Here is a 72,089-nt window from a genome sequence, read left to right as displayed (position 1 = left end):
TCCCCAAAGGATCAAAGCACCACCTAATGTAAAGCTCTAAACATGGCATCACATCAGAAAATAATAGTTTTGTGAAGTTGCTCTAAAGTGAAATCTGATTGCACCAATGGATTTCTGGGATGATTCTACCCCAAAACTCATATTCATACATAGGTACTTGCATGCAACATCAATGCACAAAGGCAGCTCGAAAATCAACACATGGATTCCTATAAGCTACACGTGACTTATTGTCATATATAGAAGCTACCATATTTGGCAATACCTACATATGTACACTTGCTAGGAAAAGACTAGACACCCATTAAATTACCTAGGCATGGCATAACATCATTAACAAGGATACACTAACATGGGGAGATGTGTTCATCCACACACACACACACACACACACACACACACACACACACACATGAGCACACACACATGCCCAAGGCATATGTGCTCACACATGCACATGTATATGTGGACTCACACACACACAAACACACCTACATCTACACATGCATCCATACACAAGGGACTACTCACACATACACACATAGTAGGAACACACATCACACCATATGTATATATACACACATATATGATTATGCCCACTTGCTCAAGTGTATGTGCAAACACATGCACACATACACTCCACACCTACATCTACAACACACACACATGCTACAAAACCTAGTGCACCAGGAGATAAAGAATCATCAAGCAAGAGCCCTGGCAGTAAATAAATCAAAAACAAAATAAAAAAAGGAAAAGGGGGGATGTGGGAGTCGAACCCACAACCTACTGGTTGTTCCCCTGGTCACACCACCACTGCGCTAGACGATTGAAACTAAATAGAGGGGGGGTGTTGCTCTTTTGAGCAGCCCCCTGTGCTCTCACTGAATCCCAGGCGGACGGAACATGTGATTTATTCCGGCAACGCACCGGTGACCTATTCGGCACGACGATCCTTGGCGCTAGACGCGGGGTTCCTGGGGGTCTCATTCCCAGGCTCAGATCGGCGGGAGAGAGCCCGCAATGGCGGCTGGCCCGCGTAGCACCTCCCTACTATGGCGACGACAACAGAGAGGCGAGAAGCTACGGCGCGCCTACGGGAGAAGGGAGAGGGGGAGGAGACGACATGCTCACCCTGGAGGCCAACGAAGTCGACGCAGGGGAGAAGAGGTTGGGGAAGCCCGCCGGAGCCGTAGCAGATCGCACCCATGCGGAGCAGGACGACGGCGATGCAGACGAGGAAGAAGCCATCACCATGGTGGTTCTTCAAGGCTCCTAGCGCCATGAATGGAACGCCGGGAACCACCCCGAGCTCCTGGACATCCTCGCCGATGCCGGGGACGACGGCGTTGCGGAGTAGACGGCGGCGCGCTTCCTCTCTCTCTCGAGTCTGCTCTCTGTCCTAGCTACAGAAGCTTACCTGGGGGGAGAGAGAGATGGAGAAGGAGGAGGAGCGGGTGGCGACGCTAGGGGGGGAACCTAGGCACGGACGCCAACGCGCTTATAAAGGAGGAGGTGAGGGAGGAACGATGCCCGACAACCCCAGGTGCTCGCACGAGCAGAGGAGAGGGTCGTGCGGAAGGGAAAAGTTGGCGGATAGGGAGACACTGCCGAGTTGGACCTCGACGCCGCGCTAGAAAGGAAGAAGAGAGGCGCACGTTTCCCTGGGCTCAAGGCCATGGGCCAGCCCACACATGCCCCATGCACATTGAAATAAGCAGGAAAGAAAAAGGTTTTCTTTTTAAATAAAGTTTCAAACCAAAATAAATCAAACAGAGGCAAGCAAAGGGTTTTGGAAAAAATAAAAATAGATAGGGCATGAGGGAATTATGCCCTATTTAACAAAATTATTTACCAGATTTTTAGTACAAACTAATTCCCACCTAAAACAGAAAATTAAATGTTGTTTGATTTAAAACCCTCATTAAGCCAAAGTCTAATATAACAATGATAGCAACCCCTACACCCACAAATAAAACCTCTAAAGTAATAACAATTTTAAAACAGCATCAAGCAAAGTTTGAAACACAAGTTAAATTAAATAATGGATGAGGGTTTTGCAGTGTTTTGAAAACACCACACTCATCCCAAACACTCCTATGCACACTAGCACTTCCAAGATGAACCAAACACTAGCAACACAAGAGTGGGATTGCAATGAATGCAAATGAATGTCCTGATGCAAGATGATGACATAAAATGATGCCACATGAAATGATAACCTCTTTATAACATCCATACAAGATTCAACAAAGTCTCCACAAACAAGGAAAGGATTACAAATATGGAAAGGGAAACATCTGGGCTGTTACAACTCTCCCACACTACAAGAGGATCTCGACTCGAGATCTAGGACTGAAAGAACTCTGGAAATTCGGAACGGAGGTGATCCTCACGCTCCCAAGTGGCCTGTTTGTCGGAATGATGTGACCATTGAACGTTGAGAAACTTGATTGACTTATTGCGGGTCTTGTGCTCAGTCGCTTCAAGAACTGCAACTGGATGCTCATGGTAGGATAGGTCGGGTTCGAGGTCGATATCCTAAAGATCAACTGTGCGCTCGGGAGTCTTGAAGCATCTCCGGAGCTGAGAGACATGAAAGACGTCATGCACATTTGAGAAGTTGGAAGGGAGCTCTAATTGATATTCAAGGTCGCCTCTCTTGCCAACAATTCTGAAAGGTCCAACAAAACGAGGAGCAAACTTTCTTTTGATGCCGAAGCGCTGAGTGCCCTTCATGGGAGACACTTTGAGATAGACGAAATCATCGAGCTGATAAGTCATGTCATGATGCTTGCTATCATAGTAGCTCTTTTGACGGGACTGAGCTGCTTTGAGATTATCTTGAATGACACGGCACATCTCTTCTGCTTCAGCAATCATGTCATTCCCAAGAATCTGACGATCACCAGTCTCTGACCAATTGAGCAGGGTACGACACATCCTGCCATAAAGAATCGCGAACGAAGCTTTGCCTGAATGTGCCTGATAGCTGTTGTTGTAAGAAAACTCAGCAAAAGGTAGGCAGTCTTCCCATTTCATGCCAAAGGAAATGACACAGGCTCTTAGCATCTCCTCGAGGACCTGATTGACTCTCTCAACTTGCCCACTAGTCTAAGGATGGAAGGCTGTACTGAATCGAATGTTAGTACCCATCGTAGACTGAAAAGAATCCCAGAACTTGGAAGTTAAGATGCTTCCACGATCCGAAGATATCAGCATTGGAACACCATGCAATGAGACTATCCTTGACGTATACAGCTCTGCAAGCTGAGCTTCCGAGATGGACTCCTTAACTGGAAGGAAATGAGCGACTTTGCTCAACTTGTCGATGACGACGAAGATGGCGTCGTTACCTTTCTTGGACTTTGGAAACCCGGTGATGAAATCCATCTCAACATGGTCGAATTTCCACTCGGGAATGGGCAAGGGATGCAAAAGACCTGCTGTACGTTGATAGTCTGCTTTCACTCTTCGACAGACATCACATTCGTTTACGAACTGAGCAATTTCACGCTTCATGCGAGTCCACCAGAAGGTCTGTTTCAGATCCTGAGACATCTTGGAACTTCCTGGATGTACCGAGAGAAGAGAGTTATGAGCTTCTTCCATGATAACCTTCCTGAGATCCCCTTTCGGAATGAGAAGGCGATCCTCAAAGAGCAATGTATCTCTGTCATCAACACTGAAGCACTTATATTTGGGAATGCTCTTTGCCAAGCAATTCTTAACTTTCTTCACCATTGCATCAAGAAGTTGAGCTTGTCAGACTTGGTATTCCAAGGTAGGAGAAATCTAAAGATTAGCAAGAAATCCCTGAGGTACTAACTGAAGGTTGAGCTTTCTGAAAGAATCACAAAGATCAAGCTGGATAGGCTTCAGATTGAGACTGTTGCAGTAAGACTTTCTACTCAAAGCATCTGCAATGACATTAGCTTTGCCTGGAGTGTAGTCGACGCTCGGATTAAAATCTTGGAGCATTTCCACCCAACGAGTTTTCCAAAGATTGAGGTTAGGGTGGGTGAAGATGTATTTGAGACTCTTGTGATCGGTGAATATTTCAACCTTTCTTTCCAACAAGAGATGTCTCCAAGTCATCAGAGCATGTACCACTGCCGCCAACTCAAGACCATGAGTGGGGTAATTCTTCTCACTTGGATTCAACTGCCTCGAGGTGTAAGCTACCACTTTCTTGTCTTGCATCAGAACTGCACCAAGACCTTGAAGAGAGGAATCGCAGAACACTTGATAAGGTTTGGAGTCATCAGAAGGAACCAAGACTGTAGTAGAGCTGAGCTTCTCTTTGAGTGTGTCGAAGGCCAAATGACACTGTGGAGACTAGACATACTTGACACCCTTCTGAAGAAGACTTGAGAGAGGCTTGGCAATCTTGGAGAAATTCTCAACGAATCTTCTGCAATAGCTTGCAAGCCCGAGAAAGCTTCGAAGCTGCTTCACATTCTGCGGAGGTTCCCACTCAACAATGGCCTGCACCTCCGACGGATCAACTTTGATGCCCTCGACAAAGATGATGTGCCCAAGATACACAACTTCCTTCAACCAGAACTCACATTTGGAAAACTTAGCATAAAACTTATGCTCTCTTAGCTTATCAAGCACAAGCCTGAGATGTTCTTCATGCTCTTCCTCAGTTTCCGAAAAGACCAGAATGTCAACAAGATACAACAAGACAATTTCATTCTTGAATGGGGAGAATATATAATTCATCATCTGACAGAAGGTCGGTGGAGCATGGGCCAGACCGAAAGACATCACCGTGTACTCATACGAGCCAAAGCTTGTCCTGAAGGTAGTCCTGGGAATGTCCTCTTCGCGAATGCAAATCTGATGATAACCCATCCTGAGATCAAGCTTCGAGAAGATCTTAGCCCTTTCAATTGCTCAAACAACTCATTGATGTTGGGAAGTGGATACTTGTTTTTAATCGTCTTCTTATTCAATGGACGGTAATTGACACAGAGTCGTTCCGTGCCATCCTTCTTCTTGACGAAAAGAACTCCACAACCCCAAGGAGATGAGCTTGGTTTGATCAGACCCAAACGCTCTTGCTCATCAAGTTGTTTCTTCAGCTCCTTCAGCTCTTCTGGACCCAGTTTGTACGACCGCTTGCACACTGGTTCAGTACCCGGTTCAAGCTCAATTATGAACTCAACTGCTCGGTGCGGAGGCATTCCTGGCAGTTCTTCCATAAAAAACATCTTCATACTCGCAGACCACTAGGACTTGAGAAATTGGAGAGATCTCACCCTTCTCATTCAAGGAAAATAGATGGACCGTGTCATCACGCGTCGATAAGATAATCACGTCCTCTGAAGAATGAGTTAGCTTCACTTCTTTAGCTTCACAATCAATAGATGCCTTGTTCATAGCCAACCAATCCATCCCAAGGATCAAGTCAATACCAGAGTTGCCAAGGACAATAGGAGAAGCCAGAAAGGCATAATCACCCATCTTTACAGTGACATCCCGAACCACTTTGTTGGCGCTCATAAGAGTGTCGGGTGAAACCACACACAAAGCCTTGCTCAAATACTCAGAATCAAAATCATGCTCGAAAAAGAACAATCTAGACATGAATGAATGAGAAGCACGAGAATCAAACATAACCTTAGCAGGAATATCATTAACTAGGAGATTACCCTCAATCACGTCTATGGAGTTTTCCGCTTCAGCTGCATTCACCATATTGACTCTCGCAGACCTCGGGTTGAACTTCACCATAGCATTGCCTGGAAGCTTCCGTGGAGGAGGGGGCGGAAGACGTTGCTGAGAGGTGCACTTGTTGGAGTAGTGACCCTTCTGCCCACACTTGTGACAAGTAACATCTGACAGCGGACGGAATTGCACTTGAGGATTCCCTTGCTTGTGCTGCTGAAACCTCTGCTGGAAAGCTGGGTTGGGTGGGTGGGAATAACCACGACCACCTGATTGCTTGAACTGTTGAGTCTGCCGAGGAGGAGGGGGAGACACCCAATATTTTTGTTGCTTCTGGACCACCTGAGTTGAGGGCGATGAGCTGGAATCTCTGAAACGCTTCCTCGAATTCTCCACCTTTAGCAAAGCTTCCTCAGCCCTGAGAGCCATGTTGTAGAACTTATCAAACTCATCAGGATCGTGCAAGGCAAGGGCCAGCTGTAAGTCCTCGCTCATACCACCTCTGAACTGATAGATCTTGCTCTTTTGATCTGGCATGTCCTGCAAGGCATATCGAGCCAACTCGTGGAACTCGATGTTGTACTTATACACAGAGGATCCACCTTGCTTCAAGCGTCTGAACTTCTCACGCATCTCTTCCACAAAGCTAGACGGGATATAGTGAGACCTGAAATCTTTGCAGAAATCATCCCAACTGATCATTCTGCCTCCCCTGGAGTCCTTCAACTGCTGCTACCAAACAGCTGCCTGCCCCTTGAGGTGAAACGTTGCTGAAAGTGCGTTATATCGACTAGAGGGGGGGTGAATAGGAGATTTTTAGAATTTCATCACTGTGGAAATTCCTTTTGAGGACATTCCTCACTGATGACTAACTTACAGCGAAAATAGTAAGGGATCAGAAGTGCAAAGTTTCACAACAGCAGTTTTTCAGTGTGAGGAATGTGAAAACAGACTGCAGAGTGAGCAGGCACGCAGAAAACAGATGAGGATTAACTAGCGTGAAGAATTTGGGGTTGAGGAATTTCAGAGAAAGTCTTCAGCAAATTCTTCAAATAGTAACAGTGAAAGCATCAACGCATAATCTGAGGAAAGTAAGGAGTTGAGGAATTAGAACCCGTTTCACAGCGAAGACAGTAGTTGATGACCCAGTTCCAACTGCTGAGACAGTTATACATCTGGTTTGGAGCGGCTTGGTATTGAAACCAAAGGACACACAATCCCGGGACACACAGTCCCTATCGTGTTCTCCTTGGGCTAAGAACACGCAGTCCTCGCCCAACACTCGTGGTAAGTCTTCAGGGCAGACTTCCAAACCCTCACAAACTTGGTCACCCGGCAATCCACAATTGACTGCTGGAAAGCTCTAGACCATGACGCCTAACCGTCTTGTGGATGCACATTCCTCAAAGGTAAAAGGCTTCAGTCCCACACAGGAACAACTTCTTCAGTGATGCTCAATCACTTGGTTCTAGGTTTGTGGTTTCGGTGTATGAGGTATTTCCTCATTGATAAATTACTCTCGAAGACTCTCAGGAATTGGGTTGCTCTTATGACAAGTGTCAGTTCCTAACGGAGCAGCCAACCAGCTAATGGTTGTGGGGCGCGGCTATTTATAGCCTGAGAGCATCCCGACATGATTTGACACTAATGCCCTTAAATAATATGACCGTTGGTGTGGATAAGACCAATGATGTGGCATGGCTATCGAAACGGTCGGAACCCTCAACTGCGAGAGTCCTCATGTCACTCGTATTCCTCACTTGAGGCTTTTGGTAGGATTAGGCTTGGGTTGAGCATCATGAGGCAATTCATTCCAAAGTGTAACTTCGACCCCTTTAACAGTACGGTGTTCCTATTACTCAAGTGTGAAGAAAATAAAACAGAAAGAGTAAATCTTCATGCTTTGAAGTCTTCAAAATGATTTTCTTCAGGACACACCGAATTCCTCAATTTCAATATCTTCATGAGGAATTTCAATTTCATCGCAGATTCTTCGTGATTCAATTCTTCAGCTTCAGACCAATTTCTTCAACCGAAGATATATATTTTTAGGGGTCGATATTCATCAAATATTTCAAACTCCTCAGTGTCTTATAGATCCTGTGTACACTCATAAACACATTAGATACTTAACCTATAAGTCTTCAAACCACCAAAATTCCTAAGGGGCACTAGATGCACTTACAATCTCCCCTTTTTGGTGGTTGATGACAATTAGGTTAAGTCTTCAACAGGGATAAAAATACGAAGTGTAAATACTTATTTGAGGAATTTGAAATCAAGATTCAGAGAGACTCCCCCTAAAGATGTGCATATCTTGAGGATTTTGCTTTCCACAGCAAATGCACATTGATGATTTATATCATGGAGATCTCCCCGTGAGTCTTGTAAATCATGCATACATGTAACATATAGTATGAAGAAAATGAAGATGCATGATGAAAAATGGTATCTGACGAATTCCAGCATGCGTGCATTAAGAACTTGAGGAATAAGCATGCGAAGAAAAACGTTCAAAAGCGTCAGAGTACCATCGGGCTTAAGTTACAACTCATTACATAAAAAATTCAGAAGAGCCAAGAGTGTGTAACTTAAATATAGTTCATAAGCCCCAAAATATCCTGCTTGAAGACTAAATCTCAAGTTTCTCGCCCTTTATCATCAAGTGATAAAAAGGGACAAACTGAGGACTAACGCCTGTGAAGACTTCACTTCTTGGCGGTTGATGAAGAGGCGTGATGCTTCTTGGGAGTAGTCTTCTTCCTTGGACCGGTGGCAGTGTCGAGCTGTTCTTCATCAGATTCATCAGTGCGGAATGAAGAAAAGGAACTGTCTTCAAGGTCTGGAACTGGAATTGGCCTGAACTTCTTCTTGGGAGGCCACGACCAGTCAAAGTCTCGCTCAAAGTCCAATTCTTCAAGTTCTGTCTGAGTCTTCAGATGAGCAAGTGTAGCCCAGGTGCGATCGAAAACCTCATGCAGATAGTGATGGTTAAGCTTCACAGAGTTCTGTGTTTCAGTGAGGGTTTTCACAATGGCGCCGAACTGGCGTTTGACCCACTTGTGATTGCGATCCACCTTCTGGTGAAGACTGAGGAGAAGCTCTCTTGTATTCATCACGCGAGGAGGAACAGGGCTTGCCGGGTGAGTCTCAGTATCATCCCATGAAGAATAAGCTTCCGGCTCTCTAAACTGGCCATCAAGGGGTCTACGGCCTTCATCAATCACTGACTTTCCTTTTCCTTCAACTGGCTCGAAAGTCTTCTTGTTGACCCTGATAGGAGGCATATAACCAACATGGTTGTTGAAATCAGCGTGGAAGCTGATGCCTGTCCTAGCCCCAATGAATCTCATGATCCATGGGGCATATATCTTGTGATCAAAAGGACACATAGCATTGTCGGCCAAAGTCCTCAAGAAGAAATCATGTATGTTGATAGGAATACCATGGATGATGTTGAAGAGGATATTCTTCATGATCACTACGACATCTTCTTCATCATCATGTCCTTTGATCGACGCAAGCACACTGCAGAGGATTCTGTAAACAGACCTTGGTGTATATTTGAGCTCGTGGACAAGGAATGTTTTTCTCGGTGATTGCCCTTCAGCCAAAGGCTTCACGAGGACTTCCATCATCCCGTTGGGCAGCTCACACTCACTGTAAAGCTTCACAGCCTCCTCTGAGGGAATTGATACTGGCAGTTCACGGAGGAGCTTAGTAGCAGGAGCTTTGTAGTGAGTGTTTTGTGTCACCGAGTCAAACACCTAGGTGTTAATGTCTTCAGGATCGCCAGATATGTGAAGAGTGTCATAAAACTGAAGAATGAGCTCACTGTTCCAATCAGAGATGTCTGAGTACATTGGTAGAAGGCCAGCTTCATGAAGGACATTTAGGACTGGAGCTAGGCATGGTATTGCTTCAAGTTCAACGTGAGGAATATGCATGTGCTGGAATATCTTATTTCTTCCACACAGCACAGAGGCATAGTAATTCAGCTGTGTCCTCGTCCAAAACTTCAGATGTTTGATTTGAGGCTTGTCATAGGGATTTTCTCCAATGAAGTACATGCGTTCTTCAAAGAAGTTCTCCTTTTCAAACTTTGGACGCTTGGAGAATGGCTGACGCTGCATTGGCTGAAGATTTTGCGGAGGAACAAGAGGGGAGACAACAATTGCAGTCTCGCGGTTGAGCACGACGAAGGCATTGTCTTCAGCATTGTCCTCAGGGTGAGGAATTTCATCAGCATGGGCTTCAGGCTGAGAAGCTTGCTCATGTTGTGCTTCATGTTGAGGAATGGGATCTGGCTGGGCATCAGGCTGAGGAATAGGGTCATTCTGAGCCTCAATGTGAAGGTCTTGCTCAGGTGGAGGAGTTGGGTCAGCCTGTTCCTCATCTTGAGGATTTTTCTCAGGACTTTGAATTTCATCAGCTTGAGGAATTTCACTTTGCTCTTCCTCAGCTGGCTTGGTGACAGAGGCAGTTTCATCACCTGGTGCAGCTGATCCTTGTGCAGTGTCTTGCTGAGGAATGGAGGGCTAAGGAATGTCGTCAATACGAATTTCTTCGTCAGTGTGTTCCTCAGATGCGGCATCCTTCATTTCCTCATCTGTCCCTTTCTCTTGGTCTGCAAGGGTGACCATTTCATAGGATGGAGCGACGTTGAGGGGCACAGGGTCCAGTGGAGCATTATCTTCAAGCGCTTTGAGGCGCTTGGCCTTAGTTTCTTCTTCTGCTGAGGAGGCCTTTCTCTTTTTGGCTTCCTTCTCGGCAGCCCTAGTTTCTTCACGTCTGATGCAGACGGAGTCATCTTCTTCACCTTTGAAGCTTTTGGTGAAGGGGTTCTCTCGACAGATTCATCAGCTGGCTTTGAGGAACTAGCTGGAGCAGAGTTATCAGCTTGCTTTGATGAAGCAGCTGGGTCAGGGGCAGTCTCACCAGCTGTAGCAGATTCATCAGCTGGATTTTCCATGGTGATTTCTTCAATAGCCGGTACATCCACACGGCTTTCTTGGGGCATTTCCTCAGCTTGAGGAGATTCATCGGCTGGCTCTTCAATCAGAGGCTGAGGAGTTGATACTTGAGGGGCAGCCGTCTTGTTGTAGTCATCAATAGCTTTAGTGGCAAATTTGATGAAACTGCTTTTGAGACTCTGATGATCAGATAGCTTGGAGTACTTATCTGTAAAAGTCTTCAACTCAGCCTGTGTTGACACCAGTGCATTAGGCGTCAAGTTGAGGAGATTCTGCTTGAGGAATTTCTCCTTTTTAAGCTTAGCAACCTTGGCCTGCTTGGCTTGCTGTTCTTTCCACTTGGCTTCGTTGATGAATGTGGCCACCATGTGGCTGATGCCAGGGGGAAGTTTCAAATCATCAAGCGGAGTGTTTGGGTCCTCATACCAGATGTTTATGTAGTCTAGGAGGACCTTGGGGTCCACGGCCAGAGGAATGGCGCTACCAGATGCTTGGGCTACCCTCTCCTGCTTGTTTCTGATTATAGCTTGCATGGTTTGATAATCATATTCATCACTACCCTATGATGTAGACGGGACTGTGATGATTTTGCTGGGGCTTGGTTGTGTTGCTCTTTCAGCAGACACCTGATTCTTCACAGGAGGTGGTGAACACTTTGTCTCCGAGCTGGTTGCAGCTGGGCGTGAGGAGCTGGAGGTAGCGGGCATTTGCTTCATAACTGCCTTCAGTTCTGGTTTCTCTTGAGGGTTTGGTGGTGGTGCTGAGGATTTTGGTGCTGAGGGTTTTGTAACTGATGCCTGAGCTGGGTTCTCGTAAGGCTTCGGAGCCCTTGTTTTTGACGGCACAGACGTTGGTTGAGGAATTGCGGAACCAGAGGTCTCGGCGGCACAGGAAGTAGCCGTAGTTGAAGCAGCAGCTGAGGATTCATTGAAATTCCTCACTGCAGCATCTGCCTACTTCTTAAGCTTAGACAAATGCTTGCCTTTTCATCAGGATAGTCATCAAGTGTCTTGAGGCTTGAGGGGTGTGCTACTTGATGAGCCTCAAGTGGGGACCGTTTGCCAGGAGGCTTCAGGGAGAATTTCTTCGCATACTTGGCAGTTACAAATCTGTATTCCTTCGATTCCTTAGCCCATCGGCGTTCTATCTTCTGGAGACGAATTTTTCTCTTGGCCATTGTTTCATTTTCATCAGGTGTACAATAGTCCAAGTAAATTTCCTCAGGGATATCTAAAGCTGTGTTCTGCTCAAGTTTCTTCCCTCCCTTCTGTTTCCTGTCATCCTCCATTTTCTTCAGTTGAGGATTTTGCTGATGAGATTGAATTCTTGAGGATTCTGATGAGACTTGAAGATTTTCTTCAAGAAACGCTGCAAATGAGTTAATGTGATGAGAACCGAGAGATTCATCAGCTGACATGTGTGTACGTGTGAACAGAGTATAGTTGCGAAGAATTTGGAGAGGTCATATGCGTTCTCAGATTTGAAGAAAAAGAAAATGTTTGACAGTTGAGGAATTTAACCAGCGGTTGAGGAATTTGCCTAAGCATACTGTTCTTGGGTTCCAGAGTTGTACAGATCCGAAAATTCGCACAATGGAGGAATCTCGTGAAAATATTAGATGCTTAGTGAAGTTCATCAATGGTGTGGTGATAGGGAGTGTTTGAGGAATCAAGTGCATATCGATTCTTGAGGAAAAACAGATTTCACATCGGAGATGTAAAATAGTAGATCTAACTTGCTGTAAAAATGGGGTTTTTATTTACCCTTGAAGGCCCGCACGAAGAACACAGAAAAGTTGTAGAGAGAAGCTCTTCGTTGCGTGTCCAATGCTCCCTAACCCGGCAGCAGAGGACGTCTACGGCGGCGGCGGACGAAGATGGTCCGACTCCGGTGTGGTTCCAACGATGGAGAAGTTGAGGCAGTGAAGCTCTCCTTCGCCGGCGATGAGACTTCTAGCGGTGGTGCTAGGGTTCTGTGCTTTTTGCTGTAGCGGGAGAGCGATGGGGCGAAGAAGTGTTTGCCCGGGGGGGGGGTAAGGACATATTTATAGCCAGGCAATTACTGTTGGCGCGAAGAATTCAAACCAAACAACCCCTGCCTCTACGTCTCCGCAGGACACGTGTAGCTCCCGAGCAAAGCGGTGGAGATAGTGGAGATCGTGGTTATCCGAACATGGGAAGTGGGGTTCAGTTACTGTGCATTAAAGAAACATTTTTGAAGAGTTGAGGATTTTGTTACATAATCATCAACTGACAAGGACTCAGTGAGGATTTTGAACAAAGTTTCAAGTAGAACACATATGAAGAATCGAATAGACTGGATGAGAGAAGCAAAGAGGGAAAGTAGGGTCCGATCACATTCACTTAGATGAAATATCAACTTGAAGAAATAGCTATAAGTGAATGCTGTTGAGGACTTGAAATCACAGTCTATGTAGTCAAATGAAAGTCATCAAGTGTTTTTGAAGAGTTGAGTAACTTGAGGATTTTGTGATAAATCGTCACAATGAAGAACAACTGTTTTGAAGAAAAACACATTTTGAGGAAATGGAACATTGAAGCAAATCAACTTGAGGAATTTCACGTTGGGCGGTGGCGTGACCCACCATATAAGAATGTTGATTACAGACGCCGCGTACAATTGTCGTAGGGCCCTGAGAATCAATTTCTTCGTTGATTTCTTCACATTCAGAGTGACATTCTTCATCAGTTGAAGATAATCGATTCATCATGTGTTGCACATCTAAGTCATCAGTTTTGCATAAGTGTTAGGATGTGTGCATGTTTGTACAAAACATTTGAAGATTCTAATATATATAGCTCACACCGCAACTTGCAAAAGCTTTTCTCATCCAAGGGCTTAGTGAAGATATCTGCCAGTTGATCATCAGTCTTCACATGGTCGATGAGGATATTTCCCTTGAGGACATGGTCCCAAAGAAAATGATGACGAATCTGGATGTGCTTAGTCTTCGAGTGCTGTACTGGGTTGTATGCAATCTTGATTGCACTCTCATTATCGCAATAGAGAGGCACATTCTTCATGTTGATGCCATAGTCCTTGAGGGTTTGCTTCATCCGTAGTAGTTGAGCACATCATGAACCAGCAACAATGTACTTAGCTTCGGCAGTGGAGAGTGATACGCAGTTCTGCTTCTTTGAGGACCAGCAAACTAGTGATCTTCCGAGGAAATGGCATGTACCAGAAGTTGACTTGCGATCCACACGATCACCAGCATAGATAGAATCAAAATATCCTACCAGATGAAGATAGGAGCCCTTGGGATACCATAATCCTAGTGTTGGTGTGTGAATTAAGTATCGAAGAATATGCTTCACAGCTTATGGTGTGATTCCTTCGGTTTTGCTTGAAAACGTGCACACATGCAAACACTAAGCATTATATCCGGCCTAGATGCACATAGATACAATAAAGAGCCAATCATAGAGCGATATACCTGCTGATCAAATTCTTTACCATTTTCATCAGTGCCGAGATGGCCGTTGGTAGGCATTGGAGTCTTGGCACCTTTGCATTCATGCATGTCGAATTTCCTCAGAACATCATTGAGGTATTTCTCCTGTGATATGAAGATTCCATTGCATTGTTGACGAATTTGAAGACCTAAGAAGAATTTCATCTCCCCCATCATAGACATCTGATATTCTTCACTCATCATGTAAGCAAATTCATCACTGTATCGTTTGTCAGTACAGCTAAATATAATATCATCGACATATATTTGGCACACAAATAGCTCATTATCATATGATTTAGTGAAAAGAGTTGGATCGAGTGAACCAGGTTTGAAGCCTTTCTTCATGAGGAATTCCTTCAATGTATCATACCATGCCCGAGGGGCTTGCTTGAGACCATAGAGCGCCTTTTTGAGTCTGAAGACTTTGTCCAGATTCTTTGGATCCTCAAAACCTGGGGGCTGAGCAACATATACTTCTTCCTCAAGCTTACCATTGAGGAATGCACTTTTCACATCCATTTGATATAAGATGATGTTATGATGATTAGCATAAGCAAGTAGTATTCGAATAGCTTCAAGTCTAGCAACAGGTGCAAAAGTTTCATCGAAATCTATTCCTTCAACCTGGGTGTAGCCTTGGGCTACAAGTTGTGCCTTGTTCCTCACCACTTGACCGTCCTCATCTTGCTTGTTTCGGAAAATCCACTTGGTACCGATGACGTTGTGTTTGCGAGGATCTGCTCGTTTGACGAGCTCCCATACGTCATTCAACTTGAATTGAAGAAGTTTGTCTTGCATAGCTTGGATCACTCCGGTTCCAGGAAAGCCTCAGCCACTTTTGAGGGTTCTGTGATAGATACAATGGAAAAATGCCCACAAACGTTAACTAAGTGTGAAGCTTTTGAGCGAGTGAGAGGACCTGGCACGTTGATGTCGTTGAGGATTTTGTCAAGTTCTACTTCATTTGCGATCCTCAGATGAGCTGGTTGAGGATTTCTTCTGGGCTGAGGAAGTCGTTCTGGTGCAATTTCCTCAGGAGCATCTTCTTGATTTTCATCAGTGATGGGGATCGTTTCTTCAACAATTTCCTCAGTGGGAACAATGTCTTCAGTAGGTTTGAGCTTTATTGCTTCCTCAGGAGACAACTTATTTGGATCAGAAGGCAATTGCTCTCTTTGCGAGCCATTAGTTTCATCGAACCACACATCTACAGTCTCAACAACTTTGTTGTGATAGTTGTTGAAGACTCTGTAGGTGTGCGAGTCCTTTCCATAACCGAGCATAAAACCCTCATGTGCCTTAGGTGCAAATTTTGAGCTATGATGAGGATCTCTAATCCAACATTTTGCACCGAAGACTTTGAAATAACTTACATTGGGTTTCTTATCAGTGAGGAGTTCATATGAGGTTTTCTTGAGGAATTTGTGAAGATATACCCTATTGATGATATGGCATGCAGTGTTGATTGCTTCAGGCCAAAAGCAACGAGGAGTCTGATATTCTTGAAGCATAGTTCTTGCCATCTCTACCAGAGTCCTGTTCTTCCTTTCGACGACACCGTTGTGCTGAGGAGTATAAGGAGCAGATAATTCATGAGTAATACCAAGTTCATCAAGATAATCAACAAGACCAGTGTTTTTGAACACTGTTCCATTATCACTCCTGATCTGTTTGATCTTGATGCCAAAGTTCGTCGAGGCCCTTGAAGAAAATTATTTGAAGATTTCCTGCACTTCAGTTTTATATACTATGATATGCACCCATGTATATCTGGAATAATCATCAACTATGACAAAGCCATATAAAGATGCTACTTTGGTTGTGTGTCATAGTGAGTAGGTCCAAATAGATCCATATGAAGTAAATCGAAGAGACGAGTAGTGGTCATGATAGTCTTTGAGGGATGCTTGGATCTGGTCATTTTCCGAGATTCACATGCACCGCAGAGATGATCCTTGAGGAATTTGATTGATTCGATGCCGATGACATGCTTCTTCTTCGCGAGCGTGTGCAAATTCCTCATGCCTGCATGCCCTAGTCTTCGGTGCCACAACCATCCTTCTGAGGTTTTTGCTAGTAGGCAAGTGGTTGGTTGAGGACCTGTAGAGAAATCAACAATGTACAAATCCCCTCTTGTTACACCTTCGAAGACTTTGGATCTGTCAGATTCCATGATGACTACACATCTATATCTACCAAAGATAACAATCATATCAAGATCAGAAAGCATCGAGACTGACATGAGGTTAAAACCAAGGGATTCAACAAGCATCACTTTGTCCATATGCTTGTCCTTGGAAATAGCCACTTTGCCAAGTCCCAATACCTTGCTTTTACCTTTGTCAACATATGTGATTTGCTTCAGAGGTGATGGAGTTAGTGGCATATTCATCAACAAGCTTTTATCACCAGTCACGTGATGTGTGCAGCCACTATCAAGAACCCACCCAGTATTCTTGGGTTTGTCATCCTGCAGATGAATTAGTACAACTTACCATCTCATATGCTTCAGATTTGAAGAATATGATATCAATTTCATCAGATAAGAATTTCATCACAACAGAATTATAAGGACGTGTGAAATATTTCTATTTCATCAATATTAGCTTGCGTCCTATCAAGCATTTCCTTAGGTCTCCAGCAAATTCTTCAGATGATGATTTTCATCTGGAGACCTGACCTGCAGAAGTGATTAGTACGATTTCTTCACCATCCACATCTGAAGGGGTGGTAAAGCATTCATCATCCTGCGAGCACCATATGAGAAAGGTGGCATTGAAGCTAATGCACTTCTCTTAATAGTAGGGGGGTTAAAGTACTCATATGAATATGCAGAGAACTGGTTTGAGGATTTATGAACATAATGATTTGAAGAGTAACGCTCATATTCATATTCCTTGTAGTTTCTCTGCATGTTAGACGCATTAGCACGGGTACGAGCATAATTTTGACCAGTTGAGGATTTTGATCCTCTTGGAGACATTGGTCCTCCTCAGGAATTTGATCTGGGGTTCAGATTCTTCATCGGTGGTGTCATGAGGACGTTAACCTGAAGATTTTTATGACAGCTTTTGGGAACCCAGATTTTCCTCAAGGGAGGACCATTCCTGCAGTTAGTTCCAACATATCGAGCAAATACTTCACCAGATTGATTTTTGAATAGTTTATAGTTGGAGTCAAATGAGTCATCTGAGGAATAGGATACTTCACATGAAAATCCAGTTAGATTGGATGGATCAAAAGGAGGCCCACTAGCAGCAACCCATGAGGTTTTGGGATACTGCTCAGGTTTCCAATAAGATCCATCAGCTTTTAATGTCCTCTCAAAGGCACTTCCTTCCTTCCTCTCGTTCCTGTTCAAGATCTGCTTTTTGAGCACATCACAAAAGGTTTGATGTCCTTTGAGACTTTTGTATATGCCTGTCACATATAATTCCTTCAACCCTGCATGTTCATCAGTAACATTTGTGTTTTCCTCAAGTGAGGAAATAGACACTACAGGTGCAGTTGAAGAATTTGTAGCAATAGAAGCATTTGACGATTCTGGTGAAGAATTAGCAGTTTCGCGCTCAATGCATTTAAGACATGGAGGAATGAATTCAGCTTGAGCAGCGCTTATCTGTTGAGCCAGTAATGAATCATTTTCCATACGAAGATCATCATGAGAAATCCTCAGCTTCTCTAGATCAAGATTCCTTTGAAGAAATTCATAGGAAAGTTTCTCATGATCAGTGAGGAGTGTATCATAACGATCTCGAAGATTATCAAATCTAGACTGAAGACTTTTCAAATCTTCAGTGAGGATTTGGGTAAGATTCATTTCATCATTCAACAGATCATCACCTCTATCTAGCAGTTTCTGAAGCTTTTCCGGAGCAGTTTGTTGTTTAGTGGCAATGATAGCAACTTTACTGTAACTGGATTTTTTATAATCATCAGGTCCACAGTCACTTGAATCAGAGGAGGAAGCATCATTTGGTACCTTTGAACCTTTTGCCATGAAGCAATAGGTTGGAGCGAAGTCATCAGCATAGTCATCAGTGTGGATGGTGTTATCGTCTTCTTCAAGGTTGAAGATTGACTTGCTGACGAAAGTGGTTGCCAGTGCAAGACTAGCCTGCCCGGATTCTGAGTCTTCATCAGAACCCTCTTCTTCATAACATTCCTCTGATTCTGCCTCGGAGTCCATTTCCTTGCCAATAAGTGCCCGAGCCTTTCTGAAACTAGTCTTCTTGTGCGATGAGGGCTTTGAAGATGAGGATTTTGAAGATTTCTTCTTCTTCTTCGAGTCATCAGAACTGTCATCCTTGTATTTCTTCATCTTTGATTTCTTTCCCCAACGGGGACAATCAGCAATGTAATGACCTGATTTCTTGCATTTGTGGCAGGTTCTTTTCTTGTAGTCCTCAGATGAAGATTCTGATTTCCTCATGTCTCTTCCTGAAGATTTACCGAACTGGCCACGTCGTGTAAACCTCTGGAATTTCCTCACGAGCATTGCAAGCTCCTGTCCAAATTCTTCAGGATCACCAATGCTATCATCCGAATCTTCTTCTTCCGATGAGGAAATTGCTCTAGCCTTCAGTGCACGTGGTCTAGAATAGCTTGGTCCATATAGATCTTTCTTTTCTTCTAGCTGGAATTCATGAGTATGGAGTCTTTCGAGTATATCAGCTGGATCAAGCATCTTGTAGTCTGGCCTTTCTTGAATCATGAGTACTAAAGTATCAAATGAAGAATCCAAAGATCTTAGCGGTTTCTTCACAACTTCGTGATCAGTAATGTCTCGAGCTCCCATTGCTTGCAATTCATTTGATATGTCAGTGAGGCGATCAAAGGTATCTTGGCAACTTTCATTGTCATGCCTCTTGAAGCGATTGAAGAGATTGCGAAGAATATCAACACAAGAGTCACGCTGGGTTGATACTCCTTCATTTACTTTGCACAGTCTCTCCCAAATAAGTGTTGCTGAGCCCAAAGCACTCACTCTTCCAAACTGGCCTGGGCTCAGATGGCCAGAGATCATATTCTTCGCTTGAGAATCAAGTTGTTTGAATTTATTCACACCCGCAGCAGAGACACTAGCAGAGATGATGGGGACGCCATGTTCCACAATATAACAGAGATAATTGTCAATAGCTTGCAGATGCATTTGCATCTTGTTCTTCCAGAAGGGAAAGTTCTTTCCTTCGAAAGTAGGACATGCTGCAGTAACCTTAAACATGCCTGCAGTCGACATAACTAAAACTCCAGGTGGTTAAACCAAAATCACACAGAACAAGGGAGTACCTTGCTCTGATACCAATTGAAAGTGCGTTATATCGACTAGAGGGGGGGTGAATAGGAGATTTTTAGAATTTCATCACCGAGGAAATTCCTTTTAAGGAAATTCCTCACTGATGACTAACTTGGAGCGAAGTCATCAGCATAGTCATCAGCATAGTCATCAGTGTGGATGGTGTTATCGTCTTCTTCAAGGTTGAAGATTGACTTGCTGACGAAAGTGGTTGCCAGTGCAAGACTAGCCTGCCCGGATTCTGAGTCTTCATCAGAACCCTCTTCTTCATAACATTCCTCTGATTCTGCCTCGGAGTCCATTTCCTTGCCAATAAGTGCCCGAGCCTTTCTGAAACTAGTCTTCTTGTGCGATGAGGGCTTTGAAGATGAGGATTTTGAAGATTTCTTCTTCTTCTTCGAGTCATCAGAACTGTCATCCTTGTATTTCTTCATCTTTGATTTCTTTCCCCAACGGGGACAATCAGCAATGTAATGACCTGATTTCTTGCATTTGTGGCAGGTTCTTTTCTTGTAGTCCTTAGATGAAGATTCTGATTTCCTCATGTCTCTTCCTGAAGATTTACCGAACTGGCCACGTCGTGTAAACCTCTGGAATTTCCTCACGAGCATTGCAAGCTCCTGTCCAAATTCTTCAGGATCACCAATGCTATCATCCGAATCTTCTTCTTCCGATGAGGAAATTGCTCTAGCCTTCAGTGCACGTGGTCTAGAATAGCTTGGTCCATATAGATCTTTCTTTTCTTCTAGCTGGAATTCATGAGTATGGAGTCTTTCGAGTATATCAGCTGGATCAAGCATCTTGTAGTCTGGCCTTTCTTGAATCATGAGTACTAAAGTATCAAATGAAGAATCCAAAGATCTTAGCGGTTTCTTCACAACTTCGTGATCAGTAATGTCTCGAGCTCCCATTGCTTGCAATTCATTTGATATGTCAGTGAGGCGATCAAAGGTATCTTGGCAACTTTCATTGTCATGCCTCTTGAAGCGATTGAAGAGATTGCGAAGAATATCAACACAAGAGTCACGCTGGGTTGATACTCCTTCATTTACTTTGCACAGTCTCTCCCAAATAAGTGTTGCTGAGCCCAAAGCACTCACTCTTCCAAACTGGCCTGGGCTCAGATGGCCAGAGATCATACTCTTCGCTTGAGAATCAAGTTGTTTGAATTTATTCACACCCGCAGCAGAGACACTAGCAGAGATGATGGGGACGCCATGTTCCACAATATAACAGAGATAATTGTCAATAGCTTGCAGATGCATTTGCATCTTGTTCTTCCAGAAGGGAAAGTTCTTTCCTTCGAAAGTAGGACATGCTGCAGTAGCCTTAAACATGCCTGCAGTCGACATAACTAAAACTCCAGGTGGTTAAACCAAAATCACACAGAACAAGGGAGTACCTTGCTCTGATACCAATTGAAAGTGCGTTATATCGACTAGAGGGGGGGGGTGAATAGGAGATTTTTAGAATTTCATCACCGAGGAAATTCCTTTTAAGGAAATTCCTCACTGATGACTAACTTACAACGGAAACAGTAAAGGATCAGAAGTGCAAAGTTTCACAACAACAGTTTTTCAGTGTGAGGAATGTGAAAACAGATTGCACGGTGAGCAGGCACGCAGAAAACAGATGAGGATTAACTAGCGTAAAGATTTTGGGGTTGAGAAATTTCAGAGAAAGTCTTCAGCAAATTCTTCAAACAGTAACAGTGAAAGTCATCAACACATAATCTGAGGAAAGTAAGGAGTTGAGGAATTAGAACCCGTTTCACAGCGAAGACAGTAGTTGATGACCCAGTTCCAACTGCTGAGACAGTTGTACATCTGGTTTGGAGCGGCTTGGTATTGAAACCAAAGGACACACAGTCCCGGGACACACAGTCCCTACCGTGTTCTCCTTGGGCTAAGAACACGCAGTCCTCGCCCAACACTCGTGGTAAGTCTTCAGGGCAGACTTCCAAACCCTCACAAACTTAGTCACCCGGCGATCCACAATTTACTGCTGGAAAGCTCTAGACGATGACGCCAAACCGTCTAGAGGATGCACAGTCCTCAAAGGTAAAATGCTTCAGTCCCACACAGGAACAACTTCTTCAGTGATGCTCAATCACTTGGTTCTAGGTTTGTGGTTTCGGTGTATGGGGTATTTCCTCACTGATGAATTACTCTCGAAGACTGAGGAATTGGGTTGCTCTTATGACAAGTGTCAGTTCCTAACGGAGCAGCCAAGCAGCTAATGGTTGTGGGGGGCGGCTATTTATAGCCTGGGAGCATCCCGACATGATTTGACACTAATGCCCTTAAAATAATATGACCGTTGGTGTGGATAAGACCAATGATGTGGCATGGCTATCGAAACGGTCGGAACCCGCAACTGTGAGAGTCCTCATGTCACTCGTATTCCTCACTTGAGGCTTTTGGTAGGATTAGGCTTGGGTTGAGCATCATGAGGAAATTCATTCCAAAGTGTAACTTCGACCCCCTTTAACAGTACGGTGTTCCTATTACTCAAGTGTGAAGAAAATATAACAGAAAGAGTAAATCTTCATGCTTCAAATTCTTCAAAATGATTTTCTTCAGGACACACTGAATTCCTCAATTTCAATATCTTCATGAGGAATATCAATTTCATCGCAGATTCTTCACGATTTAATTCTTCAGCTTCAGACCAATTTCTTCAACCGAAGATATACATTTTTAGGGGTGGATATTCATCAAATATTTCAAACTCCTCAGTGTCTTATAGATCATGTGTACACTCATAAACACATTAGATACTTAACCTATAAGTCTTCAAACCACCAAAATCACTAAGGGGCGCGGGGCGACAGTTGCAAACTTGAAGAATTCCTCTGGACGGACATTGCTGCACTCAAAGTGTTTGATCATGTCCCGAATCCAGTCCTCAGCGTCGAATGGCTGGTCACAAGACGTGAAGGACCTCGGCTGGTTCGTCGGGAATTGATTCAGAGATGCAAACTGATGAGCACCCTGGTTGAAATTGTCCTGCTGCTGATTGGTCCTCTATTGCAACAGCTTAATTAACATCTAGGTGTTAGCATTTGTTGCAGCCATCACCGCTTGCCATGCCTCTAAAGGAGGAGGTAGCGGAGGAGGTGGTGGCGAAGCATCATCACCCTCGTGACCCGGATTCTGGTGAGTTGGTGGAGCCAACCTGAAGACGGACAACACATTAGGCCAGAGAATAACATTCAAGGTAAAGCTGAATCAATAGGTAGAAATATCTGAACAAGAATATTTACCAATTGCACTGGAACAAAATAGTAAGAATTCTTCGTCAAAGTGATTGTCGACTACATCTGATATAAGACCACTTGCAAACCAAGTCTGAGCTAGAACTGCTCGGAACAACTGTATGACAAATATTCCATCCGATATCTTCGTGTATATGATCGCACGGGCTCGAGCTTACAATAGCCATCCTGTGCAAGGCAGTGCACACGACATACGAAGTGTCCCCGAGTCGTAGCAAGTTACAAGGACTATTTAAGACACAACGAGAACTGTTGTAAGACGACCAGGAACAAAGGTACCCACTGAATGTCGAATCCCAACCTCACATCATGCATCTGTAGGAAGATTGCCCTATAAGTAACTACCTGATATCCCACCTATGAATTCCCGAAATATCTAGTCATGCAATTTGGTCCGCGGATACAAGGAGTAATATGTCACACAACTCCTATACTAACCCGTCGAGTGTATCACATCCGTCAACACATAACCAGAATCTCGGAACTTCATCTAACACAGACCCTCTTAATCGCAACGATACAAAGTGTGGCGATACATCCGGAACTCTCTGCACCAGTACTGGGGAAGCCGGACCCCTCTCGTCACTACTAGTATTGGAGCAATTACGAACATCCTCCGTCCTGAGATACTAAGAAATCTGAATGATAGCGATGTGCTCAAGAATCCCCTGGAGGTCAACTCCCCGGAAGGAATCAAGTCAGACAGGACGCACCAAGACAGAACTTCGTCACATCGATATCATATAGATTCCAAAATATCCGCGTGATCCTAATTTTTTTTGAGCGAGAAGAGGAGTAGAATTAAGACTCCTAAGTCATGAACCTCACCAGAGCATAGAAGAGGAGAAAAAAGAAACCTACTCTCCGATATAACTAAGACTCAAATCATTTTGCTGGACTCGACTCGGCCAAGTTCGTACACACAAAGGCTCCTATGGTCGTAATGTTCTGATTACCAACTTGTAACGACTAAGATGCGTACCTTGCCTTATTTGGGGGCGAGTGATGACCCACATAGTCCTTTCAATAAGTAAGAGTGTCGAACCCAACGAGGAGTAGAAGGCTCTGATAAATGGTTTTCAGCAAGGTAATAACTTCAACCATTGACAGTAGCGGTAACAAGTGATGGTGTAGTGAGGTGAAACGTAGCAGGTGAAAAGTAACAAGTAACAAGAGTAACAACGGTGCAGCAAAGTGGCCTAATCCCTTTTGTAGCAAGGGACAAGCCTGAACAAAGTCTTATAGGAGGAAAAACGCTCCCGAGGACACACGGGAATTTCTGTCATGCTAGTTTCATCATGTTCATATGATTCGCGTTCGTTACTTTGATAGCTTGATATGTGGGTGGACCGGCACTTGGGTACTGCCCTTACTTGGAAAATCATCCCACTTATGATTCACCCCTCTCGCAAGCATCCGCAACTACGGAAGAAGAATTAAGACAACGTCTAACCATAGCATTAAACTGGTGGATCCAAATCAGCCCCTTACGAAGCAACGCATAGACTGGGGTTTAAGCTTCTGTCACTCTAGCAACCCATCATCTACTTACTACTCCCCAATGCCTTCCTCTAGGCCCAAATAATGGTGAAGTTTCATGTAGTCGACGTTCACATAACACCACTAGGGGAAAAACAACATACAACATATCAAAATACCGAATGAATACCAAATTCACATGACTATTATTAGCATGACTTATCCCATGTCCTCAGGAACAAAAGTAACTGCTCACAAAGCATAATCATAATCATGATCAGAGGTGTAATGAGTAGCATCAAGGATATGAACATAAACTCTTCCACCAAGTAATCCAAATAGCATCAATTACAAAGAGTAATCAACACTACTAGGAACCTTACAAGTACCAATCGGAGTCGCGAGACGGAGATTGGTTACAAGTGATGAACTAGGGGTTGGAGATGAGATGGTGCTGATGAAGATGTTGATGGAGACGAGTCCCCTCCGATGAGAGGAGTGTTGGTGATGACGATGGCGACAATTTCCCCCTCCGGGAGGGAAGTTTCCCTGGCAGGATCGTCCTGCCGGAGCTCTACATTAGTTATGCTCAAGTTCCGCCTCGTGGCGGCGGAGAATCCATGAAAAAGCTCTGCCCTGATTATTTTCCGGACGAAACCCTTCATATAGCAGAAGAGGGGGGCCAGTGGGCCACCAGGGTGCCCACAAGGCTTGTAGCCGTGGCCAGGGGGGTAGGCCGCGGCTACCAGGCTTGTGGGCCCCCAGCAGCGCCCCTCTGGCACTTCTTTCGCCCAGTATTTTTAATATAATCCCAAAAAATTCCACGTTTATTTTCAGGGCATTTGGAGTTGTGCAAAATAGAGGACTCAGACTTGCTCCTTTTCGAGTCCAGAATTCCAGCTGCCGGTATTCTCCCTCTTCAAATAAACCTTGCAAAATAAGAGAGAAAAGGCATAAGTATGGTACCACAAAGTATAATAACAGTCCAAAAAGTGATAAATATGAACATGAAAGCATGATGCAAAATGGACGTATCAACGAGGCCTCAAAAGGAAAAGGGGCGCATATAAACGTTTCACAAGCGAGATAATCATAACATTACATAACTGAAAGAGTGACAAGTAGGGCATACACTTGCCATCTGATAACAATATAGCATAAAGCTTACAGGCACACTTTATTCAGAGCATAGATAGTCCACCTAAGAACAACATGAAACAAGTAAAACTATGAAATCCCACATGTTGTCCCCACGATCACGACCACGGCCTCTAGTCCTCCGGGTAAGTCACGTACAGTCTGCTAGAGTCCTCATCGAACTCCCACTTCAGCTGGTTGTCATCAGGATCTCCTGCGTCAGGCGTACCTGTACCTGTCGGTGTTTGTAGTAATCTGTGAGCCACGGGGACTCAACAATCGAATGACCTTGGTATCGTATCTAGCCAAGTTATTGAGTGAGGAAGGTTAAGTGTATGAGTTTGCAGCAACCTAAGCATATATGGTGGCTACCTTACGACGATCAGAGTAAACATATGGTGGTCTACGCTAGTCGGTCGAACACTAGATTGATCACTAAGTGATCCTGAACACCTACTTACGTCAGACATAACCCCACCGTGTTCTCGATCAGAGAACGATCTCCGAAACAGAGACAGTCACGGTTATGCACATGGTTGGCAGTTTTATTAGAATTACTTTAAGTTGTCTAGTACCGGATGTTAACAAAATATTCATATTTGCCACATAACCGCGGGCACGACTTTTCGAAAGATTAAACCCTGCAGGGGTGCTCCAACTAATCCATCACAAACTGCCACAGGCCGCAAAGTAATCCTCTATCATGAAACTCATGATCTCGTCGGATTCCTTAGAGGAAAACCTCAACTTTGAGGAGACCCAAAGTTTCACCGGAATCCCAATGCGCAAGATATATCGCTAAGGTAAGAAAAATCTAGCAGGACCTCCCGACGTGTCGACAAACCCGACAGGAGCTGCATATATCGTTCTCAGGACACGTCGGATAAGCGACACGTACAGTGGCCCGATAGAAATCACTCAAGTTGCCCTGAGTTGGCCCCGCACAGTGCTCTAGTTTGGACCAACACTCATGAGGAGCAGTGACCCGGGTTGTTGATTAAACCCTCGGGGTAGCTATTCCCTATGCATTTGATTATTAAGTTATTAGCAGATTAAAACCAAAGTTGGTTCCTGCCAGACAAGCCTTAACACTACACGATTTATCAAGGGGTTCCCCATAACAACCCCGAACGTGTTAGGAGCGCTCAGTTATGAAATCAAACAACGGTAGCCGAAACTAAGGAGGCAACAACGGAACAAATCACCCGACAAAAGGCTAGGCCTTCCACTATTTACCAAGTATGTAGGTGCATTAATTAAATAACAATTGAACATAATGATATCAAAATGCCCATGTTATCACATGGACCAGCTGTCACCTGCAACTAGCAAAGCTATTCATTAGAGGTTGAGCAAGCCTACTTAGCCAAACAATATTTGCTAGGAGAGGGAAGTGTTTGGGGTTCATGGCAAAGACAGGTGACATTTATATAAAGTGGTAGGCAGCGAGCATGTAACGAAGGAAACATGATTCTAAGCATAACAAAGATAGAAATGGTGTCAAGGTCACGGTCATCTTGCGTGTGATTTCTTCAGCCTGGAACTGCTCTTGTTCTTCCTGCACGTACTCTCCAGAATCCACGTACTGGCTCTCCGATCCCGATGCTACCCAAGATAAGATAACAGCCAATGAACACCGGCAAAACAAAATGCAACAACCAATATGATGCATGTGTGAAGAAGGAAGCATGCATCACTATTCTAGTCACTTTCATATGCTTTAGTTGAGTTAATTGAATTCTGGACAGAACCTCATATTAAGTTATCTTGACATGCATGAACATGTGCATCACGAGAAAACGATGCAAAAACATATAAAGAACGTAATGAACGGAGTCACGGATCGACCGGAAACTACAAAACAAGTTACAAAGGCCTACGATTCAAAACAGCCACAAACTCAAACATATGGGCACTCACTGGTGTAACCAGGTTGCCACATGATCAAGCAACAAAATACAAGTGGAATGGTGCTTGGGAACACACCACACCATCAACCAATGCCCACACAAGCTCTAAAAGCATATAAGCATACAGTATGTTTTTAATAACAACATAGCAGGTTAACTACAAGATCTACAGCAGCTACAACCCTCTAAATAAATCAAACAACGCATGAAACTGAAGCCATCGAAAAGCATTACAACCCTTGACAAAAATCTAAGGCAAAGGAATCACCGATGAGCAGATCTATAGCCACTAACTTGGACAAAATATCACAGATTGGGACTTAGTGAAAATTACAGATTTTCACCAGCTGCTTACGCTTTGAAGCATTTTGGCAGCCTCCAAAATTATATCTAGAGGAGGTGTATATGCATGAAATTTTACAAGGAGCTAGACAAACACAACAGCTAACAAACATTAGTTTGTTGCATGGGCTAATTCCCAACACAGGAGCTAATACACACAATACAACACGGGAAAAAAATAACTCGAGATTCCCAGACTTAGTGAAATTCTCAGGGTTTCACAAATCTGACAGATTCAGCCAAGTGTCCACTTTGACAGGGCACAATAGGTGTATACAAAAACTTAAGAACAAAATGAATGTCCCATGCTGTAGAGGGGTTCACCCACTACCATTCCATCAAGCAATCATCCCCAAAGGATCAAAGCACCACCTAATGTAAAGCTCTAAACATGGCATCACATTAGAAAATAACAGTTTTGTGAAGTTGCTCTAAAGTGAAATCTGATTGCACCAATGGATTCCTGGGATAATTATACCCCAAAACTCATATACATACATAGGTACTTGCATGCAAAATCAATGCACAAAGGCAGCTCAAAACTCAACACATGGATTCCTATAAGCTACAAGTGACTTATTGTCATATATAGAAGCTACCATATTTGGCAATACCTACATATGGAAACCTGTTAGGAAAATACTAGACATCCATTAAACTACCTAGGCATGGCATAGCATCATTAACAAGGATACACTAACATGGGGAGATGTGTTCATCCATACACACACACATGAGCACACACATGTACATGCATATGTGGACTCACACACACACACACACACAAACATAACTACATCTACACATGCATCCACACACAAGGAACTACTCACACACACACACACATAGTAGAAACACAAATCACACTATATGTATATATGCACACATATATGATTATGCCCACTTGCTCAAGTGTATGTGCAAACACATGCACACATACACTCCACACCTACATCTACAACACTCACACACATGCTACAAACCCTAGTGCAACAGGAGAGAAAGAATCATCAAGCAAGAGCCCTCGTAGTAAGTAAAACAAAAACAAAATAAAAAAAGGAAAAGGGGGATGTGGGAGTCGAACCCACAACCTACTGGTTGTTCCCCTGGTCACACCACCACTACGCTAGCCGATCGAAAATTAACAGAGAGGGGTGTATTGCTCTTTTGAGCAGCCCCCTTTGCTCTCACTGAATCCCAGGCGGCCGGAACAAGGGATCTACTCCGGCGACGCACCGGTGACCTATTCGGCACGACAATCCTTGGCCCTAGATGCGGGGTTCCTGGGGGTCTCATTCCCACGCTCAGATCGGCAGGAGAGAGCCCACAACGACGGCTGGCCGGCGCAGCACCTCCTTGCAATGGTGGCGACAACAGAGCGGTGATAAGCTATGGCGCACCTACGGGAGAAGGAAGAGGGGGAGGAGACGGCGTGCTCACCCTGGAGGCCAACGGAGTCGACGCAGGGGATAAGAGGTTGGGGAAGCCCGCCGAAGCCGAAGCAGATCGCACCCACACGGACCAGGATGACAGCGACGCAGATGAGGAAGAAGCCATCGCCGTGGTGGTTCTCCGGGGCTCCTAGAACCGGGAATGGAACACGGGGAACCCCCCCGAGCTCCAGGACATCCTCGCCGACGCCGGGGACGACGGCGGCGCGGAGTAGACGGTGGCGCGCTTCCTCTCTCTCTCGGGTTTGCTCTCTGTCCTAGCTACAGAAGCTTACCCGGGGGAGAGAGAGATGGAGAAGGAGGAGGATAGTGTGGCGGCGCTAGGGGGAACCCTAGGCACGGATGCCAACGCGCTTATAAAGGAGGAGGTGAGGGAGGAACGGCGCCCGACAACCCCATGTGCTCGCACGAGCAGAGTAGAGGGTCGTGCGGAAGGGAAAAGGTGGCAGGGAGGGAGCCACTGCCGAGTGGGGCCTCGATGCCGTGCTGGAAAGGAAGAAGAGAGGCGCGCGTCTCCCTGGGGTCGAGGCCATGGGCCAGCCCACAGATCCCCCATGCACAACGAAATAAGCAGGAAAGAAAAAGGTTTTCTTTTTAAATAAAGTTTCAAACCAAAATAAATCAAATAGAGGCAAGCAAAGGGTTTTGGAAAAAATAAAAATAGATAGGGATGAGGGAATATGCTCTATTTAACAAAATTATTTACCAGATTTTTAGGACAAACTAATTCCCACCTAAAATAGAAAATTAAATGTTGTTTGATTTAAAACCCTCATTAAGCCGAAGTCTAATATAACAATGATAGCAACCCCTACACCCATAAATAAAACCTATAAAGTAATAACAATTTTAAAACAACATCAAGCAAAGTTTGAAACACAAGTTAAATTAAATAATTGATGAGGGTTTTGCATTGTTTTGAAAACACCACGCTCATCCCAAACAGTGCTATGCACACTAGCACTTCCAAGATGAACGAAACACTAGCAACACAAGAATGGGATTGCAATGAATGCAAATGAATGTCATGATGCAAGATGATGACATAAAATGATGCCACATGAAATGATAACCTCTTCATAACATCCATACAAGATTCAACAAAGTCCCACAAACAAGGAAATGAGTACAAATATGTAAAGGGAAACATCTGGGCTGTTACAAGTACGGCTAGGGGGAGAGGACGACGAGACCCCGTCGTGGATTGGAAGCTGCAAGGGTGGGGTGCTGCTATGGCCGAATAATCTTCTTCGTTTGGAGCCAGCCGAGAGCACACCAATAACCACACATCAACTAGAAGGTATGGACACCACCACCCTGCCTACGCAATTAATTACCAGAGCATGTAGTGCTGGGTGAGTGCGGCGGATGACGTGATGAAGGGGGGGGGGTCCAATAGTGGTTGATGTAATCGCTCCAGTAGAACAAAGAATGGATGATGAGATGGAGGAGGACCCTCTTCAGTTCCTCAATACATGCGTTGGTGACAGTTACTTACATATGATGAGTCAGCCATATGACGACTCGGGCTATCAGCATGCTAATGAGGATATGGACGATCTGCCCGGGCAGGAACATCCTAGCAGGGATTGCAAGAAGTCTATCTTCATGCAATCCTCACAGGACACGCCTGAAGATGCCGCCTCAACACAGGCTCAACTAGCCGAGGGTCATACAGTATTGCTTAGCCACACAACAGTGGAGCAGGGGTTAAGGAAGGGTCTCGAAGGTCAGCCCAAGAAAAAGGAGAGGAAGAGATCGGGGAAGATAGGCTCAGCTGCCTACAAACAAGCCAGAGCACATAGCAGCCAGATGGTGGCCATGATCCATGTGACGGGCGAGCCGATGCTACCGCCTAAATCGCTGGAGGCAATATAAGGGGATCTAGGGGACTGCACGACCATGTGTTGTCGACTGAGAAAAGCCTACTAGCCTCGAAGGATCCAGGATATCCAACATACGCGGCTCGTGAGCCTGAGGGGAAGTGCTACGTTGACAAACGGCCCGCGGAGGTGGTTTTCCTGCAGTTTGATCATATCTTTGAGATGTTTCTCACAAGGCGGCTCGATTGTACAATCGTCCGCCTTTTTGCGCTACATATGGGCTCCGTCATGAAGAGAGAAGAAGTCTCGCAAATCTGTGTGGCGGATCCATAGCACATGCACGAGTCCTTCTTGAGTCTCGGCGACTTTGAGCGTAAAACTGCTAGGGAGTACCTCGAAAACTTCATGGTACCGAACAAGGACCAGGAAATTTTCCTCCTGCCTTATCATCCAAGGTAAGTCAGTGTCGGACAACCCTTTCGTACATTTCAATTATTCCTTCTCGCTCATATGGAGAATAGTTTGAGGTGTTTTTTCCCTGCAACAACGGTCGCGCCGTCCTTATCGGTCTTTACCCGTGAGTCTCCCACACCGTGTATTTCGATCCTACCAGAAACAACGAGAAGAAGGACTACACCCATGTAATGAATATTCTAGATGATGCTCTCCAAGGTTTCAGCTTCACGGGTGGCCACATAGAGATCAGGAAACAAAGGAACCGCAAGACGGGTTTCTCGCATAAAACCAACTTCCGCTGCATCCATGTCCCGAAATCAAGTACGAACGATGGATTCTACCTCCTCCATCTCATGATGGAGTTTACAAGGGATCAACAAAAGCTTCGCATGACAACCAGAAATGATGATCATATCAGCAAGTGGGTAGAATCTCAAGGAGATGCGGATTATAAACTTAAAGATGACTTCTTTCGCATCCAGAGGGATATTGCAACGATCATCATGAAAGAAGTCGTCGAAGTGAAGGGGATGTTCCACCACGGCCCTATATCGCGAGCTGACGTCCGAACTTACATAGGCATGCAACCTTAGGATGTCACACCGTTCAAGAAGCTAGGGTCCATCCTCGATGATCTGGAAGGAAGGAAGTTCTAATGATCTACGATGCCGATGATGATGCTGTGTGTCGGTTGAACTTGTATATACTTTCTATAGCGATGAAACTTTGTGATGTCCACGGTCCCTACCGAACTTGCGTAACGCTACTTTGTTAGTTTGGGTACGATGACCTGCGTACCTCTAGTTAATTAGTTTGCATACGATGAAACCGTGTTGATTATTTATGTTTACTATATGTTGCATCTAGTTGCTAATCCTTTCTCTTTTGTGTTGCTCAAGTATATTTTGTTGCATATGATTGTACATTCTCTTGATGAAGATGCATCTCTAACATGTACCTAGATTCTTGATGGCGAAGTACCGGTGCTATGTCGTGTACAAAGGAAAGGTTCCAGGAGTATACGACGAGTGGTTCGAGTGTCAGACTCAAGTGGAGGGGGTCTCAGGCGCCAGCCATAAAGGCTTCAAAAGCAGACAAGAAGCTACAGATATTAGCAGCAACACGCTGTTCTGGAGCTCGCTGCTGCTACGCATGTATAACAGTAGCGCGGGCCAACACGCGGTACTGCTACAGGTTAGATGTAGCGTCGTATCAGTAGCGCGGTTCCCACGCTACTGCTATACATAATACCCGCGCTACTGGTAGGGTTTTTCCAAATAGTGTAAAGTTATGTTATTTGAACAGTTGGGATCTATCTGATCAAAAGTGTACATGTACAATTCACAATTTACGTACAACAAAAATATGTACAGGTTTTAGCTTATGACATGTATGGATACAAGAGACTTTACTTGAATTATGTGTTGCTTATAAGAAAAAAGGTTGCAAAAGAGGTGTGCACGCATATGGGTTTCGTAGAATAAAAAGCTATATGTATTACTATCGGACTCTAATTATACTCCATCTGGATGCTCCGTTGATACAAATAGTAACGATTGAGATTAAAAGATGAAAACGTTACGCGCGACATCAACCATGTACAAACAAGTCTATTGTTGACATGTTGGTCTAAAATAAGGATGCCATCAATTGCACGCACAAACACTATCAAATCTTATATGTAAAAAAAAGAAACAAATCCAGCATGGACATGTACATGAACTGTACAACTCTTTCCCGGCAAACAAACATAAAAAACATTTAAATAAAATCATCTCTCCCTAATCTCCCCTAATAATAAAGCGCGCAACGCTTCTGTCGTACGTCGCTGGCTATTTTGCAAAAAAAAACCCTCCCTTTTCTGGTATTTAACCCGCAGTACTTTTTAAGTCATAAAAAAACGTTTCGTTTATATCCCCTCACCGGCTTATCCATTGCCGTCCTGACCGGCTTATCCATTGCTGTCCTGAGCAGGGGGCTTCTCGCCGGCGATGGGCGAGGAGGCGATGGGCCGGCGACTGCCCGGCGCGCCGCGCCCCCCCTTGCCGAGAAAATGGCGACCGAAGGTGCCGGTTGCGTCGTGCCGTTCCCAGGTGCGTCCTGCGCCTGCTGGGGCGGTGTGGGGGCTTCTCGCCGACGATGGGCGAGTAGGCGATGGGCCGGCGACTGCCCGGCGCGCCGCGCCGCCCCTTACCGAAGTACCTCCACGATGGTTCTCGGACGGCACCGACGCCGGGTATGATAGGAGCAGCACCGACTCTGCGGCGTTCACCGACTACATGGCGTCCTTCCAGGCCACAGGCGCGCGTAGCGTCGGGGAGCTTGTGGACGCGCTCGCCGCGCACGGTCGCCCTGTGACCCGCGTCGTGTACACGATGCTCCTCCCGTGGGCCGCGGACGTGGCTCGCGAGAAATGTCTGCCGTCCGCGCTCTACTGGATCCAGCCGGCCGCCGTGCTCGCCGTCTACTACCACTACTTCCATGGCTACGCCGCCGTCGTGGCCGACCACCGCAACGACCCGTCGTTCGTCGTGCGGTTCCCGGTCCTCCCGCCGCAGGAGAAAATAGCGACCGAAGTGTTCCCAGGCGGGCCCTGCGCGTGCTGGGGTGGCGTGGGAGCAGGAAAGGCCACCGCGACGGCAGCAGTGTTCCTTGGCAGTGCAGTGCCACCCATAGGCACTCCCTGCGGCGGCGCGAACGCCCGGCGGTCTCGTTGCCTGCACACGCGGCCTCCTCCATCCCAGTCCGTGTCCAACACGTCTCGATTTGGATGGACAGTCCGTGTCCTTGTTCAACTCAAATCAAGATTGAGGTTGGCTGTTATAAGAAGGGAGGGTCCTTGGCCTGAATCTCCGTCAGCTCCTATTTTGGACGAAGCATCCCATGTCGCCAACAAGTTCGCCGTAGGAAGAAGCGTCAAGTTCGTCGGAGAAAGAAGCGCCGACTTCGCCGGAGGTAGAAGATCATCCGCCGAGCACTCCAATGTCGCCTGCTACGGCTACACCAGAGGTATCTATCACACCGACCGCTGTTTGATCTTTCTTTCCCCTAGCGAGTTTCTTCACCAGCACTAACTGAAACAGATTACATTAACTGAATCTTTTTCAGTATACACTAGCACTCGAGGGAAAGCTTTTAAGGATTACATAGCAAGCATACATGTTACCAGCCTATATATTACTCATAGACTCACAATAATCTGCTTCTTGTAAGTATTGGTCACACCGGCCGCCGAGCTGCAGGAGGTTGCCGATAAGCAAAGGAAAGGAAATATGGACATGGTCTGTCGGCACTTGGCACCGGTCATCTGTTATCTTTGCAAAGCTTCCCTCGAGTGTCACTCCTGTTATCTTTGTTCAGTTTCTCTTCTTTTGTTACCTTATTATTAGTTGCAATTGGCGTTTCTGAATGATATAAGTTTAGAAACAGCAACTTCGAATCCCTGCCTGACCATGGTGCATGTTCAGAAAGGAAAAAGAAAACCCTACTTTAGCATCCGTTTTATTATCCTCTCGTAGGTTAAGTTGGTTTGGAAAGTAGATTACGTTGTTAATAGCCCAGACATCTGGATGCGCATTTGTAGAGCCCGGATAGTCCAAAAATCTGTCCCAACCGCAAGAACGATGCTTGAGCAATGAGCATGGATGGACCTGGTCTGTTGGCACTTGGCACCGGTCATCTGTTATCTTTGCAAAGCTTCCCTCGAGTGTCACTCCTGTTATCTTTGTTCAGTTTCTCTTCTTTCGTTACCTTATTATTAGTTGCAATTGGCGTTTCTGAATGATATAAGTTCAGAAACAGCAACTTCGAATCCCTGCCTGACCATGGTGCATGTTCAGAAAGCAAAAAGAAAACCCTACTTTAGCATCCGTTTTATTATCCTCTCGTCGGTTAAGTTGGTTTGGAAATTAGATTACGTTGTTAATAGCCCAGACATCTGGATGCGCATTTGTAGAGCCCGGATAGTCCAAAAATCTGTCCCAACCGCCAGGACAATGCTTGAGCAATGAGCATGGCTAGGGATTGAATACCGAAACACAGCTGCAAATAATTGGGAATACAACAGCTGCACTCGCATACAAAAATAAACAAGAGACAGCATGGACATCAACACTTTGTTGTTTCATCATATTCTAACCAGCAGGTGAACAAAAAACAAACAAGGAAAAGGGGTGCCCCAGGTCCAATGTTCTAGAAGAAAAATGCTCTTGTCAAAGGAAAAGATCAACATTGGCAGCACTAATATAATTGAGCAGATAATCAAAGCTTATCTTGGTGACGCTTGTGCCCAGATTTTTGGGCCTAATTTCTGTACATTCTGCTGAAGCTTCTTTGCTTCTTCAATAGCTTGTGCCGCCTCTGATTTCTTGCCCAGATTTTTGGGCCTAATTTCTGTACTTTCTGCTGAAGCTTCTTTGCTTCTTCAATAGCTTGTGTCGCCTCTGATTTCTTGTTCTCAAAGAGCATTTTGTCCTTTTCCATTGTCCTTAACTGATTAAAAAGAACATCTTTTACTGAATAAACATCTTCACTGGCTGGCCAACTTTACTAAAAGAACAAATAACACGTGAACAGAGGATACAATCCAGGCATCTTAGATTTCATACAGATTTTCGAAAAGGCTGACTTCATACAGATAAATCCAAGTAGTTACCTAATCTTCTGTTGGTTGAATTCTTAATGTATCAATCTTGCACCATTTTTTCAATCAACTTTCGAACTGTGCTCTGGTTGGCTTCGCCATCAAGCTTGCCCTGAAGCTTAGCTACAGTCACATAATCCATTGGAAGTGCATGGTATAATGCCTGTAATGATAATATTATGTTAAGAGAAATTCCCATGCATTGTCTTTGTTAACAGAATAACCATCAAGGATTTAAGGACATTACCTTCATGTACCTTTATGTTGGGCTAATTATAATTATGTTGTTACTGCAGGAAATAGATGACATTGCTGAACTGAACATTGTAGATGATTTGGATAACCGACCTTCCAAAAAAGCAAAAATTTCTGAATTAGGTGTTCTGGAGCGAAAACCAATGTCACCAACTATGTCAGCATCTTCTCCAAATTCTGAATGTTTTGAATCAATTGTGCCAGAATCAGACATTCAGATAGATCGTGATCCATTGGCATCACCTCCATCCCCATCTAGCTCGACATTATCTCTTGTTTTACCATTACATGATGTTAAGGAACCAGATTCAAATAAAGAGATCAAAATTGTTCAAAAGTATGATTATCTACCACAAGGTATTTGTTTCATTTATTTTATGTACTTTTTTATTCAATATATTCTTAAATTATATGTCAGCATCTACTCCAAATTCTGAATGTTTTGAATCAATTGTGCCAGAATCAGACATTCAGATAGATCGTGATCCATTGGCATCACCTCCATCCCCATCTAGCTCGACATTATCTCCTGTTTTACCATTACATAATGTTAAGGAACCAGATTCAAATAAAGAGATGAAAATTGTTCAAAAATATGATTATCTACCACAAGGTATTTGTTTCATTTATTCTCTGTACTTCTCTATCCAATATATTATTAAATTATTTGAATTTTTTTTGCAGACTATACATTGACCGATTATGATCTATGTGCTCATATAATAATTGAATCATCTTTGAGAAAACAAGAGTTGGTTCAGATAGATGGAAGTACTGTGTTACAAAATCAATTGATGTCCTTGCTTGATGAAAAAGAGTGGGTAAACGATGATGTAAGTATACCCTTACTCAAACAGAAATTAGTTTCTAATCACTAATATCTATTACTAATGTCTTTGTTTGAAAATAATCTTAATTATAGGTGATCGATGCATATATATGTTGTATAAGGGACCAAATACATGTCCAGAATGGCAATAAAGTATATTTTGAGAGTCCTTTTGTTATCTCACTATTAAAACGGGATGGTAACCTTGGCATACAACAAAATAGTGCCTTCATTACAGAGATTGTCAAGAAATATATGGACCATGACATGGTAATATCCGTATCCATAATTTTCATGTTCATGTTTCAATCAATATTTATTTTTATTTTTGTAATTATCTTTATTACAGATTGAACTTCCAATAAATACCAGCAACACACATTGGTATTTAGCTATTTTAAATTCCAAAAAACGTGAGATTCATGCACTGGACTCATTGTGTTGGAAGTTTGACCGAGATGATCTCTCTATTACGGTTAGTTACATCATTAGTTTTAATCCTACATGTAAATGACATAAATTCATACATTGTTAATGTCTATCTTTTCTGATCACTAAATCTTTTTCAGCTACGAGGAATACAATTGCATTTGGACCTTATTAAAAGTCAAAACTTGATTAACGAGGATTGGAAAGACGTTGATCTTACTGAATGGAAGATCACGGAACAATTTCAAAAGCCAGTTCAAAAAGACAGTTCTTCATGTGGTTTATTTATGGTCAAATTTATGGAATATTTCACCGGAAGTGCACTATCATACGCAATTACACAGGTATATCTCTTTTTGTTTAATAGAAAGTATATCAATTTTACATAAAGTATGTCAATTTTTGAAAATATACTAATAATTGTTTATATTGCACAGGAAATGATTACTTCATTTAGGTTCAAGTTAGCCAACATACTATTATGTTGGAAAACAAACACTGCATGAATCACTACAATCGTTGAAGAAACTGACGATGACACCAATGGAGATCCTGATGATGTTCAAATATTGGAAAGTCTAGATGATATAAAAAACTCAAAACAAAAAATCCCATTATCGGTTGAAATGAAATACAGATCACTGATATCTATTCTTTCTAATATGAGCTTACATGAGTTAACATCTCGACTTTGTAGCTTCATTAAATCCATCAATTACACCGAGATTTTAGAGTAAGTCATTTCAAATTAGTAATAAAATTGTACAATATCTTACTTATTTTCTTAATGATTCATTATCTTAATTTTTTTCATTACCAGGAAAGTATGGATCCAAAGTTCAAAGCCATATCCAATAAACTTGTCTCTCAGAAAACTACAAGGAATGCTAAAGGATGATTTACCTATGGACCGAGATTGCTTTAATTTGGTCATACGGAAGTTTATGTTTGATGACATCCGAACGACACAAAAAACAAAACAATTGATAGCAAAACATTATATGGACATGAAATTTTGGGTATGTTCTTAAATTCATTATTTACTTTTTTCTATATTCTTATTTTTAAGCACTTTTCTAACCAATTATTTTTATGTGCTAGATGACTACTGATTTTGGACGGCACCCAGATTTTCGTAAAAAGTTAGATGTCGAACAACTAGCAAATTCTGTTCGTAGTTGGCCTGGTATCAAATATAATGTTTCAAAATGCAAATCGGTAAGAGCACTTTTGTATACTTTGGACAACATATTTTTTATTACATCTAATATATGTATCCTATTTCAGATCCATATTCCAGTACAATCCAACAATGATTTCATTCTATTCACATTGGACAAAGATACCAGAACATTATATATTTTGGACCCTGCTCCTATTAATCCCATTTACAGATGCAACCCACTCGCAAAATATGTGCACAAAATTATATGGATTGCAGAACACTTACCAAAAGCAATGTCAAAGGCATGCCCTGGGTCTAGATGGAACGAGAATATTCTTCTATGGCATCAAAAAATCCTAGATGATATTCCAATTTATAGCAGGTATTTTTGAATAGATGAATATTATATAGTGAGAATTTGTTGTTTTGGAAATGAATTTAAATTTAAATTAATAACATATATATTCTTATATATAAGGGAACTTTCCGGTTATATTGTTCCCCTGTTCATGTCCACATGGGAAGATGAAAGACCACATTTGCCATTTATAAAGGTAAATATCAAGACAATATTTATCATTTAATGTTATATTATAATTACATATCTAATTTTGATGCCATTCGTTTACAAAAATAATGGTTGTGCAGGATGGATATGAACTCAGAAAACTAATTTTGGGCCAACTATTAACATTCAAGGACAATGAATGTGAAGATAACATGCCTGCCGGTGTACTTGAATTCATCAACTGTATCAGGAAAATCCAATTTAAATCTGGTAAATATAGTACAATTTGGGAAATTTCGTAATAACAAATTCTTTTTTCAAGATTGATTGTTTTGTCATACTAACTTCTATTTGCTCAAACAGGACGTGCATGCTATTTCTGAAGAAGGTGATGGCCGAAATCTGGGCCGAGACTATCATCTATATAATGTGTCATCACAAAGTATCAAGGTGCACATGGAACGACTAGCGCAAGGAGGGGAATTCCTTGCTCACGACTGGCTCTCCTCAATCACACAGACAACCTAAAACATAGATAGAAGCAAACCCCTTAAGAAACCGTGTAATGATAGTGTGCTTTCTGTACTCCCATACTGTCCTTTTTGTCAACTCACACTGGAATAACAATGGAGACAACCCCGTTGCAATGTGATCATCTATCACCGGAACAAAGTCTACGACTGTTTGCTACTACCATAGTTTTTGTAAGGCAATTGCCAACTTTTGTTCTCCCGCAAAGAAGAAAAGATTTCCAACTTCCTTGGACTCCTAATTATGTATATAACAAGAAAAAGGGGTGCCCCAGGTCCAATGTTCTAGAAGAAAAATGCTCTTGTCAAAGGAAAAGATCAACATTGGCAGCACTAATATAATTGAGCAGATAATCAAAGCTTATCCTGGTGACACTTGTGCCCAGATTTTTGGGCCTAATTTCTGTGTTCTACGCCTAACCCACAGCCAAGAACAATAATAATTATCCTACTCTATGTGCTTGCTTTGGGTGCATGGCACTTCCCTTTCTGATCATAGTATATTAGTATTGACAGCACTAAATAATATAATTGGTGCATGACGCCTCCATCTCCACTAAACAAAGCTGTGTTTGCTCTGCAGTTTACATCCTGTGGCCCACCAGCCACTTCAGGAGAAGCCATATCAAATTGTGTCAATTGGTTTACGATCCACTCCTTTGGAGAATGGAATGGGATGGAATCGAATAAAGGGAGGTGTGATCATGCAGGAACCAAGAACATATACTATATGCTGACGAACAGTTGAACACTTCCACTGATGTTTACTTTGGCATGAGAAGAGTACAATATTTGCACAAGTTTGATTAATCAATCAAGAGACAGTGAAGCACACAAAACAAATCTTGCTGGTCTCAAACTCTTGATGGAATTCTTGTATACAGCTATTTATAAACCGAAGGGAAAGAGAGGGGGGGAAGAGGTAAAATATTGTGGTTGTTCTTAATCAACCTAAGGCTCCCTTTGGGGGTGGGATCAGGCCACCATCTGCTCCTGCTCCAGCCACTGCGGAAAATGGTCGCGTGTGTGGCCATCCTTGACAAGAGAGTTCACTCATGAGACTCGGGTTCGGCCGCGGTGGCTGCGGTGGCCGCCAGCATGGCGGACTGCCCGCGGAACCCGAAGGACGCCGACTTCCGGAACTTGTGCAGCTCGTCCCCCTCCACGCCCCAGTCCAGCTTGCCGCCGGGTGAGCCCCAATAGGAATAATTAGTCAGTAGGGTGGTAAAGTTGCCGGGGCATTTTATCAAGCAGTTGGCGTGCTCACTTCGCAATCATATTGATTCAAGCATGAGGACTCCAGGACATGCTCTGCATTGTCTTACATGAAAGGCGTCATGCACGGCATGATAATAAGCCCCCAACGGCCATATTTACAGAGCAAAGAACCGTGCCGTACTGTCGCGGCATTTCATCAAACAGGTGGCGTACCCGATCTCCTCGACATTGTAGTAGAGCTTGCCGGCCCGCGTGACGCCGGTGGTCAGCCAGAGCTTCCCCTTGCTAGCAGCAACGGCCTCCCTCCTCTCTCGCCAACCGGCGCAGCTGGTCGGCGCAGACGTGGGAGGGCTCATCTCCATGTTCGTGCTGGCTGCGATGACGACTCAGCAGAACAAGTCGGAGTGCGAGCAACTCGCGCGTCGGGGAACCGGAGGCTGCGCAGCCGCTGGCCAGGCTTGGCGACACGCTCCGAGACGCCCACGAGCTCGTCTCGTGTCGTGGGAAGGGTGGAGCGCGGTATGTTTCGACGCGCGCGCAGTCCGTGTCCCAGTCTGTAGCTCGGTCCGTCAGTCAAGCCGTATACGAGTCGGTTTGTCTAGCCGTATACGAGTCAGTTTGTCCAGCCATTGGTTCTATAAATACTACACCGTTGGTGCTACAAATCAACAAGTGAAAAGATCAGTTTCACAATCTACACTTGGTTCTACAAATACTGCACCGTTGGTGCTACAAATCAACAGATCATACCAAGCCTTTGTTGAATAAAAGGATCAGTTTCATACGTGCTACTGCCTTCGGTTCAATTAAATTGTTTGGCAAGTCAGCTTTACATCAGGTATTTTTGTTAAATGTTTACATATACGACATACTTCAACATGTATAAGCATTATTTTCCATCAATCTCCGCGGACACGGGCTTGGCCCCACCCTCAATGCATTCAAAAAAAATCATGTTTGATATTACAAATATTTATTTCTTTCATGTAGGAAAACATTTGGACCATAATCTCAAATCATGGATGCTAAGGAAAAAAGAAGAAAGAGAGATAGAGAGCGGTATGAACGAATGAGCAAAGAAGAAAAGGAGGAGAAAAATAGAAAACGTCGTGAAGCCTATCAACAAAAGAAAGATTCAGCAAAGACAGCAAAAAGCGCACAAGAAAAACAAAGATATGCAAATATGCAACCAGAAAAGAAGAAAGAAAGATTTAAACAAATAGAAGCTCGCCGTGAAATGATACGGAACACACCATCCAAAGACTCAATAGCAATGGAGAACCCTGAATATGTCGCAACTGAAGAGAATGTTAGCACTTCTACATTTAGATCTAAACACATGGATCATGTGCCAGCAGGAAAAAGGCAAGCGTTGCTACAACATCGCAACGAAGAATTCGCAAAAAGACGGAAACAAACTATTTCCATGTCATCAAAAGAAGATGCTACAACGATGGAAAACTGCAATGAAAACAATCAAACTCTACAGCAGCCAGAAGTCACGACTTACGGTAATAATCCTGATTTAATACTCGCATTGCAAGCAAATACAAATATATCTATACAACTAACCATCTATTTTGGACAGACATCCCATCATCAATGTTTCCAAGCGTCAGAGAAACAGATGCACCAATACAATCATTATACAATGATGATCACAGAAAAGTGGCTTTATGGCCGAACATACCCACCACAAATCTTGCAACAATCAAAGATGTGCAAGCACGAATACAATCATTATGCAATGATGATCACAGTAAGTTTTTTAAATTGCACATTATACTTTTTTATAAAAAACATTTAATAGATGATGATAAATTATTAAATAGGTGATGATGGAGTAATATATGAGCAAGAAGCAAGCATTAAGGAAATAAATGAGGCAACAAAATCAATCTACAACGATGATATCGGTAAGGTTATCAATTACATATATGTTCTTAGCCAATACAAACAAATATATACACTCAAAAATTACAACACAGGTAATGATGGAGTCATATTTGAAGAAGACACGGACGAAGATGAATACTTGTTCACCGGTGAAGGTATGCTTAATACAATTGAAATAAATTTGCACAATTATAATACTACTTACTAAATTCAAGATGTTTCATATCAAAACAGAGTGGGGCAGACAATTGGAAATTGAAATCATAGATGATGAGGAAGCTCTCAACCCAGATCCATATGATTTCGTCTACAGCAACATACCAACAAGCTCAAACATGCTCGAAAAAGAAGAAGATTGCAGATTCTGCCATGCAACCAAATTCAAGTATGAAACTAAGGGATTATGCTGCAAAAAAGGACAGATAAGACTAGCCAATACAGTTACTCCACCTGAACTCATGAGACTTTGGACAAGCAATGACTCTGATGCAAGACATTTTCGGCAAAATATAAGATTTTTCAATGGGCACTTCTCATTTACTACTCTTTACTGCCAGCTTGACAAAGACACGACTGACATGCGAACGGCCGGTATTTACACCTTTCGAGCACATGGTCAAATATATCACAACATACAATCATTTGGTGACAGTGACTCAGAACCAAAGCATCTCCAACTATACTTCTACGACGATGATCCAAGCTTAGAACATCGATACCGCTATTGTCGTGACGAAATATACGAACAAGACAAGCATGTGATTGGAATAATAACAGATATCCTACGCGGTAACCCATACTCTCAACAGTTTAGGAGTTTGGGACAAGCCGAAAACCTTGAGGACTACAGACTCATCTTGAACCTTGACCAGAGATTGGACCAAAGAAGATACAATGAGCCAATCAATTCGGAGGTAGCTGCAGTATGGATTGAAGGAAATGAAAGAAGAGATACTTATGACAGAAATATAATATTACATGGGAACAACAACGAAAAAGAGCTCATTCGATCATATTACGGGTGCTATGACCCACTATCGTATCCTCTATTCTTTCCAAGAGCTGAACTGGGATGGCATAGAAAAATTCCAAAGAGGGAAACACGAGAGGAAGATATTGGTGCTGAAAATATCACTAATGACGATGACCCGGGTAACAAAGAGCATATACTATTATATATTCAAAATTCATTTTTTATATACTACACCCTAGGAAACTAACCTTTTTATGTTGCAATGTTTGCACAGATTCATCCAATGGCCTATGGGTAACCATGAGAGAATACTATTGCTATAAATTTCATACACGACCAAGCATATTCAACCCAATTTTACACGGCGGACGGCTTTTTCAACAGTTTGCTGTAGACACATACATCAAAATTGAAAGCTCCAGACTTGATTACATGTGGCATAATCAAAACAAAATAAGAGCTGATCTATACCAAGGCCTTCTAGACTGCATACAAGCCGGAGAACAAAATGGAGATGCAGTAGGAAAACAGAGAGTTCTTGCCTCATAATTTATTGGAGGGCCACGAGATAGACTTCGTCGGTATCTAGATGCTATGGCATTGGTTAGAAAATATGGAAAGCCGGACGTATTCCTAACAATGACATGCAACCCCAACTGGGAGGAGATCACAAGAGAACTAGAAACTGGACAAACACCACAAGATCGACCAGACATAGTTGTTCGTGTTTTTAGGGCGAAATTACAAGAAATGAAAAAGAAACTATTTGAAAAGTCAATTCTTGGAAAAGTTCAGGCATATACATATGTAGTAGAGTTCCAAAAGAGGGGATTACCCCATGCTCACTTTTTGCTCATCATGACTGGAAAATACAAGTATACATGTCCAGAGCAGTATGACAGAATCATCTCCGCTGAGCTACCTAACAAGCACAACTATCCGGAGCTATACAAAATGGTAATCAAGCATATGATGCATGGTCCTTGCGGTGCATTGAATAAATTTTGTCCATGCACAAAGAATCGTTCGTCATGCAAGAACAATTATCCAAGGCCATTTAATGAAACTACGATTCAAGGCAAGGACTCCTACCCCATATATAGGAGACGCAACGATGGCAGAACTGAAATGGTCCGAAATTGCAAACTAGATAACAGGTGGGTGGTTCCTTATAATCCCTATCTGTTAAGGATGTTCAACTGCCACATAAATGTTGAGATATGCTCAAGCATTAAAGCCGTTAAGTACCTCTTCAAGTACATATCCAAGGGTCATGACCGAGCATCTGTAACTGTAACTGAGAAAGCAGACGAAGTCGAAATCGACGAAATTAAGCAGTACAGAGACGCACGGTGGGTGACACCTCCTGAAGCACTGTGGAGAATATATGGCTTCGAACTAAGCAAAATACACCCACCAGTCTTGCAACTACAGTTACATCACATGGTTTCATATCATAACATGGAAAAAATAAAGAACGTTATCGACCGTGAAGGCACAGAAAGATCAATGTTGACTGCGTACTTTGAAGCAAACAGCTTATATGAAAATGCACGTGGCATACTATATAGAGAGTTTCCAGAACATTATACTTGGCAAAGTCGAGAGAAGTTTTGGAAACAGAGGAAGCGAGCCGCTGTGTTCCAAGTTGGAAGGATTGTCTCGGCACACCCAGCTGAAGGAGAACGATACTATCTTCGAGTCCTCCTAAACCGCGTGACAGGCGCCACCAGCTATGAAGACCTACGAACAGTCAATGGACAAGTAATGCCAACCTTTCGTGAAGCTGCAGAAAAAAGAGGTCTCATTGAGGCAGATAGCACATTGGATGACTGCATGACAGAAGCAGGATTGTTTCAAATGCCATCATCACTACGAAGGCTATTCGCAACAATCTTGGTTTTTTGCGAGCCCAGCGACGTACGTAGCCTCTGGAACAAACACCTCGAGGCAATGTCAGAGGACTATAGTAGAAATTGCAAATGCAAACACATCATTGAACAAATGGTTTTAAAAAACATCAGAGACATGTTGCACTCAATGGGAAAAGACATAGAATCGTTTCCTCTTCCGGAGATAGACCAACAGCACGAGACGACAGATGACATACCAAGGGAGATCATGGAGGAGACCTCCATCGAGGTGGACCATGAGGACACATCTTTGTATAAGAACCTAAACAACGAGCAGAGGGAGGCCTACGACGAAATCCTAGCAGCAATTGACCGCCAAAGAGGAGGTATATTCTTTGTTGATGGACCTGGAGGCACGGGAAAAACATTTCTTTACAGGGCGCTCTTGGCCACAATACGCGTGCAAGGAAATATTGCTGTGGCGACAGCCACTTCCGGCGTTGCTGCTTCAATAATGCCCGGAGGGAGAACCGCACACTCAAGGTTCAAGATTCCACTCAAAATAGACGATGGGGATATTTGTGGATTCACAAAACAGAGTGGGACAGCCAAGCTACTCAAAGCAGCATCACTAATAATCTGTGATGAAGCATCTATGACCAAGAGGCAAACAGTGGAGGTCCTGGACAAAAGCATGCGGGACATAATGGACAGACAAGAACTTCCGTTCGGTGGAAAAACAATCGTATTTGGAGGGGATTTTAGGCAAGTGTTGCCTGTTGTCCGAAAGGGAACAAGAGCACAGATAGTAGATGCATCACTACGAAGGTCCCAGCTTTGGAATTCAATGCGTCAATTGAAGCTTGTGCGCAACATGAGGGCTCAAAACGACAAGTGGTTCATAAAATACTTACTACGCATTGGAAACGGAACCGAGGAGACAAATGAAGATGGTGAAATACTACTGCCTACAAGTATATGTGTGCAAACAAATACGGATGACAATAGCTTGGATAGGCTCATCGACAGTGTCTACCATACAGACAACGCTTCCCTAAAAGATCCAAAGTACATCACGTCAAGAGCAATTTTATCCACAAGCAACGATTCCGTAGACAGAATCAACCTAAAAATGATTGATCGGTTCCACGGGAAGGAGATGGTATACCACAGCTTCGATTCAGTAGAAGACGACCCACATAACTACTATCCACCAGAGTTCCTAAACACTCTCACCCCAAATGGACTGCCTCCACATATGTTGAAGCTCAAAAAAAATTGTCCAATAATACTACTCTGGAACATCGATCCTGCTAATGGACTATGCAACGGCACAAGGTTGGTCGTACGCGGCTTTCAAAAAAATACAATTTACGCAGAGATTGTGGTGGGACAGCACTCTGGAATGCGAGTTTTCCTGCCTCGAATACCATTATGCCCCTCTGACGATGACATGTTCCCGTTCAGTTTCAAGAGGAAACAGTTTCCGGTCAGGCTAAGTTTTGCAATGACAATAAACAAATCACAAGGTCAGACAATACCGAATGTCGGCGTCTACCTTCCTGAACCGGTTTTCTCACATGGTCAACTATATGTAGCGCTTTCTAGAGCAACCGCGACAGCAAACATTAAGGTACTAGCAGGAACGCATGATGTGAACAACCAGAAGAAAAAAAAACACCGGTACAGTCGACAGATGCACAAAAGGAAAGAAGAATAAGAAGACCAGTACAAGAGAGACCTATACGAAAAATATTGTCTACAAGGAAGTCCTCACCAAATAGGTAATGCTTAGGATAAACTAAAGTGTTGCATTGCTTATCACACACGCTAGGCTGACCATTTGTACCAGGTATGAAGTTGTGGATAAAAAACATGCTGAAACAAACCTGAAAGCTAACCTTTTTCATAGGACCTATTTTCTGCGGCGGCGACCACCAGATCTGTTGGGCGTGAAAGAATTCATTAGAGAGGTGTGAGAGAGAAGATGAAGAGGATGATGTGTTGTGCGTGGAGATGGCGGCTTGATGAGGCTGGGTGATGGAGGTGCTGAGGACAGCAGCGGCATGCCGGAGGGATCGGGAGAAGTTGATAGATGAGATATACGGTCAAGGAACGATAGCTATGTGTAGAGTCTGAACTACTCATAGGAGAAAAAAATGACTATGATGAATAGTAGGATTATTTTTTTAGTTTTTTGCGTTCAATTTTTTTCTAGGACATTATGAGGCTCTTACAACTCTGCACCACCTGAACGTATATATATATTGTTCCTGAATTTTGTTCATAAACAACTTAACACAATTGTAAATCTATTGACGAGGTTCTCTGCCACTTAAGACTGGGCATATGCTTAAATAGAAGATGCTATCATCATGTGCTTACTTCAGCAAGTTGATATCACTGCACATCATGATATATGTTTCAAGGGTAAATAGAAGTGGTTAATAGGATACCTCAGACATCCCGCTCTTTGTCCATAAAGACCCATGTTCTTTGCATATGACTGAGCACATCCAATTTGGTGTCCATCTTTAAGAAATATACGGATTGCCTTGGCAAAGCATTTTCGAACATCATTTTTGTTTTTTTGTCACGACTTACACAAATGTGATTTCATACTAAAATTTTGCGACCTATTAGACATTTTATCAAAGTTTACCGTAAAAATAATTTCAAAACTTTTTCAATATTTTTTTTCGAATTTACTGTTCGGGTATAGAAGAGCACTTGATGTTCATACGACCATCGATTCTCGATCCAACGGACAGAAATGAGGGACAAGGCACCACACTGTTCACCGGTGCCTTGGCTCTGTCAAGGCATTGGACCTCAGTCCGTTTCGGAGGGGAGAAGGGGAGGAGAGAAAGGGGACCTAGACTGCATCATCGGCTTACAAGGCCTAGTTTTCAGAACATCTCCGTTCACCCTTGCAGGATATGGTGTGGAAGGTTTGCTTAACACCCTCCCCTTCTGCATTTTTTTGTATCCCGGTGCAACGCACGGGCATTTGTACTAGTATAATAATAAAGCACGGAGTGCTTTTGTCGTCCGTCGCGGATGTTTTGCAAAAAGATCCCGAAGGTTTTAGGTATTCAATCCACGGTCCCTCTTTAAGTGGTATGTGAGAAAATGTTTCATTTTTGCAATTTAACCCCTGCATTTTGCAAGAATGCCACCCGCACTCGTTTGTTCTGTCTTCTCCAGTGGCAGAGAAGCTGGAAGGGGGAATAACTTCTGCTCGGCTCGTCGGCGAGCGTGCTGCAGGAGGCTTCACGACGAGGAGGACAGTGGGCGTTGTGCGCTTACAAGGGGGTGAGTAGGCCGAAGGCAGAGCGCCTAGAGGGGGCTCATGCAGGAGAGACCGAGAGGGCGGGATGCAGAGGATGAGTGGCGCAGGATCGGTCAGACCTGGTGGGGGCACCATGGCGCGCAGGTGGTGGAGGCTGTGGCCTGTGGGCGTCCAAATCAGGTCGAAGGTGAGGCAACTGGCCTGATCCGGAGCACTCGACTGGCGTCCAGGTCGCGCGACAACAGAGGAGCTCCTAGGCGTCATCTATGTTGTTCTCAATTCATCACCAACAGGGGAGGCCGGGAGGGGGAGGTTGATGTCTGACTCTGGCCAACCATCACGACCGCGTATTCCAGGAGTGGCGGGGCGACGCCAAGCCGTTCCTGGGCACTCTGGATAGAGAAGGGGTAGCATCGTTTCTCGTAGAATGGAAAAGAGATGGAGGAATGTGATGTGTGTGTTGCTGAATGTTGTGTGGATAAGGGACACGTGTGTGTTGTGCTAGATGTTGTGCTGGACCGATCAGAAGCTGTTGGATCATGCATCGGTCTTTTTTCAGGATGAGCACCTACTTGGTGTTGATTGTTTGTTAGTTTAATAAATATTCATGTTTATCACATCTTACTTCCTCTCTTTTTTTTAAATATATATTTTTGAAGATTTTAATATGTACTAGATATGAAATAAAATGAATCAGTCTACCTTTAAAAATACGTCTATATTCACCATACATAGTCCATATTCAAATCTTTAAAAACACTTACATTTAGAAACAAAGTGAGTAATAATTAAAAGTGAGTGAAATATTAAACAGAAATTCTTAAGGATAAGATATTTAGGCCTCATGGGTATTTTCTAAACATCATGATATTTCTCAACTTTGAATGACATCGACTTCTTGGTGAGATTGTGAGGAGAGAGGGAGGGATGAAGTGTAGAGAGAGTGCGACAACAGTGCATCCCACTCGTGTCCTGTTTCGCCCTACATGACAGCTGGGAGGAGGAAGCACTCCCTTCCGTTGCACCATCTATCCCACGGCTCCGTGTACCCTAATCCTGATTGCCGTCGAGACCTGTTGATAATGTCCATTGAAATGGTCATGTTGGTTGAAGGGTGTGCTTATACTACTAGGGGCAATGAGTCGGTAAAAGAGCGCGAACCACTCTGAACCCTTTTACAATGGAAGGAGTGGATTTTATTAGCAGAAAAGAAGATTACAAACTTTTGGAATACAACGGGATCTTTATAAAGCGGACACTTATGAGTCTTGCAATGGAAAATCATATTATTTCAATAAGCTCTTGAATACCATGTGAATTTTCAGATTCATTTTATACCCGTTATAACGCACGGGCATTTGTACTAGTAAAAAAAAAGTAGGCATGTAAATATGTAGACGTACGAATCCGTGTCCTTCTGAGATAAAAAAGCCAAGCCCAAGTAATTGTCCTTCGGACCTGGTCGCCTACATGGAATGGAGAGCTCTTCCCGGAAAAAATACATACACCAAAAAGGCAGGCACGCATATATGTGACCCGTACAAAACCAGATTACCTATACACGTTAAAAAAAGGTGGGCCGATCCTTCTTCTCCCCTAATAATAAAGCACCGATGGCTTCTGCCGTCCGTCATGGCGTCTTTGCAGAAAAACCCTTCTATTTTATGGTAATCAACCCGCAGTCCTTGGTGAGGGAAGAAAAAACGGCATATTTTCCGAAAAAGGCTGCAATCTCTCGTGCCTGCTCCCTACAGCCGCCCCCGCCGTCGCCGACGCCGAAGCCCCGCCCAACACGGCGACACCCCTCAACCCCTCTCCCCGCGCCGGCCCCGCATCTCACGCGCGTCGCCGCCGGCCCAGTCCTTCCTCGCCTGGACGCCGCGCCTCCGCCGTCTCCGCCCCGTCCGCCCATTGGGTTTGACGCCCCTCAACCCCTCTCCCGGCACCGGTCCCGCATCTCACGCGCATCGCCGCCGGCCCAGTCCTTCCTCGCCTGGACGCCGCGCCTCCGCCGTCTCCACCCCGTCCGAGCCTCACGGCTTCTGGGCGCACGCAGTCTAGATCCTGCCATGGCCCGGGAACGGCTTGTTAGCTAGGTTGCGCAGGCAAGATTTTATTTTTTGCCTGTTTGATCCGAGCGATGTGATATGCTGAGCGAGCGACGCCATGGCCCGCGCCGGGAGCATGGGCGGGGCCCTGCGCCAGCCGGATCGCGGAGGCCGCGCGGCGGTACAGCGCCATGGCGGATTGAGGGGTAGGCGGTGGACTTCTTCGCCGGTCGGTCGGTCGGTCACCACACTTCCATCTCTGGCTAATAGCTGTAGCCTCTGCAGTTTAGATGTTCCGTAATCTTTGGGTTTTCTGCAATTATCTTTAGTAGATTCAGGGTTTCGTTTTTATTACAGAAGGAGAAGGGTGTGCTTTGGGGAAAATGGTGACATTGGATGTCTGAAATTTCTTTCATGCAAACATAAACAGTTTGCGAGGGCGTCCCGTTTGGGTCCATGGACTGCACAGGCGATGTCCGGGGCAGAGCCTTCTGCTGGTGGCGGCGATGCGGGTGAGATCATCGACGCGGTGGAAGTGGAACCTAGCAATCCTGGGGCTTCCTTTCTTGCAAAAGTGACAGTTGCTATGGGTGTTGCGGTGACGGTCACCGCGATATCCATCTTCGTGAAGCAACCTTCTTCTGGTTTTTCTTTCAGCCTGTCACAGATTATTGATGCTTCCGCGCAGTCAGATACTATCAGATATACATTTTCTCAGTTCGCGAAGAAGGTCATAATTCTGGAATACACGCAAGGGTATGTGCATTTGACCACTTTTCCTGTCATCCTTTTGTTTCCTTGATGCTAAATATTCTGATATTATTCTAGGAATAAATAGTAAAAATATTTATTGTTGAAATCGTATTCATGAACCACTTTCAGTCTGTGAGGTGTGAGATCTATTGCTTCATGAACGGTGATTTAATTGAACACTACATATAGTCATATACAATGGTTGATGTATAGCAATAGCTATTGAGATGACTCTGTAACCTCCAAGCATCATTCCCTATTTATCACTGCAAAATTTAGTATTGCTTGTACGACTTACCTTTTTCCCCCTTGCAAGGTTTCAAGAACATTACATTTATCGCTGCAATTTTTTTATTGAAACTTATTTAAGTATGTTGGATTTGCTAAATTTGTTTTCAGGTGGGTCTACTTCTGGTTGCTCATGGATGCTGGATTTGGACTGTTTATTAGTGAAGAAGCTTTAAACGTTTGGGTATGTCCTCTGTACTGGTACCTCAGACTATTCTCCCAGATGGCACATTGTCTGCCATCGTCTCTGAATTGGCACTCGATATGTATGAGAAACGAATTTGGAAAGACCTGAAAGACCTGCAAATGAAAGGGCTTCTTATAATTTATTGGTGTCTACGCTCAGAGCAGCTCACAAGTAGGAGCTTAGCAAGTTGTGCAGAAAACAATTTAAATATATATTTTTTTGAAAATATGTTATACACAAAAATGCTATTACCCATCAAAAAACAAAACATTATTACCACTCAATAAAAGTGATAATTATATTATTAAAAAAGTAATCCAATTTTTATATAAGCATTACATTATATTTAAAACTTTAAAATAAACTCCTTCCGTCCAAAAATAGATGTCTTACATTTAACATTATAATTGACATTTATTAAAATTAATGCCGCATAATGGCAAAACAAGTAGGTTTTATACTTTTTTCTAGCCCGGTGCAACGCACGGGCATTTGTACTAATGAGAAATAAAGAGACAAGCCTAAGTAATTCAGTCTATTAGTGAAAAAATACTAGAAAATTAGCTCACGTACACACTCTAGAACGTGGTCTTTTCCTCAAAATGTCCTGCCTCCAAACACATCTCACGTATGATAAATTTTCAAGTTGTCAGCCCAAAAAAGAATTTTAATTCATACTTAATAAATTTCTTATTGTATGTATGAATAATACACCACGACTTATATCTGACGTTCGAAAAAATAAATAATAAATTGTCAGCTTTTATTATATAAGGTTTAGCTATGACAGTCAATATGGATATAAAATTTAGACCAGTATATATAAGCATGCAAATAAAAATCAATGACCCTATTTGATTCCGCTGATTAAAACATAAGTTGATGAACATCAAAATGGATATAAAAACAACCTATGTGTAGACTCGGGAAGATGGAAAATATCATTATCGACTTTTGATGAATAGAAGTTCAACTAATAATACTAATTTGCCAACTTTCATTATATAAGGTTCATCTATGATAGTAAATATAAATAAAAAAATGAAATAGCATATGTAGGCATGAAAATAAAAATCAATGATTTGATTTTGTTCTGGTCTGACTAAAACATAAGTTGATGAACAACAAGAGAGAAAACTTCATTATCGTTGTCAGCAAATTATAGAAATATTTTCATCAAATAAGGATGGACTATCTCATGTCCAATATGTAATGGATAGTTTTACTTTTCTTAAAATTTCAAATAAGTGCGTTGGAAATAGGCCTCATCAAATGTAACATGCTCTAAAGACAGCCAATAAGGGAAGACTTTTGCATTTTACACACAGATCCGATTGGAATGGTCTACACTTTATAGAAAATACATTAACAAGAGAAGACGGGAAAACATGTACTATATGTTAGTGAAACCAAAAGCACAGTTTGACCGATGACGTGGTAGATAGTGAACATATAACAATACAGTGGTAAAAGTAACAATGTTTATATGTTATCAGTCAAATTTCTTAAATATATAGTAGGTGCAAAGATAAATGTCGAAGGACGACAAAAGAGGGAAACATATACTACTAAAATAGTTTGCATGGCAGGACACACGCTGATTCTCCTGGTCTTCCATGTCTTCACCAACAAATGTACATATATGATGGAAATAATTGGACCAAAGTTTAATCATGCTTTAATATCTTACAAATCTTTTGCATGGCTATAATTTTTTATATAAATATTAAAAAATATAATGAAAGAATATACATTCAAAAGATCAACAACAGATTATTATATACTCCCTCCGTCCCAAAATAAGTGACTCAAAAATGACTCAATTTTATACTAACTTTAATACAAAGTAGAGTCACTTTTGAGTCACTTATTTTGGAACGGAGGGAGTACATGACGTCTAGCCGCCCAAATGCGCGGGTAACTCCGCTAGTTTAAAATAATAAATAAGTCAGATAGAAAAGTAGCCTTCTCATAAATATCTAATTATGGAAAGACGTATATATGCAATGACGTGTTGACTTAATATAGTTTTAATCCAAAAACTAAAGTGTATAATCTGGGAAAAAATAAAACATAATGAAGAACAGTATACAAATTCTAAAAGGAACAAGATATGATGAGTTACACACTTTTCATGAATATATATAAATATTATATATATGGTCAAGCGACAAATCGACTGGTATGATAAGAATAAGTTGAGAATGTGTGTCACCATGTAAATACAAGGCACTATACAAATCAAATCAAATCAAATGACGCGAAGTGAGACGAGGCTAACAAAAAAGATGCCACGAGGATTACATACAGTTGTACGAGACATCAACGCTTAGATGATTATTTGCCTGATTGGGATGTTTTAGTAAAATAGAATGTTAGAAACAAAAAAGTCATTTTAAGTACAATTAAAAATGTTTTATGATACATGAACCGACGAAATAAAATATTTTAATATAATAAACTATGACTGCAATATAGCCAGTGACAAAGCGGATGATGAAATGGATAACGAAAATCAAGTACAAATCATGTGTTAGATTTTGAAATACTCGGGAAATTCATCACAAAAGGGTCAAAATATGCATGTCGATGGTTGAGAAGTAGTGAAAAAAGCAAAGTTAGAGATTAGTATCAATATTTATTGTTTATAATTATGAAATATGGAACCTCTTAATATTTTAGTTTTCCAATTTCGTATGCCAAATCTTCACCAATTGCGCTTGAGGTACTTGATAATAATATATGTACATAGCTAATAAGTTTAGTAAATACATTATATATAGTGATGCAATTAATTTATTCATCAACACTACACAAATAAGCTAGGACCATGGAAATAGCCACAACAATGTGCACATATTTATAACTCAAGTTATGAGGAGAGTAACTAAGAGGATGTTTTAGCAAAAAAAATGATGTAAAAACAAACCATGTCAAGTATACAAATATGGCATTCTATTTGTCCCAGGAAGGTATATATGAACATAAAATACCAAAGGCATATGTAGGAAAAATGATATGAAAAGACAGGGAGATGGAACCGTGAAGGAGGGAGAGAGAATATGTATATTTTGTCAAAGTAATTTTAAGTGATATGAGCTTCCTTGGAACTATTTGGAAGCATCTTGAGAAAACATGACATATAGACAATGACAAACAGCTGGATGAGTGCAACTAACACTAGTGGAAAACGGGCCTTTGGCCGGGACCCTTTAGTCCCGGCCTGCCACTGGGCCGGGACTAAAGGCCCGGCCACGTCGCCCCAATTCTCAATGCCTCCCTCGAGGCTTTAGTCCCGGCCCGTAAGGAGCCTTTAGTCCCGGTTCGTGTCCCAAACCGGGACTAAAGGGCTACGCGGCGGGCAGTGGTGGTGGCAACCGTTCGTATCCCCCTTTAGTCCCGGTTGGTGGCTCAACCCGGGACTAAAGGCCTAACACGTGGCCTGCCATAGTGGTGGCAACCGTTGGTATAGCTCTTTAGTCCCGGTTGGTGGTTCAACCCGGGACTAAAGGCCCAAACGGTTTGCATCCCGCGTCGTTTCGGGCGATGAAAAGCACGAACCGAAGTAGAGTCGCCATTTCTCTGTTTCTTCTTCTCTCTCGCTCTCGCTCTGCTCTTCTGCTCTCTTCTTCCCTTCTCTTCTTCCACCATGCCAACTCGCTTTGGAGAGGTGCTCGCACATGGCAACACCAAGCTCGATGTCATGTACACGAACGAGAGCAGGGAGATGCCGTATTTTCTTGAACAGTTGAAGGAACGATGGCTTGACGCCGCAATGGATCATGAGAAGTTCTTGGGGCTTGATCTGGAGTACACGGCCGATCAACGCGGTGTTGCCGTCATCCAACTATGCTTCGCACACCATGTCTTGACCTTCCAATGGGGACGTAAGTTTTGAGGCTTTCTTTGATCCAAGGTAATGACATTGTAAGTTTATTTGTTTCAATCATAGTTGGTTCCCTTCAAATAGTTGTAGTGAAACAATTTTGATTAGTTGAAGGGGAACACAATCTGATTGGAATAGTGTTCCATAATCTGAAAGATCGTATTAGAATCAACTAGTGTTTAATATGTTCCATTGGAATCATAGTTGGTTCGCTTCAAATAGTTGTAGTGAAACAATTTTGATTAGTTGAAGGGAACACAATCCGATTGAATATTGTTCCACAATCTGAAAATTCTGATTGGTTCAATATGTTCCATTGAAATCATAGTTGTAGTGATACAATTTTATGCGGTGTTCTTTGATCCAAGGTTATGAAAATTGCATATAGCTAGTGATCTCTCTAGGTTCCACTGGATAGCAATATGATATGTCATAGTCATGAAAATTGCATATAGCTAGTGATCTCTCTAGGTTCCATTGGATAGCTATAGTGATCTCTCTAGGTTCCATTGCATATGTTCTATTTGAATCCTAAAGATAATTTTCTCTTTAGTTGTAGTGAAACATGTTTCCTTATTGCAACAGTATGTAACATTTGTTCCATTTTAATTTGTTTCCGTTGCAGTAGTGACAAGCATTGTCCAAAACTCATGGACTTCCTTCGCAGCGGCATCACTTTTGCTACCGTTGACATAACAAACGACAAGCTGAACATGAGGTACAACTTTGGTATTGAGATACCAACTGGTTGCCTCATTGATCTCCAAACGGTATTCAGGCTTCGACATGTCAGGACTTCGATGGCTCATATGGCAGTTGCCTTGATCGACGAGGAATATGGTGATATGAAGACCAATTTCCCAAAGTCTCAGCACAAACTTTGGGAGAAGGCCCCACTTGATCGTATCAACATTGAGTATGCAGCAAAAGAAGCATACGTTTCATACGAGTTGTACCGCAAGATTCGAGTCGTCAACTATGGCCAGCGTCACCTCGAATAAGGTGGACATTCTGATTCGAGTCGTCAACTATGGCCAGTGTCACCTCGAATATATATATCTATGATAGCTATTATTATGTACTGTTTGGACTAGTATCATGTACTGCTTGGACCAATTTATATATGTCTAGTTTCTGTTTGTGCCATTATAGTTTCCAAATTTGAATGGTTTAGCCCTTTCTAACTTCATTTGCTACTTTTGAATGGTTTAGCTCTTTCTAACTTCATGGTATCATGCATTTCGACCACACATATATACAAAAAGTCTTCAGTTCAAATAAGTTCAAAAAATGAAATCCCGTTTGTAACATATCTGTTTTTTATTAAAACAGTCATTTAAAAATGAAAGACCATTAGTCCCACGTGGCGTTCAGCGGAACCACGTGGCGTGCCGCGGAACCACTTTTGTTGTGGGGGTCACTTTTCCTTCTTCTCCTTGTGCTAGATATTTGTTATGCATTACGGAAAGAAGGAATAGAGACCATCATCGACGGTCAAAAAATCAGGTGAGGGAGTGTCCACCATACATGAGAGAAGAAGAATGCCGACTGTTGTTGTGGGGGTTGCTTCTCCTTCTTCTCTTTGTGCTAGATATTTTTTATGCACTAGGGGAAGAAGGAGTTGCGACCATCATCGACGGTCGAAAAATCAGGTGAGGGAGTGTCCACCATACATGAGAGAAGAAGAATGTCGACTCTTGCTGTGGGGGGTCATTTCTCCTTCTTCTCCTTGTGCTAGATATTGGTTATGCACTAGGGGAAGTAGGAGTAGCGACCATCATCGACGGTTGAAAAATCAGGTGAGCTAGTGTCCACCATATATGATTGGATGGTCAGAGGCACAGTGTCACTCCAGCCCATCAGAGTTTAAATCATGATGCTTACATTATTTTTGTATTTATTTCAGGATTTTTGATGATATGCTTTCAGTGGAAGGATACGTTCCCATCAACAACGAGGCGTCTAAGATGACTTCATAAATGTCAAGATCATATGCCGGCTTAGTCCCTCGAAGATGCTCAAAAAATAAAATATGCGTGTGTATATTCGTAGAAATAAGCATATGCATGTGTATATAAGTGTTTGCATATGTAGTGTGTTATAAAAATTGAGCATTTTTTTGCACGCGACCACATGTAGCAAGTTGAAGGCCTCGCCACGTGGCGCGACACACATGTCTTACCAAGCGTTCATGTTAATTCCACGTGCATCCAGCTGCCGACCAAGCAGCTTCAAGTGCTAGTGCCACCGCGGAGCACGAGCAGAGTAGCACACGCGAAGGATGACAACGCACGCTGCATGCAAGTGCCATGAAGCTCACTTGGGTGCCAGGCAAGCAGCTGTCGCCCGTCCTTAACCGAAGCGGCGGGACAAGACGAAAGAGCCCCATCGACTCGACTTGACTCACATGACATGAGACGGAGAGCCCTTATCATTCTCAGCTACTCCGCTCTATAAAAATCTCAACTGGTGCTCCAACCATCATTATCTCCGTGGAGTCTACACTCTTACACTAATAAGCAACGTGCAGGTGAGCCCCTACCTACTTTAAGAATTTTTAATAAACATAGTTTTTAATTGAAAATAACAAAATATATAATAGTTTGGATAGTCAAAATTATTAATTATGAAAATAGAAATAGTTTTGCATTATTTATTCAATTTCAAACACTTTTCATTATCATAGTTTTGTCAAATTCTCAAATATGCAAAAAGAATTTTTAATAAACATAGTTTTTAATTGAAAATAACAAAATAGATAATAGTTTGGATAGTCAAAATTATTAATTATGAAAATAGAAAAAAGTTTTGCATTATTTATTCAATTTCAAACACTTTTCATTATCATAGTTTTGTCAAATTCTCAAATATGCAAAAAGAATTTTTAATAAACATAGTTTTTAATTGAAAATAACAAAATAGATAATAGTTTGGATAGTAAAAATTATTAATTATGAAAATAGAAAAAATTGAAACTATATGAGAATTTATAGAGAAAATTCAATCTAAATTCAAAGTGAACTCACTTTGAATTCAGGTTGAATTTTCTCCATAATTTCGAATATAGTTTCAATTTTTAGTGAGTTTAGGCCCGTAAGCCTGCTTTAGAGAGGAGCTCGATGGAGAAGCTGCGACGGGGCTTATAAACAAGTGTTAGTCCCCCTCGCTGGGCGAGGTGGGACTAAATTTATCGTGCAGCCGAGGAGGGGCTGTAGTCCCGGGTGGAGCCACGCCCTGAGACTAAAGACACCCTTTAGTCCCGGTTGGAGCGCCGCGCCGGGACTAAAGGCCCTTGCTTCCCGCCTTCTAGTCAGCCGAAAAAGGGCCTTTAGTCCCGGGTCGTGGCTCCACCCGGGACTAAAGGGTGTCTTTAGTCCCGGATCGAGCTCCGAACCGGGACTAAAGATCCACCTATATAAGCGGGAGTTAGAAAATTTCCAACCCAAATTGCATTTCCTTCACTCCTTCTTCCTCGTTCTCCTGCCCGGCGCGGCACAGCGACGAACTCCACGACGCCGTCAGGCTGCCCGCCGTCCTGCTCGCCGCCGCCTTCCATCCTCCTCGCCGTCGCCGTCCTCCTCGCCGCGCGCCGCCCTCATCGCCGCGCGCCGCCGTCCTCCTCGCCGCAAGCCGTCGACACCTCCGGCCGGTAAGCCCCCGGCCCCCTCCTCCCCAACACTCCGGCCAGGAGAAGAAAAGAAGAAAAAGGAGAAGAAAAGAAGAAATAGGTGAAGAAAATAAGAAAAAGGAGAAGAAAGGAAGAAAAAGGAGAAGAAAGGAAGAAAAAGGATAAGAAAGGAAGAAACAGGAGAAGAAAGGAAGAAAAAGGGAAGAAAAGAAGAAAAAGATTTTTTTTTCATTTAATTCCTATTGTTATTAGGTTTGTGCTAGATTATTAGGGTTAGTAATATTTGGAATTAGGAAAAAGGAAAATAAGAAGAGGAGGAGAAGAAAAGAAGAAAAAGGAGAATAAGAAGGTGAGGAGAGGAGAAGAAGAGGAAAAATAGAAGAAGAGGAAGAGAAAAAAATAGAAGAGGAGGAGAGGAGAAGTAGAAGAAGAGAAGAGGAGAAGTACAATTAGAAGAAGAGGAAAAATTAGTTTAGGGTTACAAGAAGAAGAAATATTGTATAGTGTATATTCTTAAGTGTTAATAGTGTTTCTCAGATTATTGCTTAATTTTGCTATTGTATATGCTTAAGTGTTAATAGTTTAATTTTGCTATTGTATATGCTTAAGTGTTAATAGTTTATTTTTAGCAAGAAAATTAATAGAACTAGTTTATTTTTTTAGTTCATTTTACGATGCCTATCCCGCATCCTCGTCGTCGACTCGACGGAGGACACCTGCTTGATCAGAGGGGCCCTGTCCGGGACTGGGCTCCGCCCGGCTGGTATTGGGAGGTGCTACCTTCCGGGGGGCGTAGGTTGGTGAGGAGCCAGCCCTTCATTGACCCAATCCTTGTTTGGTGGTGGTCGCGTGGGCCAGTGAGGGTCCCGAGGCTTCCGGACACCGCGGAGGTGGTACGTCACCGTGTCAGCGAGGAGGATGAGCACGTCCGTCGCTACATGGTTGCGTTGGAGGGCAGGTTCGAGCATACCTGGCAGGTTCTTCGGGGATCTCACTGGAGCTATGATCGTGTGATGGTTCCTTCTCTTTGGGTGTCCACCGCCCGCGCCGATACCCGTCGGGCGCTACGGTTGTAGATGTATCAGTGATGCTATATGTATGATAGTATTCGAGGAGTATTAGTGATAATATTCGACGATGTACGGACAAAAGAGATGATGTATTTTCTTATAATTGAATGCATGCTAATTTGAATACTACTTTATTTTATGATTTGGTTTTGCTTATTGAATGCTCAAATTGGAAAAGTACTCCTACTTTGAATACTATGCAGAAATCTAGGAGTCCCGGGTGGAGCCACGACCCGGGACTAAAGTTGTTTTGGAACGGAGTTCCTGATAGAATAATTCATTTTTGGTACAAAGGTTAAGAGAATCCGTTTTTTGCAGAATTATGGATCCACATATCAGGAACCTCGAAGAGGAAGAACTTCTCGAAGATATAATCAAAGACGGCCCCGACGTTGAACCAGCTGAATCTCCGTCATCATATCTAAACCCCTCCGGATATGGAATGGAGGTCAAGCGACATGAAGATGAAGCCGATGGGGCAGGAGATAGGTCCAATGACGGAGAAGGTGATAGCTCCACTGATGGAGAAGCCGGTGAAGAAATAATAAAGTCCGGCGAGGTATACATATGAAGTTCGACAATCACTTGTAATATGTGAAAAATATTGGAGATAGCTCTATATTTTGTACATATACATTCATTTGACGAATGTTTCTCCCTTTTAGGCCTCCACATCGAGCAAAGCTACGAAACGAGGCCCGACTAGAAAGTTGGATGCACGGACGCATTACACCTTTGAGGTGATATTGCCTACGGGCGAACCCAAGCTTCCTAAGAATGCTGTTGACACATTCAAGAAGCAATGCGGAGTTCTCGTTAGGGATCACGTCCCGATCAGCGTTCGGGAGTGGAACAAGCGCAAAGGGGCAGCCGATAGTGACTATGTCGCCGAAAGGTACAAAGATAATCTTTGGAATGATCTCATGTCACATTTCAACCTGCCAGAATGTGAGAATGAAGACGCCGCAGACAAACTGAGGGCCAAAGTCAAGCAGTGGACTCTAAAGAAGAAGGCCGAACTGTTCCGTAGCTGGAAGAAGAAGCTATGGAAAAACTATCTGAAGACAAAGAAAGTGCCAGTATTCGAGGGGTATCTAGCCAAGCAGGCGAATCACTAGAAGGCATTTCAAGAGTACAAGGAGTCAGAAGATGCCCAGACATTATCAGAAAAGAACAAGATAAATTCCGACAAGAAGAAATAGCACAACAAGCTGAGGCCAGGGGGCTATGAGACTGCCATCCCAAAGTGGGATAAGAAAGAGCAAGATCTGCTAGATAAAGGCATCGTACCTGAACCACTCTGTGATGAGTGGGAATTCAGAGCAAGAAATTGGTTCCTTGCGCATGGTGGGTCGTACGACGAAAAAACAGGGGACCTCATCTGTAGTGACGGTCTTAGGATACCCAGGGAGAATTGGAAAAGGATAGTGAAAGAAATTAAGGAGGGAAAAATAAAGTTCACTACAGATAGAGAGAAAGATTTGCTCACACTGGTCCTCGGCAATGAGGAACATGGAGGACGAACGCGAGGCTTCGGTCCTTCTTACCCGTGGTGGCTTGGCTTTGCCAGAGATCAAGACACTTACAGAAGCCGAGAGAGAGCAAAGAAGCGGCAGCAGGATGAGGAGAATGACAAGTTCAACCAGTTGCTTGCCAGGATTAACGAGCAACAGAAGCAGATTGATAAGCTTAGAGGAGTAGCGCGCCAGGAAGATCCTGCACTTGATATTACCGGCGCCCCATCTAAGCGGAAAAGCAGTGTGGCTGAATCTGAGGCCCCGCCCGACGATGCACGAAGAATGATAGAGGGCGGTCCCAGCTACCTCGTGGATGGAATGAAGGAGTCAACATCATGTGAACTCCATCAGAAATTCAAGAACATATCCATGAAGGTGGCCGTCGGACAAGCTTTACCTTCTGGCCCTGATGCACGCTGGCATGGCCGTGAGATTCCAGCTAGCTTTGCTAAAGTCGGGGTGGATGAAATCATGGCGGGGTTTCATGATATGGAGCTCGACATAGCTGGACCCGAAGATGAGAGGACACTTGGAGAAGTACTGGGTGGAGTCATCCTATGGGACAAGAACTACATCAAGCTTCCAGGCTCGGCCCCAAGGACAACACCGCCTCCGAGTCATCGCAGGTCACCTACACCTCCATTACCTCCAAGCCCTCCACATGACGTCGGCCAGCACAACACGAGTCCATCTCGATCACCGCCGCCCGACTTGGGTCGTCCGTCTCCGCCGCCGGCCGCACAGGATACTAAGCGGAAGTGTGCCACCAAGAACGCTTCGCCGACGATTTCTAAGCGACAGAGCCCCCCAAAGCGCAAACGGTCGCCCCTCCCAAAGGTACCTCATGCTAATCTTCCTATCAGACCTTATGATCGTACCCCCAAGGAAAACGCCAGGATAGCAAAGGAACATCATGATGCGCAGATGAAAAAGAAGGAACCCGAGCCCCGCCCGGAATACACCGAGAAGCAAATAGCATTTGCAAAATACTTCACGACCCTTCCATCACAGTATGACTTACACCATAAGCCCGATGACTATACACGCACATTGCAGAAGGAAGTGAAAAAGAGCAGATCACGTGCAAGTGCAAGTGGGAGCAAATCAAGTTCAACTACATGCAAGAAAAAATCAGACGTTCCTCAGCTTGGACAACAGGCCAAACAGTCGATCCCACTCCTCAAGGTGTTAACCGAGAATGTTCCCCCTCCGGTGCAGGGGCAAGATTTTGAATTAGCAAAGAAGTGGACGGCTGAATGGGGTGTCTCGGTTGAAGATGTTCTGGCTTCCCAAGACGACAGGTTACCCAAGGCTGTGGTAGCCCCTAAGCCACAGTTTGTCATGGGAGAGCCTTTGGTCAGCAAAGATGATCTCCCAACAAATATGCATTACTTGCATACATGGTACTTAAGTGAATCAAAGAATGGGAGAACGATGATCGTGGTGAGTGTCCCACGGGAGTACTACGGCCGCCCCGAAGAAATCCATATTGACTTTGATGAACTCTTCCAGATGTACAATGGCGATGCCCTCCACAAATCGCTTATGAGTTGCTATTGTTTGTAAGTTTTTCAATTCGTTGTCTACATATAACTTGTTTAGTTATTTCAATTCATTGTCTATATATAACTTGTACTCTATTATGCAGAATGAAGATTCTGGATTGTAGAAGTAAGAACATCCTAAATATTGGGTTTATTGACCCAGATAAAATACATATAGTGACGCTAACTGATAAACCCAAGGAGACGGAGGAAAACCTTCTAAGGTTTCTAATAGATCAAAATTTCTGTGACCACATACTGTTTCCATACAACTTCAGGTGAGGGTCTTTACTCTGTTGTGTCCATTCACTTATAAGTGTAATTGATAAGTTACTGACACACACACACACACACACACACACACATATATATATACATGTGCAGCTTCCATTGGATTCTGTTGGACATTCAAATTGATAAGGGAAGAGTTGATGCCTTCGACCCATTATCGAGACCCTTGGAACAGTTCCAAAGCCTGCAGGACATGCTCCAAGGGTAATTTCAATCATTCTTGCACTCTATCGGTCTCTTTCGATGACTTTCTGATATATCAGTTAATGAAAAACTTAGCAAATCATTATCCTTGTCGGGCAGGGTTTGGAAGCGGTTCAAGTGCGTGACTCCCGGTATCGAGCCTGAGAAGCTGACCTTTAGAGCGGCTCAGGTAAGTAGTAGTATGATATACTTCTATTTTCAATACATTTATGATGCTAGATTATTATTTTGATTATATATATTCTATTCTCGTAAAGTGCGACCAGCAGCCACGGGGGACGCATCTATGCGGATACTATGTTTGCGAGACCATTCACACGTTTACCTCTGAGCACAAGGATCACAGATTCGACGTAAGCAATGAATATTCACACCTCTATTTTTACCTGTCATTCTTTGCTATCATGATTGATATTCATATTCATCTCCTCTTCTTATATAGTACACGGCCATGAGGACGAAGGTCCTACCAGAGCAACGCGCGATTGCTGTTGCAGAGGAGCTTGCGACCTTTCTGAGGACGGAAGCTATAGATGACAAAGGGCGATTTAGTGTAGCTAGGGGCCATTACTGATGTTCGTCCATGTAATCGAATAGACGGGCTCTAGTCCCGATAATTCAGATCTCCATATAATTGTATATATATGCTCGCTTGTAAGATAAGTTAATATTATATATATATGCATAATTATTTCTATTTAAATTATATGAAAACTAATTCCCGAACACCAAACGAGGCATCACGTTAATCTCCCGAACACCTAAACCCTAATACCCTAAAACCCAAAAATAATTTCATTCAAAAAAAACCCAAAAATAAGAAAACTCTAAAACTCTTTAGTCCCGGTCCGTGTAACGAACCGGGACTAAAGGTCTTGCCCCTGGGGCGCTACGAGGCGCCCACGTGGAGCACCTTTAGTCCCGGCTTGTAATAGGGCCGGGACTAAAGGTTAGGCCTTTAGTCCCGCCCCTTTAGTCCCGGCTGGTGAACCGGGACTAAAGCCCCTTACGGGCCGGGGCTAAAGGCCCCATCCCCACTAGTGTAATCTCAAGTACGACACTTTCTTTTCTATTTGAATTTTCTTCTACAATATAAATACATGTTGAGCACATCGTGTTTGTGTTTCTACAAATCATATATGGCCGTCATATTCCAATGATAGTAAATCGAATATCTTCAGGTAAAATAGACATACTAAATTATATATTAAATCTAGCCACGCAAATGTGCGGGGCACAATGTTAATTGATCAACAAGAAGTATCCACGCCCCTACAACATCCAATGGCTAAGTGACTCTGGCACTCGCCAAGTCGACACACCGTGGAAGTCTCCTGAAAGATTGGTGCATATGAAGACACTTTGAAGTGTGATGTCGTTTCAATGTCCGTGTGCCATATAATTCTTGGAAGATCTTGGCAATTTGAAGGTGGTGTCTTTCACAATGGTCATACCAATCACTATGGCTTAGAGAAGGGCAAGGAGTACGTTCTTCGACCAATGTCTCCAAGTCAACTGATCGCCCATAAGCAAGCTTCATCCCATCATGGAGATAAAAGTGAGCGAGTGGTCCACCTAAAAGAGAGTCGGCGCCACAAGCCATATTTGAGTGACTCCATGATGAGGGACAAGAAATATCTAGTTCTATTAGCCACCAAAAAGAGACTTAAGGGATGCGAGTGAGAGCCTATCAAGTGTGCTTCACTTTGTGCTTGTGTTCAAAGATGAGGGTTGATGTCTACTACAACTTCATCATTCAAAGTGCATAGTATAGCAACAAATTTGCCTCAAGTGGATGACCTAAGGTTTTTCAATCCATGGGAGGTGTAGGATAAAGATGGTATCTCTCAAGCAACCCTGCAATAAAATACAAGAAATATCTTGTGTCCCAAACACACCCAATACAACGCAAATTGTAGAGGTGCACTAGTTCGGCGAAGAGATGGTGATACAAGTATAGTATGCATGGTAGAAATATATTTTTATAATATAATAAAAAATAGTGAGGTAAAAAGTAGTAAACAACAAGCAGAACGGTATATTAATGCTTAGAAACAAGGCCTAGGGTACATAATTTCACTAGTGCAATCTCTCAATAATGCTAACATAGTAGAATCATATGATCATCTCTCAACGTGCAACAAAGAATCACTCCGAAGTTCCTAATAGCAGAGAACATACGAAGAAGTTGTTCTAGGCAGAAAACCACCTCAAAGTTATTCTTTCTGATCAATCTTGTGAGCTATTCCTATAAGTGTCACAAAACAACCCTAGAGTTCGTACTAGAATAACACCTATGATACATATCAATCAAACCTAATGTCACCTAGATACTCCAATGTCACCTCAAGTATCAGTGGGTTAATTATTTGATATACATCAAACAATTTCACATACATCATATTCAGTCCATCACAAATAACTTCAAAGATTACCCCAAGATTTCTATCGGAGAAAATAGATGTCACAACCCTAGTTATACCTTGCTTGCAAAGCATTCATGCATGCATTTTTTTTGTTTTTGTTGTGTTCTTGAAATGATGAAGTGATCAAGTCTCATCATTCAAACTTTTGGAAATTAAGCAAGATAAAAACTGCTTCAAAATGATACAAGAAAATGTCCCTAGTTTTCCAATAAATTATTGGCATGATATAAAAATGTCAACCAATACTTTTGGATCACAGAAACATTTTATATTGGACTTTTGTACCAATTAAATAATTATTTGAAATGGAATTATATTTGCTATATATAAAATTATAGATCCAAATATTGTGAAACTTTTTATGTGGCATTGGGAAAATCCACTAAGCCCACACGATTATTTAAAAATAGCTCTATATTTTATTAAAGCCAGAACAAATGTGAGAAAACAAAACAAAGTAAAATAGAATATAATAAGTAGAAACCTTACCTGGCAGCCCAGGTGGCCCAGCCCACGATCACCTCCTCTCGCGAGTAGGTAGACGGGAAGGCGTGCGTGGCACCTGCGCTAGCTGGCATGCAGCTGCCTGCCTGGCCAACCTTGCCACGGCGACGTCGGGGATGAGCTCCGAGCACCGTCCGGATCCTTCTCTCCCTCTTGTTTCTCTTCTTCTCGCCCGTGTTTCTTCTTCCCCTCGGACCATAGAGAGCCCGGTGCCGTCGTTCGTCACCGTTTCAGCCTCCGGCCTCCTCTCGCCTCCGCGAGAAGCCTAGAGGAACCGCCGCATAGCCTCGACCTCCCCGTAAACAGAATCAAGCCGGAGGCCCCCGTAGCTTTGCCATCATCGCCGTCTTTGCTGCCGGTAATAGAGGAGCGCTGCCGTCGATTCGCTGCTCGCAGAACCTCCCCGAGCTCGTTGTTGGAGCCATCCACCTCGTGGTGAGCCGCAGATCCCATTTCACCTCTCCCCGTGGTCCTCCCGTGCCCCTAGGTGCAGTTGCTGCCGAGCCCAGCTCGTCGCCGACGCTTTCTCCGGCGCCCCTGCAACTAGCCGCCGAATCAAGCAAGTCCGATGAGGCCGAGCCTGGGCTTCGCCCTAGTGCACTCGGTGCTCGAATCCGTGCTTTGTAGCGCCCAATCAAGCAAGTCCGGCGAGCTCCGACGCAGATTTGGTCGCTGTTGGCCATACTCCGACGGTGCCGAAGTGGCCGGCCATTAGTGCTCAGTTAACCCTCTAAACCCCGCAACTAGCCGCTGATAGAGGGCCCTAGCGTGGGTCAAACCCCTGCTCAGCGCGGGTTTAGCCCCTGGGTCACTGACCAGTGGATCCCACTGGTCAGGTTTGACCTGGACCGGCTCGTTGACCTGCTCACGTAGGGATGACATCAGCCTAACGCAGTAGTTATCTGGATTTATTTAATTCTAGAAAATAGTAAAATATTTGAAAATTCATAGAAAATAAACTAAAGCTCGGATGAAAATAAATTATATATGAAAAATATCAGAAAATGCAAGGAATCTGACGGTACCATTTTCATGCATGTTTGAACAACATAAACCTACTACATAGGACAATTTCAATAAAGGCATATAAATGCTTATGAATGGGTTTGAAATCGATCTATATTGATCAAATAACTCCCATTTAACTTATGACCACTTGCATTAGACAAACTAGCATCATCTTAACATGACATACTCATGCATCATTCTGAAGCATTTGCCATGCCTAAATTGTTCCTTGTTTGATCTTGTTGATAGACTTGCGAGATGTAGTTATCACTGACATCGAAGAACAACTGAGTTCTTCCGATTAACTGACAAGCAAACCCCCTTGAGCATTCCGATACGATCACACTCTGTCGCTCTTGCTCTCATTTAAATGCATTAGGAAAAGGTGATTCAACTGTTACTTGTGTTATGGTAGATGAACCCATTCCTTTGCAAGACCTGTCATTGTCAAAGTAAATAGCTAAACCAAGCAACCTAGCATGCCTAGTAGATGCTTGAGCCATGTTGTTCCATTATCGTGTTATGCTTGCTCTGCTTAGAGTTGAGATGGTCTGATCATCTAGGTGATGAATTGGAATGATCATGTCCTACTGATGAGAGTTAAGTATGTGAACTTATTTTGGTAAAGGTAGCGATGAGAGGCCATGTATGAGTACATGGTGGGTTGTCTGATTGATGCCACACTTAGGACCTGGGATCTTGTGTTGGTGTTCCAAGTCTAGCTACTACCGCACATTGGGTTCCGGTTACTTGACTCCTCTCGGCCTATTAACGACTCTGTTCTCAGTCCAGGAGTCGCAGTAGTCCGAAATGTTCATAGGTTGTGGAACGGCCTGCTAAGTTGATGAACGGCCCAATAGGGACCGGCTTGGGACCCTGCTCACATCGTTGGAGGCCATGTTGGAAACCTTGGCCGAACTACCATTATGGGTTCCAACTGAGATAGGCGACTGCCTTGGACATGAGTCATTGTTGGTTAACGTCCGTGGCCAACTCCCTCGCTGGGCTTCTGCTTGAAGGTTGCTGAGGTGCTTGTTTTATGTGCACATGGCGATAAGTGGAGGAAGCATGTTTGACGAAGTACACCCCTGCAGGGTAATTATCTATTCGAATAGCCACGTCCTCGGATATGGACTACTTGGATACTTGCATGGTTCATAGATAACCTTAACGAATACTCTAAAATGGTCCAGATAAGTGTGAGTGCGATGGATGGCCTTCTCGTAGGATGACGAGAGAGGATCCATGGTGGTGTATTGATGTGGTGGATATGTGGACTCGTGTGCGCTCTCTCGTAGGGAGACATGAGAGGTATGAAACATTGTTGTAGTGTAGGTTAGCCAAAGGTCAAAGCTGACATTTCTGCAGTAAACCCCACAATCCCATTCATTGATACATGATGCATATGTAGTTAGTTCTCATGTAAGTCTTGCTGAGTACCTTCGTACTCACTGTTGCTTATTTACATTTTTGCAGAGATAGACGTTGTTCTATCTATGTTTTCCTGTTGACTTTTCAGGCTCCTATGGTAGGGTCGTTGTAGCTTTTCAGGCTCTTCTAGCCGCTTTTAATAGATGTCTGTACCCAGACATGTAACTCCCGCTTGATGTTTGTATGCTCTGAATGCTGGGTCATGTGACCCCCTTCTGTGTGTAACATTATACCAGGTTGGTTCTTCGGAGCCTATTAAATAAATGATGTGGTATAAAGTTATGTTGTGATGCCACGTTGTATCTACACATATCGTGCGTATTGTGTGTATGTTTTAAATGCATTGATATGTGTGGGATTCGACACCTAGTTGTGTGCCTCTAGTAGTACTATTTACGGGGAAATGCCTCTTTGTGCTTTCACCGAGCCTTGGTAGCTTGCTACTGCTTCGGACACATTGATTGACTGGCATGTATCCTTCTTTGCTGTTGTGTCTGTCCCCTCAGGGAAATGTCACGCAGTGTAATGGAGTCCCTGTAGCTTGCTATGACTCGTCCACACACGTGGTTGACCGACACCTGTTTTGCAGGGTTATATATGCTTGTCCCTGTACGGATGTGCCACTTGGGTTTATAACTAGTCATGTCGACCCGGGTTCTCTAACATATGATAGCTGACGACATAGTCATATACGTGAGCCAAAAGGCGCAAACAGTCCCGGCCAAGGTAAGGTGGCAGCCATGGTGATTACCATGTGTGAGGCTACAAAATGATATGATGTGTTACAAGATGGAATTGTATGGCTTAGGATCAGGGTCCCGACATCGTTGTTATCAGAGCTTGACTGTGTGTAGGATTACCAAGCTAAACTGGTCAACCTTGAGTCTAGTGATGTTATAGTTATATAAGGGAATTGATTGTGGAAAGGGAACGTAGATTCTTTTTACACCTTTCCTCAAGTCACTCTATTATGAGCACCCTCTTCTCTTCTACGGGGATTAAGGACTAGGCTTCTTATCTGTCTGCTAGGATGACGAGTTACTAAACCATGGAATTGTGGTGTGTCAATCCTGTTTCCATTGGAATTGTGAGAAGTGTGTCAATCCCGTTTCCATCGGAATTGTGAGAAGTGCTTCCTATGTTCTTGCTGCACCTTGATCCATGATGTTGAGTTGTTATGTTTGGCTCAAATCTCTTGGAGGTTGCTCCATTTTTCATGACGGTACAACCGTTATGCTATCCGATTTCCCTAGGATTGTGGTGTTTTAGTGTTCTTCCTTGTTTCTGAACCCTGGTTGTTTCCTTCAGGATGTCGTCAGTAATCAGGAATTCTGCTGGTCATGGTCAGAACCATGGAGATGGTAGGGTTGAAGAAGGTCCTCTCGATCCACCTTTGTTGCCAGAGGTTATGTTAGAAATTGAGAGGAACAAGCGTGCCACCAACCGTCTATTGGAGCACATTGAGCAGAATACAACCCATCAGCACAATGAGATAATATCCATGAGAGACCTCATCAAATTGAATGTTCCCACCTTCCATCATTCCATTGAGCCACTAGATGCAGATGATTGGCTCCAAAATATGAATAACAAGCTGTGTTATGCAAACGTGGCTGAAGGAGACAAGGTTACATGTGCCACATATCACCTTGAAGGTTCTGCTAGCCTATGGTGGGATAAGTTAGAGGCCATGCGTCCTGTAGGCCAAGTTACTTCATGGAAGGAGTTTTGTGAAGCTTTTCCTGAGCATCATATTACGCAGGCCTTGATAGATCGGAAGAAAGAGGATTTTTGCAATTTGACTCAAGACAAGATGGATGTGGATGCTTATAGTCATGAGTTTGGACGCCTTGCGTGTTATGCACCAGAAAAAATATCCACAGACGCCAAGAAGAAAGCTATATTCATGAAAGGTCTTAACCCAAGGCTTCATCGTGCTCTTAGTCTGCATGAGTTCATCAGTTTCGAGGTTCTTGTGAATAAAGCCATCCAAGCAGAATCAAGAAGAATGACCTACGAGGAATCTCCCAAGTACAACCATGATGTTCGATCATATTCAAATTCTATGTCCCAAAAGCACAGCATATGGATCACGAATGGAGCTCTTCCTTCGAGATATGTATGAAGGCTATCCTATGTGACGCCTCGTTTGCCGATGCCAAGTCTTCCCAGAAGAATCTCATCATCCAAGTGCTCAACCGAGATCCACGTCCTATTTATGGAGCATGCTTCAAGTGTAGCCAGCTAGGACACTATTCAAGGGCTTGTCCTCTGCGTGGTTATGTTCCACCCCCTTCAGGAATGGGTGTTGTTCCTTGCAAGCCGCCAATAAATAAGCTTAATGAAAGTTAAGTTGCTCTAACTCGTGGATGTGTGCACCATGTATGTGCAGAAGAAGCTCAATATGATGTTGGTG

At 43.3% G+C, this 72,089-nt stretch overlaps 2 protein-coding genes across 5 annotated transcripts; both read left to right on the top strand.

The window, feature by feature from the left end:
• The first annotated feature begins 33,651 nt into the window (after positions 1 to 33,651).
• LOC123411936 lies at positions 33,652 to 44,643 on the top strand. Of its 3 annotated transcripts, XM_045104897.1 has the most exons (4): positions 34,200 to 34,307; positions 36,237 to 36,296; positions 42,998 to 43,922; positions 44,018 to 44,643. In XM_045104897.1, the coding sequence occupies exons 1-4, from the start codon at positions 34,281 to 34,283 to the stop codon at positions 44,290 to 44,292; spliced, it is 1,287 nt and encodes a 428-aa protein (XP_044960832.1). In that variant the 5' UTR covers positions 34,200 to 34,280; the 3' UTR covers positions 44,293 to 44,643. The 3 variants fall into 3 exon arrangements, with proteins under 3 accessions (XP_044960834.1, XP_044960833.1, XP_044960832.1); XM_045104899.1 differs by lacking the exon at positions 44,018 to 44,643 and having other exon boundaries at positions 33,652 to 34,307; positions 42,998 to 43,293; XM_045104898.1 differs by lacking the exons at positions 36,237 to 36,296; positions 42,998 to 43,922; positions 44,018 to 44,643 and adding an exon at positions 34,407 to 34,680 and having other exon boundaries at positions 33,652 to 34,307.
• Positions 44,644 to 50,831: 6,188 nt separating this feature from the next.
• On the top strand, positions 50,832 to 52,302 carry LOC123407835. 2 transcript variants are annotated; one of them, XM_045101064.1, is made up of 3 exons: positions 50,832 to 51,142; positions 51,294 to 51,692; positions 52,089 to 52,302. In XM_045101064.1, the coding sequence occupies exons 1-3, from the start codon at positions 51,036 to 51,038 to the stop codon at positions 52,270 to 52,272; spliced, it is 690 nt and encodes a 229-aa protein (XP_044956999.1). In that variant the 5' UTR covers positions 50,832 to 51,035; the 3' UTR covers positions 52,273 to 52,302. The 2 variants fall into 2 exon arrangements, with proteins under 2 accessions (XP_044956999.1, XP_044956998.1); XM_045101063.1 differs by having other exon boundaries at positions 50,832 to 51,173.
• Positions 52,303 to 72,089: the final 19,787 nt, after the last annotated feature.

Source organism: Hordeum vulgare, chromosome 7H (assembly GCF_904849725.1).
Source record: "Hordeum vulgare subsp. vulgare chromosome 7H, MorexV3_pseudomolecules_assembly, whole genome shotgun sequence".
NCBI lineage: Eukaryota > Viridiplantae > Streptophyta > Magnoliopsida > Poales > Poaceae > Hordeum > Hordeum vulgare.
The sequence above is the reverse complement of the archived record's forward strand: the minus strand, read 5'-3'. Positions and strand labels throughout refer to the sequence as shown.

Excerpts from the sequence above, each read along its gene's own strand:
- LOC123407835 (XM_045101063.1), top strand. The coding sequence starts at position 51,055 with ATGGCCCGCGCCGGGAGCATGGGCGGGGCCCTGCGCCAGCCGGATCGC. Across the intron at positions 51,174-51,293 it reads ACTTCTTCGCCGGTCGGTCG|AAGGAGAAGGGTGTGCTTTG; the intron begins GTCGGTCACCAC and ends TTTTTATTACAG. Across the intron at positions 51,693-52,088 it reads ATTCTGGAATACACGCAAGG|GTGGGTCTACTTCTGGTTGC; the intron begins GTATGTGCATTT and ends ATTTGTTTTCAG.
- LOC123411936 (XM_045104897.1), top strand. The coding sequence starts at position 34,281 with ATGTCGCCTGCTACGGCTACACCAGAG. Across the intron at positions 34,308-36,236 it reads CTGCTACGGCTACACCAGAG|GAAATAGATGACATTGCTGA; the intron begins GTATCTATCACA and ends TTGTTACTGCAG. Across the intron at positions 43,923-44,017 it reads CACTAATGACGATGACCCGG|ATTCATCCAATGGCCTATGG; the intron begins GTAACAAAGAGC and ends ATGTTTGCACAG.